The sequence below is a fragment of the Somniosus microcephalus genome, chromosome 4, assembly GCF_052327205.1.
Source record: "Somniosus microcephalus isolate GS21.2 chromosome 4, FLI_Smic_1.0, whole genome shotgun sequence".
In the NCBI taxonomy this organism is placed as follows: Eukaryota; Metazoa; Chordata; class Chondrichthyes; order Squaliformes; family Somniosidae; genus Somniosus; species Somniosus microcephalus.
The window spans coordinates 83,255,944-83,327,784 of NC_140990.1; the positions used below are offsets into that span (position 1 = coordinate 83,255,944).

General features: G+C 50.0%; 2 protein-coding genes and 1 pseudogene across 2 annotated transcripts; 2 read left to right on the plus strand and 1 right to left on the minus strand.

The window, feature by feature from the left end:
* The first annotated feature begins 8,270 nt into the window (after positions 1-8,270).
* Positions 8,271-13,418, plus strand: LOC147119384 (uncharacterized). Its single transcript, XM_085984087.1, has 2 exons — positions 8,271-8,291; positions 12,456-13,418. Exons 1-2 carry the CDS (start codon positions 8,271-8,273, stop codon positions 13,314-13,316), a joined length of 882 nt encoding a protein of 293 aa, XP_085840213.1. The 3' UTR covers positions 13,317-13,418.
* Positions 13,419-19,037: 5,619 nt separating this feature from the next.
* Positions 19,038-20,265, minus strand: LOC147119385 (uncharacterized; annotated as a pseudogene).
* LOC147119386 (uncharacterized) lies at positions 20,015-46,110 on the plus strand. Its single transcript, XM_085985006.1, has 4 exons — positions 20,015-20,095; positions 28,385-28,438; positions 29,738-30,723; positions 44,999-46,110. Exon 4 carries the CDS (start codon positions 45,275-45,277, stop codon positions 45,935-45,937), a length of 663 nt encoding a protein of 220 aa, XP_085841132.1. The 5' UTR covers positions 20,015-20,095; positions 28,385-28,438; positions 29,738-30,723; positions 44,999-45,274; the 3' UTR covers positions 45,938-46,110.
* Positions 46,111-71,841: the final 25,731 nt, after the last annotated feature.

A 71,841-nucleotide genomic window follows, 5' to 3' on the forward strand; every position in this document is an offset into this window, starting at 1 on the left:
CTCCTTGGAGAGGAACCAGGTAAAGAGGGCGAGTGTCCACCTTGGAGGGGAACCAGTAAAGAGGGCGAGTGTCCTCCTTGGAGGGGAACCAGGTAAAGAGGGTGAGTGTCCTCCTTGGAGGGGAACCAGGTAAAGAGGGCGAGTGTCCTCCTTGGAGAGGAACCAGATAAAGAGGGCGTGTGTCCTCCTTGGAGAGGAACCAGGCAAAGAGGGCGAGTCTCCTCCTTGGAGGGGAACCAGGTAAAGAGGGTGAGTGTCCTCCTTGGAGGGGAACCAGGTAAAGATGGCGAGTGTCCTCCTTGGAGGGGAACCAGGTAAAGAGGGCGAGTGTCCTCCTTGGAGGGGAACTAGGTAAAGAGGGCGTGTATCCTCCTTGGAGGGGAACCAGGTAAAGGGGGCAAATGTCCTCCTTGGAGAGGAACCAGGTAAAGAAGGCGAGTGTCCTCCTTGCAAGGGAACCAGGTAAAGAGGGCGAGTGTCCTCCTTGGAGGGGAACCAGGTAAAGAGGGCGAGTGTCCTCCTTGGAGGGGAACTCGGTAAAGAGGGCGAGTGTCCTCCTTGGAGGGGAACCAGGTAAAGGGGGCGAATGTCCTCCTTGGAGAGGAACCAGGTAAAGAAGGCGAGTGTCCTCCTTGCAAGGGAACCAGGTAAAGAGGGCGAGTGTCCTCCTTGGAGGCGAACCAGGTAAAGAGGGCGAGTGTCCTCCTTGGAGGGGAACCAGGTAAAGAGCGCGAGTGTCCTCCTTGGAGAGGAACCAGGTGAAGAGGGCGAGTGTCCTCCTTGGAGAGGAACCAGGTAAAGAGGATGAGTGTCCTCCTTGGAGGGGAACCAGGCAAAGAGAGCGAATGTCCTCCTTGGACGGGAAGCAGGTAAAGAGGGCGAGTGTCCTCCTTGGAGGGGAACCAGTAAAGAGGGCGAGTGTCCTCCTTGGAGGGGAACCAGGTAAAGTGAGTGAGTGTCCTCCTTGGAGAGGAACCAGGTAAAGAGGGCGAGTGTCCTCCTTGGAGGGGAACCAGTAAGGAGGGCGAGTGTCCTCCTTGGAGGGGAACCAGGTAAAGAGGGTGAGTGTCCTCCTTGGAGGGGAACCAGGTAAAGAGGGCGAGTGTCCTCATTGGAGGGGAACCAGGCAAAGAGGGTGTGTGTCCTCCTTGGAGGGGAACCAGTTAAAGAGGGCGAGTGTCCTCCTTGGAGGGGAACCAGGTAAAGAGGGCGAGTGTCCTCCTTGGATGGGAACCAGGTAAAGAGGGCGAGTGTCCTCCTTGGAGGGGAACCAGGCAAAGAGGGCGAGTTTCCTCCTTGGAGAGAAACTAGGCAAAGAGGGCGAGTGTCCTCATTGGAGGGGAACCAGGTAAAGAGGGCGAGTGTCCTCCTTGGAGGGGAACCAAGTAAAGAGGGCGAGTGTCCTCCTTGGATGGGAACCAGGTAAAGAGGGCGAGTATCCTCCTTGGAGGGGAACCAGGTAAAGACGGCGTGTGTCCTCCTTGGAGCGGAACCAGGTAAAGAGGGCGAGTGTCCTCCTTGGAGGGGAACCAGGTAAAGAGGGCGAGTGTCCTCCTTGGAGGGGAACCAGGTAAAGAGGGCGAGTGTCCTCCTTGGAGGGGAACCATGCAAAGAAAGCAAGTGTCCTCCTTGGAGGGGAACCAGGTAAAGAGGGTGAGTGTCCTCCTTGGAGGGGAACCAGGTAAAGAGGGGGAGTGTCTTCCTTGGAGAGGAACCAGGCAAAGCGGGCGAGTGTCCTCCTTGGAGGGGAACCAGGCAAAGAGGGCGAGTGTCCTCCGTGGAGGGGAACCAGGCAAAGAGGGCGAGTCTCCTCCTTGGAGGGGAACCAGTTAAAGAGGGTGAGTGTCCTCCTTGGAGGGGAACCAGGTAAAGAGGGCGAGTGTCCTCCTTGGAGGGGAACCAGGTAAAGAGGGCGAGTGTCCTCCTTGGAGGGGAACTAGGTAAAGAGGGCGTGTGTCCTCCTTGGAGGGGAACCAGGTAAAGGGGGCGAATGTCCTCCTTGGAGAGGAACCAGGTAAAGAAGGCGAGTGTCCTCCTTGCAAGGGAACCAGGTAAAGAGGGCGAGTGTCCTCCTTGGAGGTGAACCAGGTAAAGAGGGCGAGTGTCCTCCTTGGAGGGGAACCAGGTAAAGAGCGCGAGTGTCCTCCTTGGAGAGGAACCAGGTGAAGAGGGCGAGTGTCCTCCTTGGAGAGGAACCAGGTAAAGAGGGTGAGTGTCCTCCTTGGAGGGGAACCAGGCAAAGAGAGCGAATGTCCTCCTTGGACGGGAAGCAGGTAAAGAGGGCGAGTGTCCTCCTTGGAGGGGAACCAGTAAAGAGGGCGAGTGTCCTCCTTGGAGGGGAACCAGGTAAAGTGAGTGAGTGCCCTCCTTGGAGAGGAACCAGGTAAAGAGGGCGAGTGTCCCCCTTGGAGGGGAACCAGTAAAGAGGGCGAGTGTCCTCCTTGGAGGGGAACCAGGTAAAGAGGGTGAGTGTCCTCCCTGGAGGGGAACCAGGTAAAGAGGGCGAGTGTCCTCCTTGGAGAGGAACCAGATAAAGAGGGCGTGTGTCCTCCTTGGAGAGGAACCAGGCAAAGAGGGCGAGTCTCCTCCTTGGAGGGGAACCAGTTAAAGAGGGTGAGTGTCCTCCTTGGAGGGGAACCAGGTAAAGAGGGCGAGTGTCCTCCTTGGAGGGGAACCAGGTAAAGAGGGCGAGTGTCCTCCTTGGAGGGGAACTAGGTAAAGAGGGCGTGTATCCTCCTTGGAGGGGAACCAGGTAAAGGGGGCAAATGTCCTCCTTGGAGAGGAACCAGGTAAAGAAGGCGAGTGTCCTCCTTGCAAGGGAACCAGGTAAAGAGGGCGAGTGTCCTCCTTGGAGGCGAACCAGGTAAAGAGGGCGAGTGTCCTCCTTGGAGGGGAACCAGGTAAAGACGCGAGTGTCCTCCTTGGAGAGGAACCAGGTGAAGAGGGCGAGTGTCCTCCTTGGAGAGGAACCAGGTAAAAAGGATGAGTGTCCTCCTTGGAGGGGAACCAGGCAAAGAGAGCGAATGTCCTCCTTGGACGGGAAGCAGGTAAAGAGGGCGAGTGTCCTCCTTGGTGGGGAACCAGTAAAGAGGACGAGTGTCCTCCTTGGAGGGGAACCAGGTAAAGTGAGTGAGTGTCCTCCTTGGAGAGGAACCAGGTAAAGAGGGCGAGTGTCCTCCTTGGAGGGGAACCAGCAAGGAGGGCGAGTGTCCTCCTTGGAGGGGAAACAGGTAAAGAGGGTGAGTGTCCTCCTTGGAGGGGAACCAGGTAAAGAGGGCAAGTGTCCTCATTGGAGGGGAACCAGGCAAAGAGGGTGTGTGTCCTCCTTGGAGGGGAACCAGGTAAAGAGGGCGAGTTTCCTCCTTGGAGGGGAACCAGGTAAAGAGGGCGAGTGTCCTCCTTGGATGGGAACCAGGTAAAGAGGGCGAGTGTCCTCCTTGGAGGGGAACCAGGCAAAGAGGGCGAGTGTCCTCCTTGTAGAGGAACCAGGTAAAGAGGACATGTGTCCTCCTTGGAGGGGAACCAGGTAAAGAGGTCGAGTGTCCTCCTTGGAGGGGAACCAGGTAAAGAGGGCGTGTGTCCTCCTTGGAGGGGAACCAGGTAAAGAGGGCGAGTGTCCTCCTTGAAGTGGAACCAGGTAAAGAGGGCGAGTGTCCTCCTTGGAGAGGAACCAGGTAAAGAGGGCGAGTGTCCTCCTTGGAGAGGAACCAGGTAAAGAGGACATGTGTCCTCCTTGGAGGGGAACCAGGTAAAGAGGGCGAGTGTCCTCCTTGGAGGGGAACCAGGTAAAGAGGGTGAGTGTCCTCCTTGGAGGGGAACCAGGTAAAGAGGGCGAGTGTCCTCCTTGGAGGGGAACCAGGTAAAGAGGGCGAGTGTCCTCCTTGGAGGGGAACTAGGTAAAGAGGGCGTGTGTCCTCCTTGGAGGGGAACCAGGTAAAGGGGGCGAATGTCCTCCTTGGAGAGGAACCAGGTAAAGAAGGCGAGTGTCCTCCTTGCAAGGGAACCAGGTAAAGAGGGCGAGTGTCCTCCTTGGAGGCGAACCAGGTAAAGAGGGCGAGTGTCCTCCTTGGAGGGGAACCAGGTAAAGAGCGCGAGTGTCCTCCTTGGAGAGGAACCAGGTGAAGAGGGCGAGTGTCCTCCTTGGAGAGGAACCAGGTATAGAGGATGAGTGTCCTCCTTGGAGGGGAACCAGGCAAAGAGAGCGAATGTCCTCCTTGGACGGGAAGCAGGTAAAGAGGGCGAGTGTCCTCCTTGGAGGGGAACCAGTAAAGAGGGCGAGTGTCCTCCTTGGAGGGGAACCAGGTAAAGTGAGTGAGTGTCCTCCTTGGAGAGGAACCAGGTAAAGAGGGCGAGTGTCCTCCTTGGAGGGGAACCAGTAAGGAGGGCGAGTGTCCTCCTTGGAGGGGAACCAGGTAAAGAGGGTGAGAGTCCTCCTTGGAGGGGAACCAGGTAAAGAGGGCGAGTGTCCTCATTGGAGGGGAACCAGGCAAAGAGGGTGTGTGTCCTCCTTGGAGGGGAACCAGTTAAAGAGGGCGAGTGTCCTCCTTGGAGGGGAACCAGGTAAAGAGGGCGAGTGTCCTCCTTGGATGGGAACCAGGTAAAGAGGGCGAGTGTCCTCCTTGGAGGGGAACCAGGCAAAGAGGGCGAGTTTCCTCCTTGGAGAGAAACTAGGCAAAGAGGGCGAGTGTCCTCATTGGAGGGGAACCAGGTAAAGAGGGCGAGTGTCCTCCTTGGAGGGGAACCAAGTAAAGAGGGCGAGTGTCCTCCTTGGATGGGAACCAGGTAAAGAGCGCGAATGTCCTCATTGGAGGGGAACCAGGTAAAGAGGGCGAGTGTCCTCCTTGGAGGGGAACCAGGTAAAGAGGGCGAATGTCCTCCTTGGAGAGGAACCAGGCAAAGAGGGCAAGTGTCCTCCTTGGAGGGGAACCAGGCAAACAGGGCGAGTGTCCTCATTGGAGGGGAACCAGGTAAAGAGGGCGCGTGTCCTCCTTGGAGGGGAACCAGGTAAAGAGGTCGTGTGTCCTCCTTGGAGGGGAACCAGGTAAAGAGAGCGAGTGTCCTCCTTGGAGGGGAACCACGTAAAGAGGGCGAGTGTCCTCCTTGGAGAGGAACCAGGTAAAGAGGGTGAGTGTCCTCCTTGGAGGGGAACCAGGTAAAGAGGGCGAGTGTCCTCCTTGCAGAGGAACAAGGTAAAGAGGGCGAGTGTCCTCCTTGGAGAGGAACCAGGCAAAGAGGTCGAGTGTCCTCCTTGGAGGGGAACCAGGTAAAAAGGGCGAGTGTCCTCCTTGGAGGGGAACAAGGCAAAGAGGGCGTGTGTCCTCCTTGTAGAGGAACCAGGTTAAGAGAACATGTGTCCTCCTTGGAGGGGAACCAGGTAAAGAGGTCGAGTGTCCTCCTTGGAGGGGAACCAGGTAAAGAGGGCGTGTGTCCTCCTTGAAGTGGAACCAGGTAAAGAGGGCGAGTGTCCTCCTTGGAGAGGAACCAGGTAAAGAGGGCGAGTGTCCTCCTTGGAGAGGAACCAGGTAAAGAGGACATGTGTCCTCCTTGGAGGGGAACCAGGTAAAGAGGGCGAGTGTCCTCCTTGGAGAGGAACCAGGTAAAGAGGGCGAGTGTCCTCCTTGGAGAGGAACCTGGTAAAGAGGACATGTGTCATCCTTGGAGGGGATCCAGGTAAAGAGGGCGAGTGTCCTCCTTGGAGAGGAACCAGGTAAAGAGGACATGTGTCCTCCTTGGAGGGGAACCAGGTAAAGAGGGCGAGTGTGCTCCTTGGAGAGGAAAAAAAACATAGAAACATAGAAGTAGGCTATTCGGCCCTTCGAGCCTGCTCCGCCTTTCAACAAGATCATGATTGATCATCCAAACCCTCGCACCCGGTCCTTACACCGACAGCCATCCCACCCAAGCCCTATCCCCGTAACCCCACGTATTTAATCCCCCCTAACACGAAGGGCCAATTTGTTTTATCATGGCCAATCAACCTAACCTGCACATCTTTGGACTGTGGGAGATAACCGGAGCAAATCCACGCAAACACGGGGAGATTGTGCAAACTCCACACAGACAGTCACCTGAGGCCGGATTTGAACCTGGGTCCCTGGCGCTGTGAGGCAACAGTGCTAACCACTATGCCACCGTGCTGCCACAGGCAACCAGGCAAGGAGGGCGTGTGTCCTCCTCGGAGAGGAACCAGGTAAAGAGGACATGTGTCCTCCTTGAAGGGGAGCCAGGTAAAGAGGGCGAGTGTCCTCCTTGGAGGGGAGCCAGGTAAAGAGGGTGTGTGTCCTCCTTGGAGGGAAACCAGGTAAAGAGGGCGAGTGTCCTCCTTGGAGGGGAACCAGGTAAAGAGGGCGAGTGTCCTCCTTGGAGAGGAACCAGGTAAAGAGGGCGAGTGTCCTCCTTGGAGGGGAACCAGGCAAAGAGGGCGAGTGTCCTCCTTGTAGGGGAACCAGGTAAAGAGGGCGAGTGTCCTTGGAGGGAACCCTATCCTCAAAAGCAGTGAACTATCTTGGAATTTAAATGTGTCCATTCCCGTTGTTTGGATATTGATGAGCAGCAATGAGCAGTTGTTTTTCTATTTTGAATATAAATACAAAAGCTCTACTAGACATGTTAAACTACTAGTTATTTAATCCGGGCTGCAGCTGCTGAAAGGTTGACTGTACTGAGGTTTGTGGCCAGAGCTGGCAGACGTGTTGTTCTGAAGTCTGATGTCTCACACCTGAAGAGTCTGTTTATGTCATGTTGTAATGACCTTTTTCTGTTGTCTGGTGTCAGAAATAGAAATCAAAGGGAGATGATGTCCCACTCTGCTAATCAACTCTTTGACACATTATTATATAATATATATCTCCAACTTTGACTAGTTTGACCTGTCTGATATAAACCAACCCCACAGTCACTGACACCAATCTCCTCCTGTCTGATATAAACCAATCCCACAGTCACTGACACCAGTCTCCTCCTGTCTGATATAAACCAACCCCAGTCACTGACACCAGTCTCCTCCAGTCTGATATAAACCAACCCCACAGTCACTGACACCAATCTCCTCCTGCCTGATATAAACCAGCCCCACAGTCACACCAATCTCCTCCAGTCTGATATAAACCAACCCCACAGTCACTCACACCAATCTCCTCCTGTCTGATATAAACCAACCCCACAGTCACTGACACCAATCTCCTCCTGTCTGATATAAACCAATCCCACTGGCCCAGAAAGATTAAACTCAGCCCGTTACTTGGATTGGACTTGTCTCCATTTCCGTGCTGAGGGGATTACTGAACCAGACGGGAGGGGCAACATTTGGGGACTCTTGATTCTCCACAATTCCCATTCCCCTTCTTTCTGGTTGATAATGGAGGTGCCACTGTGTGTAATGTGCAAGTCAGTAAGAATTGTCAGTGAGGATTAATCAGCACTTTCTAGTTGGAGATGTAAATCAGTGGAAACTTTCAGACACTGAATTGTAAATTTTGTACCAAAGATTAATTTAGGATTGAAGTAAAATTCATAATTTTTTTGTAAACGAATTTCTGATCAAAGTCCCTGAATTAAGGGCAAAAGATCACAGACAGTGGTTCTCAAGGGGACACTGCAGCCCTGAGAAGTCAATCAGCTATATATCCAGAATATTAAACTCCAGCCCAGTTATAGGGATATTAACATCAGCAGATACAAACCCCAACTCTGAGAATGAACATGGTTCAATCCTGGATGTGTTTAACAGCAGAATCCAACCCATGCAGTCACATGTGAAGTCGCTGGTGTGTCAGTAGGTTGGATGACTGATTGAATCTCTTCCCACACACGGAGCAGATGAACGGCCTCTCCCCAGTGTGAACTCGCTGGTGTGTCAGCAGGGTGGATGAACAAGTGAATCCCTTCCCACACACAGAGCAGGTGAACGGCCTCTCCCCAGTGTGAAGTCGCTGGTGTGTCAGCAGGTTGGATGATTTAATGAATCTCTTCCCACACATGGAGCAGGTGAACGGTCTCTCCCCAGTGTGAGTGCGTTGGTGTACAATGAGATTGGATGACTGCCTGAATCTCTTCCCACAGTGAGAGCAACTGAATGGTTTATTGTCAGTGTGAACTCGCTGGTGTTGAATCAGTTCCTCAGAGCTTTTAAAGCAGTTCGCACAGTTGGAGCATTTATAAGGTCTCTCGTCAGTGTGAACTCGCTGGTGTCTCAGAAGGTGGGATGAATTAGTGAATCCCTTCCCACACATGGAGCAGGTGAACGGCCTCTCCCCGGTGTGCCGGTAGCGATGAGTTTTCAGCTCAGACGGGTAAGTGAATCCCTTCCCACAGTCCCCACATTTCCAGGGTTTCTCCATGGTGCGGGTGTCCTTGTGACTCTCCAGGTTGGACGATCAGTTGAAGCCTCGTCCACACACAGAACACGTGTACGGTTTCTCCCCGCTGTGAATGGTGCGATGATTTTTCAGGCTCCGTAATTGGTTAAAACAATTCTCAGTCCATATTCAAAGGCCGATATTATTGACGTCCAAATGTATCGAGAGCCTCGGTCAGATCTTGAGGTGATGTTTGGTTTGAGTTTCCCATCTGCAAATCCTCCCCTTCTAATACCCGGTAAAAGGAGTTTACAAAAGACATGACTGAGAGTACAGGATAGAAATTCAGAACAGGCAATTCTAGGTACTGACTCTGGCTGGGTTCAGTTCTACACTCACTGGTTCCTCTCCCTCTCCTCCCCTGAAGGTGCTGACTCTGGCTGGGTTCAGTTCTACACTCACTGGTTCCCCTCCCTCTCCTCCCCTGAAGGTACTGACTCTGGCTGGGGTCAGTTCTGCACTCACTGGTTCCCCTCTCTCTCCTCCCCTGAAGGTGCTGACTCTGACTGGGTTCAGTTCTACACTCACTGGTTCCCCTCCCTCTCCGCCCCTGAAGGGGCTGACTCTGGCTGGGTTCAGTTCTACACTCCCTGGTTCCCCTCCCTCTCCGCCCCTGAAGGTGCTGACTCTGGCTGGGTTCAGTTCTACACTCACTGGTTCCCCTTCCTCTCCTCCCCTGAAGGTGCTGACTCTGGCTGGGTTCAGTTCTACACTCACTGGTTCCCCTCCCTCTCCGCCCCTGAAGGTGCTGACTCTGGCTGAGTTCAGTTCTACACTCACTGGTTCCCCTCCCTCTCCTCCCCTGAAGGTACTGACTCTGGTCGGGTTCAGTTCTACACCCACTGGTTCCCCTCTCTCTCCGCCCCTGAAGGTCCTGACTCTGGGTTCAGTTCTACACTCACTGGTTCCCCTCTCCTCCCCTAAAGGTGCTGACATTGGCTGGGTTCAGTACTACACTCACAGGTTCCCCTCCCTCTCCTCCCCTGAAGGTGCGAATGGGTTCAGTTTTGCACTCACTGGTTCCCCACCTTATGAACTGCTTTGGGCACTTTGTTAAACACACACACAGCAGAAGCACATTAATCTGATAGGAGATCACTGACACCGGTAATGGGGAAATTGCTAGAGTCCATGAAAAAAGATGTAATAGCAGAGCACTTGGAAAACAGTGACAGGATCGGACAAAGTCAACATGGATTTACAAAAGGTAAATCGTGCTTGACTAATCTACTGGAATTTTTTCAGGATGTAACTGGTAGAATAGATAAGGGAGAACCAGTGGATGTGGTGTATTTGGACTTTCAGAAGGCTTTCGATAAGGTCCCACATCAGAGATTAGCATGCAAAGTTAAAGCACATGGGATTGGGGGTAAGGTATTGACTTGGATAGAGAACTGGTTGGCAGACAGGAAGCAAAGAGTTGGAATAAACGGGTCTTTTTCCAAGTGGCAGGCAGTGACTAGTGGGGTACCGCAGAGATCGGGGCAAGGACCCCAGCTATTCACAATATATATTAATGATCTAGATGAGGGAACTAGATGTAATATCTCCAAGTTTGCAGACAACACAAAGCTGGGTGGGCATATGTGCTGTGAGGAGGATGCAGATAAACTCCAGTATGATTTGGACAGTTTGGGTGATTTGGCAGATGCATGGCAGATGCAGTATAATGTGGATAAAAGCGAGGTTATCCACTTTGGTGGCAAAAACAGGAAGGCAGCTTATTATCTGAACGGCAATATCTTGGGAGAAGAGGAAGTGCAACAAGACCTGTGTGTCCTTGTGCACCAGTCGCTGAAGGTAAGCATGCAGGTGCAGCAGGCGGTTAAGAAGGCAAATGGTATGTTGGCCTTCATAGCGAGAGGATGTCTTGCTGCAGTTGTACAGGGTCTTGGTGAGACCACAACTTGAGTATTGTGTGCAGTTTTGGTCGCCTTATCTGAGGATGGATGTTCTTGCCATGGAGGGAGTGCAGCAAAGATTCACCAGACTGATACCTGGGATGGCAGGAATGACATATGAGGAGAGATTGGGTCGATTGGGCTTATATTCGCTGGAGTTTAGAAGAATGAGAGGGGATCTCATTGAAACTTATAAAATTCTAGCAGGACTAGACAGACTAGATGCAGGAAGGATGTTCCCGATGGCGGGGGAGCCCAGAACCAGGGGTCACCTTCTAAGGATAAGGGGTAAGCCATTTAGGACAGAGATGAGGAGGAATTTCTTCACCCAGAGAGTGGTGAACCTGTGGAATTCTCTACCACAGAAGGCAGTAGAGGTCAATTCATTAAATATATTCAAGAAGGAGTTGGATATATTTCTTAAGGCTAAATGGATCAAGGGATATGGGGAGAAGGCAGGGACAGATTACTGAATTTGGATGATCAGCCGTGATTTCATTGAATGGCGGAGCAGGCTCGAGGGGCCGAATGGCCTACTCCTGCTCCTATCTTCTATATTTCTATGACACATGAGTAGCCAGCGGTGTGGAGCCTACTGAGAGTCCGGCTCCATGCCTCACTGGGGATTTCCCAGCACTTCCTGGTTGTTCCGGAGTTTGTGTCTTAAACTGGCAGGTAGTTGTGGGGAGGCGGATAATGTTGAGTGTTTTAATAACGGGGCCTGGGGCCGCACTCGGGGTGTGAGCAGCACGCGTCCCCCGGGGTTCATGAACCCGCTCCCTGAGCTCAGGGTGTGAGCAGCCCGCGTCCCCCCGGGGTTCATGAACCCGCTCCCTGAGCTCGGGGTGTGAGCAGCCCACGTTCCCCCGGGGTTCATGAACCCGCTCCCTGAGCTCTCTCACCTTATGTGTCAGCGGCTGCTGCCAAGGTCCGCGCATTCTCAGCTCACACTGCCCTGTGATTGACGGGAGCTCCGGACCAATAGGAAGAGTGGGGCGGGACTGCAGGTCAGAGCAGGCGGTGGGTCCTCCAACCAATCAGAGTGTGCGAGGGGCGGGGCTTGACTTTTAAACCTGAACAACAGAAGGTGAGCTGAGCATGCGCGGCCCTTGGCAGCAGCCGCTGACACATCAGGTGAGAGAGCTCAGGGAGCGGGTTCATGAACCCCGGGGGGGACGCGGGCTGCTCACACCCCGAGCTCAGGGAGCGGGTTCATGAACCCCGGGGGGACGCGGGTCACTCACACCCCGAGCTCAGGGAGCGGGTTCATGAACCCCGGGGGGACGCGGGCCGCTCACACCCCGAGCTCAGGGAGCGGGTTCATGAACCCCGAGGGGACGCGGGCTGCTCACACCCCGAGCTCAGGGAGCGGGTTCATGAACCCCGGGGGGACGCGGGCTGCTCACACCCCGAGCTCAGGGAGCGGGTTCATGAACCCCGGGGGGACGCGGGCTGCTCACACCCCGAGCTCAGGGAGCGGGTTCATGAACCCCGGGGGGACGCGGGCTGCTCACACCCCGAGCTCAGGGAGCGGGTTCATGAACCCCGGGGGGACGCGGGCCGCTCACACCCCGAGCTCAGGGAGCGGGTTCATGAACCCCGGGGGGACGCGGGCCGCCCACACCCCGAGCTCAGGGCGCGGGTTCATGAACCCCGGGGGGACGCGGGCTGCTCACACCCCGAGCTCAGGGCGCGGGTTCATGAACCCCGGGGTGACGCGGGCTGCTCACACCCCGAGTGCGACCCCAGGCCCCATTATTAAAACACTCAACATTATCCGCTTTACACACACCCGGGGTGGGCCTCAGGCCCCGAACAAGAGCCTCCGGGCCGGGCGTTTGCCCCGAGCGGGGCGGCAGCTGCGGGGCTTTCTCCTGGTGACAGGCCCAGGGTAACGGCCGCCATCTTGAGAGGCTCAGGGGCAGCAGGGCGCATGCGCGCCCCCCTTGGCCAGGAACCAGGAGGAGAGAATCTTGTCAATTTCTATCCTGGACTCACAGTGATGGCTTTTGTAAACTCCTTTTACAGGCTGTGAGAAGGGCAGCATTTACACACCACAAACTCAAACCAAACATCACATCAAGATCTGACAGAGTCACTCCATTCATCAGGATCCGAATATCATCGGCCTTTGAATGTGGAAGGAGAAATGTTTGTCTGTGGGAAAAGATTTCAAATATCAGTGTGACTGGAAAAGCACCGAGACACACACACCCGAGTGAGAGTATTCCAGTGCACTGACTGTAGAAAGAGCTTTAACCAGATATACAGCCTGAAAAAACATCGCACCATTCACAGCGGGGAGAAACCGTACACATATTGTGTGTGTGGACGAGGCTTCAACCGATTGTCCAACCTGAAGAGACACAAGGACACCCGCACCACGGAGAATCCGTGGAAATGTGGGGACTGTGGGAAGGGATTCCATTACCCGTCTCAGCTGGAAACTCATCAATGCAGTCACATTGGGGAGAGGCCGTTCACCTGCTCCGTGTGTGAGAAGGGATTCACTTGCTTGTGCATTCTCCAGACACAGCAGCGAGTTCACACTGAAGAGAGACCATTCAGCTGCACTCACTGTGGGAAGAGGTTCAAGCAGTCATCCAACCTCATTCTGCATCAGCGAGTTCATACTGGGGAGAGGCCGTTCACCTGCTCCGTGTGTGGGAAGGGATTCATTCGTTCATCCCACCTGTTAACACACCGGCAAATTCACACTGTGGAGAGGCTATTCACCTGCTCAGTGTGTGGGAAGGGATTTAATCAGTCATCCAAACTGCTGACACACCAGAGAGTTCATACTGGGGAAAGGCTGTTCACCTGCTCTGTGTGTGAGAAGGGATTTAATCGATCATCTAACCTGCTGACACACCAGCGAATTCACACTGAGGAGAGGCCGTTCACCTGCTCCGTGTGTGGGAAGGGATTTAATCAATCATCCAACCTGCTGACACACCAGCGAATTCACACTGGGGAGAGACAGTTCACCTGCTCCGTGTGTGAGAAGGGATTTAATCGTTCATCCAACTTGCTGACACACCAGCGAGTTCACATGTGACTGCAGGGGTTGGATTCTGCTCTTAATCACATCCAGGACTGAACCATGTTCATTCTGACAGTTGGGGTTTGTTTCTGCTGATATTAATAACCCCTATAACTGGGCTGGAGTTTAATATTCTGGATATATAGCTGCTTGACTTGTCGGGGCTGCAGTGTTTATTTAAGAACCGCTGTCTGACCTTTCCCCTTAATTTCTGATGAGTGTCCCTGAATTATTTTACAATAAAATTATGAACTTTTACTTCAATCCTAAATTGATCTTTGGTAAAAAATCTACAATTCAATGACTGAAAAGTTCCACTGATTAACATCTCCAATTAGAAAGTGCTAATTAATCCTCACTGACAATTCTTACTGACTTGCACATTACACACAGTGGCACCTCCATTATCCACCAGAAAGAAGGGGAATGGGAATTGGTGGAGAATCGAGAGTCCCCAAATGTTGCCCCTCCCGTCTGGTACAGCAATCCCCTCGGCACGGGAATGGAGACAAGTCCAGTTATAGTAACGGGATGAGTTAAAGGTATTTACTCAGACGGGCAGAAGGTGGGAAGTGGTGTTCCGTGGGGATCGGTGCTGGGACCACTGTTGTTCACCATTTACATGAATGATTGGGACTCGGGAATCAGAAGTACAATTTCAAAATTTGCAGATGACACTAATTGGGGGGTGTAGTTAATACTGAGGAAGACTGCGATAGCATCCTTGTAGAATTATTCAGTTGTGTTCAGTAAATAGCAGCATCTTTTAATTTGCTTTGACTGATCACATCACTATATAGCTACGTGGAAAACAGAAATCATTAACAGCTCCCAATTTCAGAACTGTCAGATTCAAACTCAACTTCTTCCAAGTACAATCTAACATTTCAAAAATTGTAATGGATGTAGGCGAGATATTAGGACTGTTGTCTAACACAATCCAAACACAGTGACACACAGACAGATGGCCAGGTGTAGCTTCACAGCGAATCCTTTCAAGTCTCACTAAAAAGTGGCAGACTGGCAATCCATTGTTCACTAATGGAGTTGTGATCTTTGTAAATTAAGAAATGGAAATGTGTCAAAGAGTTGATTAACAGAGTGGGGCATCATCTCCCTTTGATTTCTATTTCTGACACCAGGCAACAGAAAAAGATCATTACAACACGACATAAACAGACTCTTCAGGTGTGAGACATCAGACTTCAGAACAACACGTCTGCCAGCTCTGGCCACAAACCTCAGTACAGTCAACCTTTCAGCAGCTGCAGCCCTGATTAAATAACTAGTAGTTTAACAAGTCTGGTAGAGCTTTTGTATCAAAATAGAAGCAATGTACTTGCGACACACACACAATTAATAATTAAATCACAATGTGATTGTGAGGATCGATTATCGTCTCTTTAACCCGAGGTGTCCACCGGTCGAGGAAGGCATCAAGTGAACCGGTGGACACCGCCTGCTCCCTCTCCAGGGCCACCCGGGCAGGGACAAGACCACGGGAGAGAGGCAGGCAGCCAGAGTGACCCCCCATGGGCCCCGCCCATCCTGGACCTACAAATTGCTGTTTTTGCCAGGCCCAAGAGCAGGTCCGGGAGAAGACCCTCCGACTTACCCACCCCCCTCCGCACTGGGCGGCCAAAGATTAGGAGTGTGGGGCTAAAGTGTAACCAAGAGTTGAGGAGCAGCCCCTTCAGGTAACTATACAGGGGCTGCAACCTCTCACACTGAATATATACACGGCCCATGGACTCCTCTAGGCCACAGAAGCCACATCTGGCTTTGGAGTCCAGAAAGGAGTTTAAAAACTGTTGCACACGACAGCTCTCTGCAACAGTCTCCACCCCAGATCCCCAATGGTGCAGGGAAGGACTCCCGCGTAGAGAGCCCGCCACTGGGGAACCTCGCCTCCGCCGGACAGCAAGATGACACGCCAGCCTGATTGAGATTGGGCAATAAACAAATGAATCAATAAATGATACAGGAACCTGAGTCCCCGGGTCCTCAGCCCTGGTGTGAAGTACGCTGGCCACCAATTTTCCGTTACTAACTCACACCTCAGGCCCCACCCAGTCTGGTTTAATTACTAAATGTTTTCTAACTCGGGTTCAGGCCTGTCATTGTGAGGGAAACAAGGCCTCATTTATTGGTGTGTCCCACCCGAGCGGCTGTTAATGGCTTTAATAAACTGGCAGCAAGGTTTTTTTTAAAGGTGGAAAGTGGTGAAAAACACCACTAGCGATGCCTCAAAACTCACGGACAGAGAAATCCACTTCATCAGCGCCCCTGCCACAGGACTCAATATCCACCCCCTCCACCACTGGTGCACTGTGTCTGCAGTATGTACGGTCTACAAGATGACCACGGTCAGACCATGTGGAGTCAAAGGTCAGGCAGCAGAATGGACAGAAAGATCACAACAAACTTCCCTTAACTCCAACCCTCTGATTTCTGTTTTGTAGCCACCTTTCCATCCATTCTGCTGCCTGGCCCTTCACTCCACACGGCCTGACCTTGGTCATCTTCTAGATCTTACATACTGTTATGGATAGCAAGCTGGTTACAAAACAGAAAACAGAGAGTAGGGGTTAAGAGTGGCTAAAGGTGGGAAGTGGTGTTCCACAGGGATCGGTGCTGTGTTCACTGTTACTCAGCATTTACATAAACGATTTGGATGCTGGAATTGGAAGTCCAATCTCAAACTTTGTCGATGACACCAAATTGGGAGGTAGAGTTAATACTGAGGAAGACTGTGACAAAATCATGGGTTAAACTCTCTCTCTAACAGCACTGTGGGAGCAACTTCACCACACGGACTGCAGCGGTTCAAGAAGGCGGCTCACCACCACCTTCTCAAGGGCAACTAGGGATGGGCAATAAATGCCGGCCTTACCAGCGACGCCCAGAGCCCATGAACGAATATTTAAAAAATCGCATGACTTCCAGAATGGGAGGGCAATTAGCAAATGAATTTTAAGAAAGGTGGTGCATTTTGGTAGGAATAATAAGGAGGCCACATACTACTTGGAAAATAAGAGTCTAAATGGGGTAGAGGAGCAAAGGGATCTCGGGGTCCAGATACACAAATCACTAAAAGTAGCGACGCAGGTTAATGAGGCCATAACAGGAGCAAACAATGGACTGGGGATCATTTCTAGAGGGATAGAATTAAAAAGCAGAAAAGTTATGTTAAACTTGTATCGAACCTTGGTTAGACCACACTTGGCGTACAGTGAACAGTTCTGGTCACCATATTATAAAAAGGATATAGAGACACTGGAGAAGGTGGAGAAAGGCTTTGCAAGGATGATCCTAGAACTGAGAGGATATACTTATCAGGAAAGGCTGAACAGGCTGGGGCTCTTTTCTCTAGAATAAAGAGAAGGCCGATGGGTGACCTGATCGAGGTCTTTAAGATGATGAAAAGGTTATATCGGGTGGACCTGGAGAAAATGTTTCCACTTGTGGGGGAGTCCAAAACTACAGGTCATAAATATAACACAGTCTCTAATAAATCCAATGGGGAATTCAGGAGAAACTTCTTTACCCAAAGAGAGGTAAGAATGTGGAACGTGCTACCACAAGTAGTTGAGGCGAATAGCACAGATACATTCATGGGGAAGGTAGATAAGCACATGAGGGAGAAAGGAATAGAAGGATATGCTAATAGGGTTAGATGAAGAGTGGTGGGAGGAGACTCGTGTGGAGCAGAAACACCGGCATTGACCAGTTGGGCCGAATGGCCTGTTCCTGTGCTGTAGACTCTGTAATTCTATGTAACTCTGTGTAACTATGTCTTCTGACTCCTGACGTAGCTGGAAAAGCTTTTACTATTATTACCACAATTGTGCACCATCTTCATTTCCAAAGATCTCTTAGCCTCTCTAATGGCTGCTTTTGACTCCCTCAATTGTGAGTGATATTTGTCCCTATTCTATAAACTGAACTCACCTTGATCTGAACTGGGTTCAATGTAAGACAGTTCGGGGAGTCAGGCATCATTCACACCTAGACCTACGCTGGCCGATAAAACCCCAGACGGTTCCTCAGTAAGGATTCCTCTGGTTCCTCTGCATATATTTGTCAGGATAACGAAGCCCAGCATTCTTACCGTCCACTCCCGGAGGCCCCACTCCCTCAGCCTACAACCTTCAGCAGGGTCAGTGCTGGAGTTCCACAGCGGGAGTGATCCCAAAGTAACTGTCGGGATCGCACCCCCGTGGATGTTCCGGGTTGTGTATTTTTAGTTATCCTGGTGACTAACACACACACATCAATAAAACAGGGAATTCCTGGAAACACACTGCAGGTCCTTCTTTATCTGGAGATCAAATGTCTGTTGTATAATTGTACCAGCAGTTAACAGGCTCCTGTGAACTCCTCCCTCTGCTATTTTAATGCAGACTTTAACCAATTTATTTTAACCTGCCTTAAAATAGTAGACTCAGGACTGTCCCACAAACACTTTAAATCTTCATAGAATAATTACCAGTCATATTTAGACTGGAAACTTAAACCTGCCGTTTGACTTTCAGTCAGGAACTGATTGCAGTTTGACACCAATCTCTGATTTGACAGCACGTTTCCAGCATTCACCGTTGTTCTTTCTGAATCTAAACACCGTTGTAAAGGATCCTTCTGTCCCGTGCCTAGGAGCTCTGAACCATGGCAGAGAGCGGCTGGGACACGTTTCTCACAGGCCTCAAGATTAACCCACACGGGGACTTTGTTGTCAGTGAAGAGAGACGAGAAAGACCAAAGTGCCGTTTTCCCCTCTCAGTGTGGCCCTGAAGGACTGTGTCCAGGCTGAAGTTCTGTTCACGCCGTACAATCCTCCCCCCAGATTGTCCTTTCCGAGCTACAGCCAGGTGATGCTAAGCACCCAGATGGGAAAGATGAAAATCTACAACATTGGCCCAGTAATTCGACTCGGGTGATTGCCGCGCGTGCAAGGCCCCAAGGTGGACTTACCCGGCGCGCCGACATCTGAAATCTGGCCCGCAATGACATTCCTGTGACTGGCCAGCTTGAGGTCCTGCCGCGCTGTGCGTGTGTGACCCAGCGGCGTACTTAGTGCGACGAGCCAGCTGGGATCACGTGGGCACTGGGCAACCAATGGGAGGTTGCAAAAGTTCATTCATAAGTTTGACAGTGAGAGCTGTCAAACTCATGAAAACTCATGGCCCCAAAACACTACTTAAACCTGAAAGAAAATTTAAAAAAACATTGCACTACTTTAATGAACCATAAATAACTATGAAAAACTATTTTAAACAATAATTTTAAAATTTGAAAAAAAATTTTTAAAGAAAATCGGGGCTAAAACTAAACTTACCTTACTGTAAATTCTTTAAAAATAACAAACCTGTGGAAAAAAAAATTCTAAATTGTATTAATAGACCACTTACCTGAAAAACTAAGTACTTACGTCTGGTTTTTCTGTGTGTAAATATCGGAGGCCTTTACACACGCGCAACTCTGAAAAAAAAAGGGAATTTCACTGCGCACGCGCTGCCTGTGCAGGCGCACGCGCTGTGCCTCTGAACCCCTTCGTTCAGAGGACTGGAAATGCCGGCGCTCCCCGCATGCGCGGTGCTTCCTGAACGCCGGCATTTCCACCGGCCAGATGCGTGAGTACCCAGACCGTACTCACGCATTTGGACCCGAATTACTGGGCCAATGTGTTTAAAGCAAAGCTGATTTATCCAGAATATTAAACTCCAGCCCAGTTACAGGGTTTATTGACATCAGCAGAAACAAACACACACTGTCAGAATGAACATGTTTCAGTCCTGGAAGTGTTTAACAACAGCAGAATCCAACCCCTGCAGTCACATGTGAACTTGCTGGTGTGTCAGTAGGCTGGATGATCGATTAAATCCCTTCCCACACACAGAGCAGGTGAACGGCCTCTCCCCAGTGTGAGTGCATTGGTGCGTCAGCAGATACTTTGCGCTTTTAAAGCTCTTCCCACAGTCAGAACATTTAAACGGTCTCTTACTGGTGTGAACAAGTTGGTGAGCCAGCAGATGTGGTGACTGAGTGAATCCCTTCCCACACAATGAGCAGGTGAATGGCCTCTCCCCAGTGTGAACTCGTTGGTGTCTCAGCAGGTAGGATGACTGAGTGAATCCCTTCCCACACACGGAGCAGGTGAAAGTCCTCTCCCCAGTGTGGACTCGCTGGTGTACAGTGAGTTCAGATGACCACCTGAACCCAGTCCTGCAGTGAGAGCACCTGAACGGTCTCTCATCAGTGTGAACACGTTGATGGCACATCAGTTTCCCGGAACTTTTGTAGCTCTTCCCGCAGTCCAGGCATTTAAAAGGTCTCTCGTCAGTGTGAACTCGCCAGTGCTTCAGCAGATTTGATGACTGAGTGAACCCCTTCCCACATTCGGGGCAGGTGAATGGCCTCTCCCAAGTGTGAACTCGCTGGTGTATCAGCAGGTCGTGTGATCACCCGAACCTCTTCCCGCAGTGAGAGCAGCTGAACGGTGTGTAACCGGTGTGAATGTATTGGTGCTCCATCAGTGCCTCAGGGCGTTTAAAGCTCTTCTTGCAGTTGGAGCATTTAAAGTCTCTCTCATCAGTGTGAACCCGTTGGTGTCTCAGCAGGGCAGAGAAATGAGTGAATCCCTTCCCACACACAGAGCAGGTGAACAGCTTCTCCTTGGTGTGAATGCGCTGGTGTGTCAGCAGGGCAGATGACTGAGTGAATCCCTTCCCACACACGGAGCAGGTGAACGGCCTCTCCCCGGTGTGACTGCGCCGATGAGTTTCCAGCTTAGACGGGTAATTGAATCCTTTCCTTACCTACATTTCCACTGTTTCTCCCCAGTATGACTGCGCTTGTGTCTCGACAGGCTAGATGATTGGCTGAAGCCTCGTCCACACACAGAACACATGTACGGTTTCTCCCCACTGTGAATGGTGCTTTTTACTTCCATGTTCAAACACCAATGATATTCAGGACCTGATGAATCGAGTGACTTTGTCAGATCTTGATGCGATGTTTGGCTTGAGCTTCCTGTCTACAAATCCTCCACTCCTCATACCCTGTAAGATGAATTTAAAACAGGAAAAAGAGAGCGTGAGAGAGAACCCACAAAAAAAATAAAGGCAGGCTGTGAAATTGAGCTCAATGAATCTGGTCATTTGTGGGGCCGGCAGCAGAAAAAGTGACCGTGAAAGCTGCTGGACTGTCATAAAAACCCAACTGGTTCACTAAGTCCTTCAGGGAAGGGAATCCGCCACCTGGTCTGGGCCTACACATGACTCTAGCCTCTATGGGAGGAGAGAGATGGGAGCGAAAGGGGGGGGGAAGGAGAGGGACTTTATACATCTACAACTCGACAAGAACTTTGACAGAACCTCCTAAACCCGTGACCTCTACCACCTTGAAGGACAAGACGCATGGGAACACCATCACCTCCAAGTTCCCGACCAAGTCACACACCATCCTGACTTGGACATCTATCGCTGTTCCTTCATCGTCGCTGGGTGAAAATCCTGGATCTCCTTACCTGACAGCATTGTGGGAGTACCTTCACCACACGGACTGCAGCGGTTCAAGAAGAAGGCCCACCATCACCTTCTCAACCAGAAACTGGGGACTGGCAACATATGCTGGCCTTGCCAGTGATGCCCACAACCCACGAATGAATTCAAAAAATCTGCATGTGTAAACTGGATGGGGGTACGGTAGCTTAGTGGTAATGTCACTGGGCTAACTAATCCAGAGACCGGCACAAATGATCCAGAAACATGAATTCAAATTGTAGTGTATGTGCTTTAAGTCAGAACTACTTTTTACAGCTCCTGTATACTGTAGTACCGGCAGTAACCACACCGGTATATAAGCTGTGCACATGCCTCTGTACCCCAGTCTAGAGATTACCCTCCTCCAGTAAAGACCTGTTATTTGTTTATGTACAGCATCCGTGTAATTATTTATCCACTGAACCGCGGATCTAACAGTGGTGACGAGTGTTGATGCGAATCTACCTGCAGCATAAAAAAAAAAATAGTCGAGTCCAGGAACACGGGTGTCGACCGCGAGCAACCGCCCAGCAGTCAGGCAGAGATCCAACTTTGCTGGGGAGGCTGTGGAGAGCCGGGCTTGGTTCCCCAGCCACAACGAACAGTGAGAGACCGACGACAGGTCGAGAGCAGACCCTTCCCGAGCAGCGGCGGCTGGAGCCGACCGACGGCAGAGAGAGAGAGCCAAGCAGCGTCGATGGGGTAAGAAAGAGGGTGAAGAGAGCAGGGCGCAGCCGGGGGTTGATCAACGAGCGGCGTCGAGGAAAAATACTGCAAACCGGAGAGAGAGAGGGTAAGAAACAGCCGGGTTCTAGACTGAGCGGCATCGACAAATATCAAGAGAAGAATGCGCAGAGCACAGCCAGGGATCACGGGCTGATCAGGGTCCGCGGGGTGAAGCAAGGGGGGACGCCATTGAGCCGCGGAGAAGCAGGGAGAGCGCGGGAGACGCCATTGAGCCGCGGAGAAGCAGGGAGAGCGCGGGAGGCGCCATTGAGCTGCGGAGAAGGAAGAGCGTGGGAGATGCCATTTTGCGAAGCCGCAGCAGAGAAGACGGGCGAGCGCGGGAAGGAAGGAAAGCACGGGAGACGCCATTTTGTGCCAGTGGAGAAGAAGGGGAAGCACGGGAGGCGCCATTGGGGACAGTTAACGCACAACCAAGGATGCCGAAGAGTGGCAGCATCTCTACGTTCGACAATGAAGTCGAAGATTGGGCGACATATGTGGAATGTATTGAGGTGTACTGCAGGGCGAATGAAGTGCCAGACGCTAATAAAGCACTGGTTCTGTTAAATTCCATGGGTGCAAAAACTTATGGGTTATCTAATAACCCCAGAGAAGCCGGTAAACAAGAATTTTGAAAGCATAGTAGAAATCCTACAGGACCACTTAAACCCCATACCGCTGCTGATAGCAGAACGATTTAAGTTCCATAAAAGGAACCAACACAAAGACGAAAGCAATGCTGAGTACCTAACGGAACTGCGCAAGCTATCGAAATACTGCCAGTTTGGAGCGGGACTAGCAGACATGTTAAGGGACAAGTTTGTGTGTGGGCTACAAAGTGAAGGAACCCAGAAACGGCTTCTATCAGAAAAGGACCTTACGCTGGACAAAGCTTTCAGTATGGCAGTATCACACGAAGCAGCCGCAAGGGGCGCTGCAGAGATACAACGGAGACCGCAAGAATATGGCACCAACGAAATGACATATGGAACAGGGAAGTGCTATCGCTGCGGCAGAACAACACATGACCAGAAAGATTGTTGGTTCAAGGACCAAGTGTGCAGACAGTGTGGGAAAGCAGGACACATAGCAAGAGTCTGCAGGTCTGGGAAGAAAACCAACAGTAAGAAATCTCCACAGGAGAAGTACAAAAAGGTACACCAGGTGATGGACAGTGGTTCAGACGAACAGAAAAGTGACACAGACTCCGGAAGCAAGGAGCTGGGTTGTCTGAAACTACATAATGTAACCGAAATGGAGGATCAACAGACTATCTGGGTTACACTCAAGATAGACGGAGTCCAAGTGGAAATGGAATTGGACACAGGGTCAGCTCTAACAGTCATAAATCAAAGAGACTACAAGCGGCTATTTTCACACATACCCTTGAAAGCTACAGAGATTGTCTTGAAGATGTATACGGGGCAAAAAGTCTACCCCAAAGGAAAAATAAGGGTGAAAGTGACATATAAAGGTCAGGAAATACCTAAAATGGATATATATGTATTGCCAAATGGAGGACCACCACTGCTAGGACGTGAATGGATCCGGAAGATACATTTAGATTGGCATTCCATACAGGCACTGAAGGTGGAGGCCAAAAAGGATGACGACGTCACACCTGGACGACTGTCAAAAATGCTAACTGACGCAAAAGAAGTGTTCCAGGAGGGACTAGGAACACTAAAAGGAATAACAGCAACAATTAAAATAGAGGATAATGCAAGCCCAAAGTTTCTGAAGGCCAGACCAGTGCCTTATGCGATCAGACCAGCGGTTGAAGCAGAGCTGGAAGGGTTGGAACATTCAGGAGTACTGTCCAAAGTGGACTGGAGCGAGTGGGCTACACCCATTGTTCCTGTAATGAAGAGGTCGTTGAGTAATACGCCTGGGGAACCAAAGAAGGTCCGCATCTGTGGGGATTTTAAGGTGACAGTGAACCCAGTCCTTCACACGGTGCAATATCCGCTTCCACGAATTGAGGATATTTTTGCCTCGCTATCTGGTGGTAAACGCTTCACCAAAATTGATCTAGCCCAGGCGTACTTGCAAATGGAGGTAGAAGAAGCTTCGAAACATTACCTTACGATCAACACCCATAAAGGTCTCTATCAATACAACCGGCTGGTGTTTGGAGTAGCCTCGGCTCCGGCTATCTGGCAAAGGGCGATGGATCAGGTCCTGCAAGGGATTCCAGGGACCCAGTGTTATTTGGACGATATCTTGGTCACGGGTGAAAATGACGGTGATCACCTCGCTAACTTGGAGAAGGTGCTCGCCAGATTAAAGGAATATGGGCTATGAGCTAATCGCCACAAGTGCGAGTTTTTCCAGAAACAGAGCTCGTATTGCGGCCACGTCATCGATGAAGAGGGGTTACATAAGTCCCCTGACAAGATAGAGGCAGTAGTTAAGGCTCTAGCACCGGAAAATGTGTCACAACTGAGGTCATTCCTCGGGCTGGTAAACTATTACCACAAGTTCTTACCAAATTTGTCTACGGTATTACACCCGCTGAACACCCTACTGCAAACAGGGGTACCATGGAAGTGGGATGACGAACGTAGACGAGCTTTCCAGAAGTGTAAAGAATTGATCACATCAAAAGAGGTGTTGGCCCATTTCAACCCAGCACTACCAATTCATTTGGCATGTGATGCATCACCCTACGGCATTGGAGCGGTGCTGTCGCACAAATTCCCAGATGGGTTGGAGAGGCCAGTAGCCTTTGCGTCTCGGTCACTAACCTCAGCTGAGCGCAACTACACCCAGATTGACAGGGAGGCCCTCAACCTAGTATGGGGAGTAAAAAAATTCAACCACTATCTGCATGGACAGCAGTTCACCTTGCTGACTGACCACCAACCACTTGTCTCCATCTTTAATCCTAAGAAGGGCGTGCCAGTAATGACTGCACAGCGGTTACAAAGATGGTCCCTGTTTCTAGGGGCGAATCAATATGAAATAGAATATAAAGGCACGAGACAGCATGGGAGCGCTGATGGGCTATCGCGCCTGCCACTGCCTACTGTGGAGGAAGCACCAGCAGTGGACCCTATCGAGATATTTTATTCGTCGATAATTGAATGATTGCCAGTAACAAATGCGGATATAGAGAAGGAGACCCGCAATGATCCGACGCTGTCACAGGTATATGAATTGACGGTGAGGGGATGGCCAACACATGGCGACTCACTGTTGCCAGCATTCTCATCCAGAAGAGAACAGCTGTCAGTATGCCAGGGGACAGTGATGTGTGGATCCAGAGTGGTGATTCCACCCAAGTTAAGGGAGAGAGTGCTAAATGAGCTACATGAAGGTCATCTGGGGGGAGTGAAAATGAAAAGCCTAGCTAGGGCTTATGTGTGGTGGCCGGGAATCGATCAACAAATCGAAGACCTAACTAAGAGCTGCTTAGGATGCCAGAAGGTCCAAAATGCACCACCACATGCCCCTCTACACCCATGGGAGTGGCCCTCCTCTCCATGGCAACGGGTGCACATTGATTTCGCTGGTCCATTCATGGACTCAATGTTCTTAACAGCAGTGGATGCTCATTCAAAGTGGCCTGAGGTGATAAAGATGTCTTCAACCACTACAGAGAAAACGATTGCAGTCCTACGGACCATATTCGCCAGAAACGGTTTGCCAGAGCAGATCTGCTCTGATAATGGACCACAGTTTGTGTCCGACGAGTTCCAAAAATTAATGAAAAGGAATGGGGTAAGGCGTTACACATCCGCCCCGTATCATCCAGCCACCAATGGATTGGCTGAGAGGTTCGTACAAACCTTTAAGAAGGCGATAAAGGCCATGTGCAACGAGGAAATTCCACTACAGCATAAGATGGACAATTTCTTATTAGCCTACCGAAACACGACACATGCAGTTACCAACCAGACCCCGGCCATGATGTTCTTTAACTGAAGTTTGAGATCTCGTCTGGACTTGCTCAGACCAAATGTGCGAAGAAATGTTGAGGACAAACAATTCCAGCACATCAACGAGAAGCCGACAAGGAGCTTCAATGTAGGGCAACCAGTCTTGGCCCGGGACTATCGAACAGAGAAGTGGCAACCCGGAACGATATGTACAAGGCAGGGGCCATTAATGTACACAGTAGATGTCGGGGAGAACATTGTGAGACGCCACGTCGATCAGATCTTAGCATCACAGGAATGCATCAACTCCATGTCTCGAGCACCTGGGGATGAACCCGACATACCGATAGCATCTACTTCAGACCCAGTAGCAGTGGAACCCGAGGAACTACCCGATGAAAGGGGGTCAGAATCGCCTCTGCACCAAGAACAAGAACCTCCAGAAAGGCGCTATCCCGAAAGGGTCAGGAAGCCGCCCCAAAGACTGAATCTATAAATGGACTTTTGTTATTGAATGTACATGTAAAAATGTAATTGTTATTTGAATATTAAGGGGGTATTCTTAATCTAAAAAGGGAGGAATTGTAGTGTATGTACTTTAAGTCAGAACTACTTTTTACAGCTCCTGTATACTGTAGTACCGGCAGTGACCACACCGGTAGATAAGCTGTGCGCATGCCTCTGTACCCCAGTCCAGAGATTACCCTCCTCCAGTAAAGACCTGTTATTTGTTTATGTACAGCATCCGTGTAATTATTTACCCACTGAACCGCGGATCTAACACAAATCCCACCACGGAAGCTGTGGAATTTAAATTCAGTTAATGAAATAAATCTGGAATGAAAAGCTAGTATCTGTAATGGTGACCATGAAACTATCGAGTTGTTGTAAAAACCCATCTGGTTCATTAATGTCCTTTAGGGGAGGAAATCTCCTGGCCTGGCCTATATGTGACTCCAGACCCACAGCAATGCGGTTGACTCTGAACTGCCCTCTGTGGTTCAAGAAGGCGACTCACCACCACCTCCTCAAGGGCAATTAGGGATCGGCAATAAATGCTGGCCTTGCCAGCGATGCCCACATCCCATGAATTAATTTTAAGAAACTGGATTAAAAGCCTCTACAGGAATACTTGTTCCTAAAACAATACTCTTTCACATTGTAGGGACAGTGTCTGTTTAACAACATAATCTCCCCCAGAATCCACCTCCCTTGACAGTCTCACATTGGAAATTGTTGGGTCCTCCTGGGCTCAGAAGTACTGGGGGTTAAACCCAGCAGCTTCTCCTTCATCTCCACTCCAGCTCAAACTGAAGCAACAAAAAGACCTACACAGGCGGCCAGGGAGCGACTTCCACATCCAGCGCCCGCCCTGATACAAGCCGGCTCTGGATTGGCGGCTCTGCTGTGTCGATCCAGTTGTGGTTTCTCCTGGCTGGTCACTCCCACGCATGCTCAGCTCACACTGCCCGGGTGATTGCCGGGAGCTCTGGAGCAATAGGAAGAGCGGGGCGGGGCTGGAGGACCGAGCGGGCGGTCACGGGGAATGCCAGTGCGGAGGGCCCAGTGCAGAAGGCCCAGGGTGGAAGACCCAGAGGAGAGTGTCCTAGGCGGGAGGCCCAGCACGAAGGACCCCAGGCGGGGGGCCCAGGGCGGAGCGGCTGGTCGCCAGAAATGGAGTCGGGAGGTGCTGTGGGTGAGCATGCTGCACGGTTTCTAAAGTTGAAGAACGGTCTCCGGCCCGACTGAGTTCCAGCGGCCCCGTCTGTGCTCCATCTGGTGGCAGCTGTGAGGCTTTGTTCCAGTGATGGGATTGGGTTTGTGCGCCGCCATTTTGGTGGAGGAAAGACAGACTGTTCCTATCTATAGTATGGTGCTTGAACAGCCATAAGATGGGAAAAGAGAATGGATTCAAAGTGAAAAAGGAAAATAAAAGGAAGATAAAAGGCAAAACAAAGTAATATTGGCAAGGAATAACGAATGTCTTGATGGCTGGGTCCTGTGAGTGATAACAGCAAGAAGAAGGGAATTTGAGTACTCGTTTTCCTCTTTTGCGGGATTTGAGAAAGTGGTCGGCTTCTTTTCTGTGGAAAGGTTGAAGACTGTGGATAAGGATTATGACATTATATGGTTAGATAACATCAAGTGAAGACGAGGAGTTATTAGAGTGCCAATAGGACTGGCGTTGAACTGGTATTACTTGTTTGTTGAAGAAGTTTTGGGTTCTGGTTAAAAGTAGTTTACTTGAAGTCTTAAGTGATTTTTTGATATGGTTGTGGGATTTTGTATATTGTGGTGTTATTTAGTGTTAAAGCCTTCCTTAATTGAACGAACGAATGCTCTAGTGAACGCACGCATGCGGATACAAATATATGCACGCACGCACGCATACACAATGGAACTTACGTTTGACCAAATGAAGGGCCCGCTCTCCAGGATGGGGGTCACTCGGTGAGCGTGAGGCCTGCCGGACGGATGAACGAACGCACGCATGCACACAGGTAGACAAATGATATGCACGCTTACAAATTGGAACTTATGTTCGACCGAATGAAGGGCCCTCGCTCCCCAGGTGAAAGTCGGCTTGGTGAGCGTGAAGCCTGCCGGACAGATGAACGATAGGCATGCACGCAGATAGAAATGGCACACATGCACGCAGTCATGCACATGGAACTTATGCTTGAGCGAATGAATGGACGAATGGAGGAATGAATGACTGAATGATTGAACAATGCCAGTTGGACTGGCGTGTACGGATTCTTGGTTTATTAAATAGTTGCAGTTTGTACTGTAAACATTATTGATTTAGCTGTAAAATTTATTGTTGTATTTGTATTGTTGACCATAATTGGTCAATGAATGTAATGGATTTACTATATAACTGTTGAGTTGTATAAGTACTGTTGTACTTGAATGTTAATTTTTTTTTAAAAAGGACAACAGGTTATACCAAGCAAAAATGAAGAGTTACTAGATTGCAGTAGGACTGGTATGTATTGTTTTTTTACTATGGGTACCTGTATTGTTGACATTGGTTTTGTCTGGAAAAATTTATTATTGTATTTGTACTGTTAATCCTAAAGCTGTTTCTTCTAAGGCTTAGCCTTATTGTGGTTAATGAATGTAATGGATTTATCATGTAATTGATGAATTGTAACAAGTACTACCAGATTTAAATAAAAGATTAATGTACCCCGGGGGGACGCGGGCTGCACACACCCCGAGTGCGGCCCCAGGCCCCATTATTAAAACACTCAACATTATCCGCTTCACACACACCCGGGGTGGGCCTCAGGCCCCGAACAAGAGCCTCCGGGCCGGGCGTTTGCCCCGAGCGGGGCGGCAGCTGCGGGGCTTTCTCCCGGTGACAGGCCCGGGGTAACGGCCACCATCTTGAGAGACTCAGGGCAGAAGGGCGCATGCGCGGCCCCCTTGGCCAGGAACCAGGAGGAGAGAATCTTGTCAATTTCTATCTTGGACTCACAGTGATGGCTTTTGTAAACTCCTTTTACAGGCTGTGAGAAGGGCAGCATTTACACACCGCAAACTCAAACCAAACAACAACAACTTACCTTTATATAGCACCCTTAAAATATCACAGTAGCGCAGTCAGACAATAATTGACACACATACTTTGTTTGTGGTCCAGTGCACTTACACAAAGTTCCTCCACAACTGCAACAATTTTATTGCGGTTGCTGTGAAGGCTGCGCTCACTCTGCTCGTACACCTGGTCTCCAAAGGAGGCAAAACAGGACTAATGCTGCCGAGCTCAGCTCTTTTTGATCAGAAAATATCAACTGTTTCACCTCGCAAGGAAATGCACAAATGAGACAGCAGTGCTCATTGGCTGCCCAGGAAAGTCCTATTTAGATTAAACTCCTTCACCCAGAGAGTGGTGAGAATGTGGAACTTGCAGCTACATTGAATAGTTGAGGCGAAGAGCATTTATATAGCACCTTTCACGACCACCGGACGTCTCGAAGCGCTTTACAGCCAATGAAGTACTATTTGAAGTGGATTCAGAGTTGTAATGTGGGAAACACGCAGCCAATTTGCTCACAGCAAGGTCCCACAAACAGGAAACATAGAAACATAGAAGATAGGAGCAGGAGTAGGCCATTCGGCCCCTCGAGCCTGCTCCGCCATTCAATGCGATCATGGCTGATCATCCAAATTCAGTACCCGGTCTCTGCTTTCTCCCCATACCCTTGATCCCTTTAGCTTCAAGAAATATATCCAACTCCTTCTTGAATATATTTAATGAATTGGCCTCAAATGCCTTCAGCAGCAGCAGTGGCGACGGCAGTGCGGACCTGTGAGGAGCGGCGAGGTGGCGGCAGCGATAAAAGGCAAACCCGAGGAGCAGGTAGGCCCCACAGCGGCGGCGACAGTGTGGACCTGTGAGGAGCGGCGAGGCGGCAATGGCGATAAAAGGCGAGCCCGAGGAGCAGGTAGGCCCCACAGCGGCGGCGGCAGTGCGGACCTGTGAGGAGCGGCGAGGCGGCAGCGGCAATAAAAGGCGAGCCCGAGGAGCAGGTAGGCCCCACAGCGGCGGCGGCAGTGTGGACCTGTGAGGAGCGGCGAGGCGGCGGCGGCGATAAAAGGCGAGCCCGAGGAGCAGGTAGGCCCCACAGCGGCGGCGGCAGTGTGGACCTGTGAGGAGCGGTGAGGCGGCGGCGGTGATAAAAGGCGAGCCCGAGGTGCAGGTAGGCCCCACAGCGGCGGTGGCGGCGGACCTGTGAGGAGCAGCGAGGCAGCGGCGGCGATAAAAGGCGAGCCCGAGGAGCGGGTAGGCCCCACAGCGGCGGCGGCAGTGTGGACCTGTGAGGAGCGGCGAGGCGGCGGCAGCGATAAAAGACGAGCCCGAGGAGCAGGTAGGCCCCACAGCAGCGGCGGCGGCGGTGATAAAAGGCGAGCCCGAGGAGCAGGTAGGCCCCACAGCGGCAGCGGACCTGTGAGGAGCGGCGAGGCGGCGGCGGCGATAAAAGGAGAGCCCGAGGAGCAGGTAGGCCCCACAGCGGCGGCGGCAGTGCGGACCTGTGAGGAGCGGCAAGGCGGCGGAGATAAAAGGAGAGCCCGAGGAGCAAGTAGGCCCCACAGCAGCGGCGGCGGCGGACCAGTGAGGAGTGGCGACACGGCGGTGGCGATAAAAGGAGAGCCCGAGGAGCAGGTTGGCCCTCAGCAGCAGCAGCGGCAGTGCGGACCTGGGAGGAGCGGCGAGGGCGAGAGAGAAGTAAAAAGTAATCAAAGTGTGACGTCACCAGAAAGCAGGTAAATGATTGGTTGGTGAGTATTTCTCTCTTTCTCCTTTTTTCCAAACTTACATTTTGTGGTTTATAGTTTCTAGGATCTCTGCTGTGTAGCAGGGACTACTGTTAAACAAGGGCCCTTGAGTATATCATTTAATTGGAGTGTAATTGGTGGGATTGATTTGATTTAATTTGAATTAATTAAAGGTAAATCATGGCAGGACAGCTCGGCACCGTGGTATGCTCCTCCTGCACAATGTGGGAAATCAGGGACACTTCCTGTGTCCCTGATGACCATGTGTGCAGGAAGTGTATCCAGCTGCAGCTACTGACAGACCGCATTCTGGCGCTGGAGCTGCAAGTGGATACATACTGGAGCATTCGCGATGCTGAGGACATCGTGGATAGCACATTTAGGGAGTTGGTCACACCACAGGTAAAGGTTGCACAGGCAGAAAGGGAATGGCTGACCACCAGGCAGAGTAGTAGGCGCAGGCAGGTAGGCGCAGGCAGGTAGTGCAGGTGTCCCCTGTGACCATCCCCCTCTTAAACTGATATACTGCTTTGGATATTGGTGAGGGAGATGGCTTATCAGTGGAAGGCAGCAGCAGCCAACTTCCTGGCACCGTGGGTGGTTCTGCTGCACAGGACAGGAGGAAAAAGAGTGGGAGAGCTATAGTGATAAGAGATTCTATTGTAAGGGGAATAGATAGGCGTTTCTGCGGCCGCAAACGAGACTCCATAATGGTATGTTGCCTCCCTGGTGCAAGGGTCAAGGATGTCTTGGAGTGGCTACAGAGCATTTTGGAAGGGGAGGGTGAACAGCCAGTTGTCATGGTGCATATAGGTACCAACGATATAGGTAAAAACCAGGATGAGTTCCTCAAAGCTGAATATAGGGAGTTAGGAGGTAAATTAAAAAATAGGACCTCAAAGGTAGTAATCTCAGGATTGCTACCAGTGCCACGTGCTAGTCAGAGTAGAAATAGAAGGATAATTCAGATGAATACATGGCTAGAGGAATGGTGCAAGGGGGAGGGATTCAAATTCCTGGGACATTGGAACCGGTTCTGGGGGAGCTGGGACCAGTACAAAATGGAAGGTTTGCACCTGGGCAGGACCGGGACCGATGTCCCAGGGGGAGTGTTTGCTAGTGCTGTGGGGGAGGGTTTAAACTAAAATGGCAGGGGGTTGGGAACCTGTGCAGGGAGACAGAGGAAAAGGAAACAAGGATAGAAGCAAAAGACAGGAAGGAGAAAAGCAAAAGTGGCAGTCAGAATAATCAAAGGTTTAAATCAAACATGGCCACAGGAAATAATAATTCTAAAACGTCTAAGAGTGTTAAAGAAACAAGCCTGAAGGCTTTGTGTCTTAATGCGAGGAGAATTCGTAATAAGGTGGATGAATTAGCTGCGCAAATGGATGTAAACGGATATGATATGATTGGGATTATGGAAACATGGCTCCAGGGTGACCAGGGCTGGGAACTCAACATCCAGGGGTATTCAATATTCAGGAAAGACAGGCAAAAAGGAAAAGGAGGTGAGGTAGCATTGCAGGTTAAAGAGGAGATTAACACAATTGTAAGGAAGGATATTAGCTCTGATGATGTAGAATCTGTATGGGTAGAGCTGAGAAATACCAAGGGACAGAAAACGTTAGTGGGCATTGTATACAGACCCCCAAACAGTAATGCAGAGGTTGGGGATGGCATTAAATGGGAAATTAGAGATGCGTGCAAAAAGGGCATAGCAGCTATCATGGGTGACTTTAATCTACATATAGATTGGGCTAACCAAATTAGTAACAATACTGTGGAGGAGGAATTTCTGGAGTGTATACGGGATGATTTCCTGGACCAATATGTCGAGGAACCAACTAGAGATCAGGCCATCTTAGACTGGGTATAATGTAATGAGAAAAGATTAATTAGCAATCTTGTTGTGTGAGGTCCCTTGGGGCGGAGCGATCATAATATGATAGAATTCTTCATTAAGATGGAGAGTGAAGTATTTGACTCAGAGACTAGGGTACTGAATTTAAATAAAGGAAACTACAAAGGTATGAGGAGCGAGTTGGGTAGGGTTGATTGGGGAATGTTACTCAAAGGGTTGATGGTGGATAGGCAATGGCAAACATTTAAAGATCGCATGGATGAACTAAAGAATTTGTTCATCCCTGTTTAGCATAAAAATAAAACAAAAAAGGTGAATCAACGGTGGCTAACAAGGGAAATTAGGGATGGCATAAGATCCCAGGAGAGGACATATAAACTGGCCAGAAAAAGCAGTAAACCTGAGGATTGGGAGCAGTTTAGGATTCAATAAAGGAGGACAAAGGGATTAATTAAGAGGGGGAAAATAGAGTATGAGAGTTAGCTTGCAGGGAACATAAAAACTGACTGTAGAACCTTCTATAGGTATGTGAAGAGAAAAAGATTGGTGAAGTCAAGCGTAGGTCCCTTGCAGTCAGAATCAGGGGAATTTATAATGGGGAACAAAGAAATGGCTGACCAATTAAATACATACTTTGGTTCTGTCTTCACAAAGGATGTATTGGTAATAATTTTCCAAAGCTCCCTGGAGTCAGCAAAGGTCCCGGCAGACTGGAAAACTGCTAATGTAAAACCCTTATTTAAAAAGGGCAGTAGACAGAAGGCTGGAAACTATAGACCGGTTAGCCTAACATCTGTGGTAGGTAAAATTTTGGAGTCCATTATTAAGGAGACAGTAACAGGACATTTGGATAATCATAATTTAATAGGACAAAGTCAGCATGGTTTTATGAAGGGGAAGTCATGTTTGACAAATTTGCTGGAGTTCTTTGAGGAAGTAACATATAGGGTGGATAAAGGGGAACCAGTGGACGTAGTGTATTTAGACTTCCAAAAGGCATTTGACAAGGTGCCACACAAAAGATTATTGCTTAAGATAAAAAATCACGGGATTGGGGGTAATATTCTGGCATGGATAGAGGATTGGCTATCTAACAGAAGGCAGAGAGTTGGTTCATTCTCAGACTGGCAATCAGTAACTAGTGGTGTTCCGCAGGGGTCAGTGCTGGGTCCCCAACTCTTTACAATCTATATTAACGATTGGGAGGAGGGGACCGAGTGTAACATATCAAAGTTTGCAGATGATACTAAGATGGGAGGGAAAGTAGTGAGTGAGGAGGACATAAAAAACCTGCAAGGGGACATAGACAGGCTAAGTAAGTGGGCAGAGATTTGGCAGATGGAATACAATACTGGAAAGTGTGAGGTTATGCACTTTGGCAGGAAAAATCATAGAGCAAGTTATTATCTTAATGGCAAGAAACTGGAAAGTACTGAAGTACAAAGGGATCTGGGGGTCCTGGTGCACGAAACTCAAAAGGTTAGTATACAGGTGCAGCAAGTGATTAAGAAGGCCAATGGAATGTTGGCTTTCATTGCTAGGGGGATAGAATATAAAAATAGGGAGGTATTGCTTCAGTTGTACAAGGTATTGGTGAGACCGCACCTGGAATACTGCATACAGTTCTGGTGTCCATACTTAAGAAAAGACATACTTGCTCTCGAGTCAGTACAAAGAAGTTTCACTCGGTTAATCCCGGGGATGAGGAGATGGACATATGAGGAGAGGTTGAGTAGATTGGGACTCTACTCATTGGAGTTCAGAAGAATGAGAGGCGATCTTATTGAAACATATAAGATTGTGAAGGGGTTGGATCGGGTGGATGCGGGGAGGATGTTCCCGATGATGGGTGAAACTAGAACTAGGGGGCATAGTCTTAGAATAAGGGGCTGCTCTTTCAAAACTGAGATGTGGAGGAACTACTTCACTGGGAGGGTGGTAGGTCCATGGAATATGCTGCCCCAAAAAGCTGTAGAAGCTACATCATTACATAAATTTAAAACAGAAATAGACAGTGTAGTTTATGTACTTTGCAGAAGGAACTATATTCTGCAGCCCCTGTATACTGCAGTACCAGTAGTGACCACCCCGGTATATAAGCCTGTGTAGTAACTTTGCATAGTAGTTCCAGTTTTGTCTCCACTCAGTAAAGACCTGTTGTAACCAGCCCCTGCAGTCCGTGTCTCAATTACACACGGACATAATACTGGCGACGAGCAGATCCAAACTTACCTACAGTCTGCACCACCTGATGGGGATCCATCCCTGAAGCGAAGTTGTCAGAGGTCGAGGCCAGAAGGAATGAAAGAAAAAACAAACAAACAGTAGAAACGAGCGTCGGCCGTGGGCAACCGCCTCTGATTCATCGGATTTGAAGATTGCAGGAGAGGCTGTCGAGAGCGGGGCTTGGTTATCCTGTCTATGGTGTTCCAGCTAATCGGGCTGGTGGCAGGTAGTACACTGATCCTTCCTGGGCTGTGGCGGGCTAGAGCTCCATCGGGTGGCTTTTCAACGGGGCCGAGCAGCGTTGTTGGGAAGAGGAGAGAGAGAGAGAGAGGGTGGAGCACACAGGGCGCGGCCGGTGCTACGAAGCCGGGCAGCGTACAGACCCGAGAAGAGGGAGGAAAGTGTCCCATAAGGTTTGCTCTGACGACGGGAAAATAAAAGAAATTAGAAGCGCAGAAAGCCGCGAGGAGCTGCAGTTTGCCACGGGGTCCACGGAGAGCGGCGTTAGCAGCAGCGCGGGGGGGAAGTGCGTGAAGAACATAGGGCATCGCCATCAAGGCATAAAAACGCCAGCAACAGCGCTAGTAGCAGCGGAGAAGACAGAAAGTGCGGGAGGCGCCATCTTAATCCAGCGGGGAAGAAGGCAAAGCGCGGGAGGTGCCATTTTGTTAAATCGGGGAAGAAGGCAAAGCGCGGGAGGCGCCATCTTAGATTTCCAAGATGCCGAAGACTGGCAATATCACTGCCTTCAATAATGCAATAGAAGACTGGACCACGTATGTGGAAAGAGTCGAAGTATATTGCAAGGCAAACGAAGTAGCCGATGAGAAAAAGGCATCGGTACTACTAAACTTAATGGGCGCAAGAACGTACGGCCTATTGCGGAACCTGATCACTCCAGCCAAACCGATGGCGAAGAGTTTTAACGAAATTTTTGATATCCTACAGGAACACCTAAATCCTACACCGCTGCTGATAGCAGAAAGATTTAAATTCCACAGGAGAAATCAGCATAAAGATCAGAGCAATGCTGATTACCTTATGGAACTACGCAAGCTGTTGAGGCACTGCCAGTTCGGAGCAGGACTGACACACACTCTACAGGACAAATTTGTCTGTGGACTCCTGAGTGAAGGAACCCAGAAGAGGTTACTCTCAAAGAAAGAGCTGACGCTGGATAAGGCTTTCAGCTTGGCAGTATCGTACGAAGCAGCAGCAAGGGGAGCTGCGGAAATACAGCAGAAGCCACAGGAATACGGCACCCATGAAATGACACGGGGATTTGAAAAATGTTATCGCTGCGGCAGAACAACCCATGACCAGAAGGACTGCTGGTCCAAGGACAAAATATGCAGGCAATGCGGAAAGATGGGACACATTGCACGAGTTTGCAGGTCTGGAAAGAAGACTAACGACAACAAAAAGGCTACTAAGGAACAGTACAGGAAAGTACAAAAGATGACGGACAGTAGTTCCGAAGACCAGAAGAGCGATAGTGAATCCGGGAACAAGAGACTAAGCTGTCTCAAACTTCACAACGTAATCGCGAAAGAGGATCACCGAACCATTTGGGTCACCCTCACGATAGCAGGGTCCCAAGTCAAAATGGAATTGGATACAGGATCAGCCCTGACCATCATGAATCGACGAGACTACGAGCGGCTATTCTCACACATACCCTTGAAAGAGACATCCATTGTCTTGAAGACGTATACGGGGCAAAAAGTATACCCCAGAGGGAAAATAAGGGTACCTGTCGAATACAACGGCAAAGAAATACAGAAATTGTATCTGTACATACTGCAAGATGGTGGACCACCGTTATTGGGACGTGAATGGATCAGAAAGATAAGTTTAGACTGGCACTCCATTCAGGCACTGACTGTGGCTGGTAAAAATGATGACGACGTCACACCTGGACGATTGTCAAAAATCTTAGCTAACGCTAAAGAGGTATTTCATCAAGAACTGGGAACTCTTAAAGGCGTAACCGCCTCGATAAAAATAGAAGAGAATGCAATCCCCAAGTTTTTCAAAGCAAGACCGGTACCGTATGCAATTCGCCCAGCTGTCGAGGCAGAGCTGGAGAATCTGGAGAATGCAGGCGTGTTATCTAAGGTAGACTGGAGCGAGTGGGCGACACCCATCATTCATGTCATGAAAAAAATGTTAAACAATAAGTCTGAGGAGCCAAGGAAGGTTCGCATCTGTGGGGACTTCAAGGTGACGGTGAACCCAGTCCTTCACACAGTACAGTATCCTCTTCCGAGGATAGAAGATATTTTCGCCTCACTATCTGGAGGGAAGCGTTTTACAAAAATTGACCGAGCACAAGCATATTTGCAGATGGAGGTTGAAGAATCCTCTAGGAAGTATCTCACGATAAACACTCACAAAGGTCTTTACCAGTATAATCGACTGGTATTCGGAGTAGCATCAGCTCCGGCGATATGGCAAAGAGCGATGGAACAAGTCCTGCAAGGGATTCCGGGGACCCAGTGTTACAATAGAGAGCATCCTGACAAACTGTATCACAGTATGGTATGGCAGCTGTAGCTACTATGACCGGAAAGCCCTGCAGCGGGTAGTCAAAACTGCCCAACGCATTACCGGCACCCGGCTACCGACCATAGAGCACATATACCAGAAACGCTGTTTACGGAGGTCACGGTCCATCATCAAAGATCCTACCCACCCCAGCCACAGTCTGTTCGCCCTCCTGCCATCTGGGAGACACTACAGATGCATTCGCACCCGTACGACCAGATTTAGGAACGGCTTCTTTCCCAGGACTGTCATCCTACTGATCTCCACAAATAAACTCGAAAGCCTGCACATCTGCCAATGCACTTTATTATGGTTATGTTTATGTTAATGTATTACAAGCCAAATGTATGTTGAATGTTTAAGTGTCTTAATCTAAATGTACACTCTCGGGAGCCGCAAGCCTACATTTCGTTGTACTGCACTTGTGCACTAACAATGACAATAAAAGTTGATTTGATTTTGATTTTGATTTGACTTGGATGACATCCTAGTGACAGGTGAAAATGACAGTGAACACCTTGCCAACCTAGAGCAGGTGCTCACTAGACTAAGAGAACACAGGCTATGAGCCAATCGCCCCAAGTGCGAGTTTTTTAAGAAACAGATATCGTATTGTGGCCACGTGATTGATGAAGAGGGGTTACATAAGTCCCCTGACAAAATTGAAGCGGTAGTTAAGGCTCCAGCGCCTGAAAATGTGTCGCAACTGAGGTCATTCCTAGGATTGGTGAATTACTACCATAAGTTTTTGCCGAATTTGTCCACAATTCTGCACCCACTGAACGCCCTACTACAAACTGGAGCGATGAATGTAAGCGGGCCTTTCAGAAGAGTAAAGACCTAATCGCTTCAAGAGAAGTATTGGCTCACTACAACCCATCACTACCGATAAGACTGGCGTGTGATGCGTCTCCCTACGGCATTGGAGCGGTACTGTCACATAAACTCCTTGATGGTTCAGAGAGGCCGATAGCTTTTGCGTCACGCTCGTTAACTTCAGCCGAACGTAACTACGCCCAGATTGACAGAGAGGCCCTCAGCCTGGTGTGGGGGGTGAAAAAGTTCAATCACTACCTGCACGGTCAGAAATTTACTCTACTAACTGATCATCAACCTCTTGTCTCCATTTTCAATCCTCAGAAGGGCGTACCGATAATGACGGCACAACGGCTACAGAGGTGGTCCCTTTTCCTAGGGGCACACCAATATGACATCGAGTACAAAGGAACTAAACAGCATGGGAATGCTGATGGATTGTCGCGCCTACCGTTGCCGATGGTGGAAGAAGCACCTGCAGTGGATCCTGTGGAGATATTCCACTTGACCATAGTCGAATGTCTACCTGTGACGAATGCAAACATAGAAAAGGAAACACGAAATGACCCGACACTCTCCAGGGTCTATGATTTAACGGTGAAGGGATGGCCAGCGCATGGTGAACCACTGTTGCCAGCATTCTCGCTGAGAGAGAACAGCTGTCAGTGTGCAGAGGAACCTTGATGTGTGGATCCAGAGTAGTAATTCCAACCAAATTGAAGGATAGAGTGCTCAATGAGCTTCATGAGGGTCATCTGGGAGGGGTAAAAATGAAGAACTTAGCCAGAGCGTTTGTGTGGTGGCCGGGAATCGATAGAGAAATCGAAGAGATGACCAAGAGCTGTACAGGATGCCAGAAGGTCCAAAACGCCCCACCACACGCCCCTCTACATCCATGGGAGTGGCCCTCATCTCCATGGCAAAGGGTGCACATTGATTTTGTTGGTCCGTTTATGGACTCGATGTTTTTAATTGCGGTGGATGCACATTCAAAGTGGCCAGAGGTAATAAAAATGTCCTCAACCACCACAGAAAAAACTATCACAGTCTTACGAACCATATTCGCCAGAAATGGGCTGCCTGAACAGATTTGCTCTGACAATGGACCACAGTTTGTGTCTGAAGAGTTCCGGAGGTTCATAAAGAACAATGGTGTTAAGCATTACACATCCGCCCCATATCATCCAGCCACCAATGGATTGGCTGAGAGGTTCGTTCAAACATTCAAGAAGGCTATCAAGGCAATGTGTAATGAAGACATACCCCTACAACACAAGGTGGATAACTTCTTGTTTGCCTACCGGAATGCGACACATGCGGTTACCAACCAAACTCCAGCCATGATGTTCTTCAATCGAAGACTACGATGCCGCTTGGATTTGGTTAAGCCAAACATCAGAAGAGATGTGGAGAACAGGCAGTTTCAGAATATGAATTAAAGGCCGACCAGGAGTTTTAAGATAGGTCAACCAGTTTTGGCCCGGGACTACCGCACAGAGAAATGGTAGCCAGGAACGATCTGCACATGGCAAGGACCCCTAATGTATACCGTGGATGTTGGAGAGAGCATTGTAAGACGCCATGCTGACCAGATTCTAGAGTCACTGGAAAACGTCAGTTCCACACCACGATCCGATACACCTGGTGATGAAACTGAAGTACCAATTGCATCTACCTCAGAATCGGTGATATTGGAAGCAGACGAACCAAACAACGACGTTGATCCCGAATCAACTTTGCCAGAAGAACCTGATACCCCAAAGAGGCGTTATCCAGACAGAATCAGGAAGCCTCCTCAAAGACTGAACTTATAATTGATTAACTTCAGCTAATGTATCTAGCAACTGTAATTGTAAATATGTTATTTAATTATTAATCGAATGTTGTGTACTGTTTAGCTAAAAGGGGAGGAATTGTAGTGTATGTACTTTGCAGAAGGAACTATATTCTGCAGCCCCTGTATACTGCAGTACCAGTAGTGACTACCCCTGTATATAAGCCTGTGTAGTAACTTTGCATAGTTGTTCCAGTTTTGTCTCCACTCAGTAAACACCTGTTGTAACCAACTCCTGCAGTCCGTGTCTCAATTACACACGGACATAATAGACAGTTTCCTAGAAGTAAAGGGAATTAAGGGTTACGGGGAGCGGGCAGGAATTTGGACATGAGTCTAGGTTCGGATCGGTCATGGCCCTGTGGGTAGCGGAGCGGGCCCAGGGGCCGTGTAGCCTGATCCTGCTCCTATTTCGTGTGTCTAATTCTGTTAGTTTCAGGAGATAGTTCTGTAATAGAGATTGGCGGTTAGGATCAGATCAGCCATGATCTTATTGAATGGCGGAGCAGGCTCGAGGGGCCGATTGGCCTACTCCTGCTCCTATTTCTTATGTTCTTATGTTCTTATGTAGGAGGACACAAATAACCTCCCAGAGATGTCGGGGAACATGAGCGGGAGAAATTGAAAGAAATCCGTATTTGTAGGGAAATGGTGATAGGGAAATTGATGGGATTGAAGGCCGATATATCCCCAGGGCCTGATAATCTACATCCCAGGGTACTTAAGGAAGTGGCCCTAGAAATAGTAGATGCATTGCTGGTCATCTTCCAAAATTCTATAGACTCTGGAACAGTTCCCATGGATTGGAGGGTAGCTAATGTTACCCCACTATTCAAAAAAGGTGGTAGAGAGAAAACGGGGAATTATAGGCCGGTAAGCCTGACATCGGTAGTGGGGCAAATGCTAGAGTCCATTATAAAAGATGTAATAGCAGAGCACTTGGAAAACAGTGACAGGATCGGACAAAGTCAACATGGATTTACAAAAGGTAAATCATGCTTGACTAATCTACTGGAATTTTTTGAGGATGTAACCAGTAAAATAGATAAGGGAGAACCAGTGGATGTGGTGTATTTGGACTTTCAGAAGGCTTTCGATAAAGTCTCGCATAAGAGACTAGCGTGTAAAGTTAAGGCACATGGGATTGGGGGCAAGGTACTGACTTGGATAGAGAACTGGTTGGCAGACAGGAAGCAAAGAGTTGAAATAAACGGGTCTTTTTCCGAGTGGCAGGCAGTGACTAGTGGGGTACCGCGGGGATCGGTCCTAGGACCCCAGCTATTCACAATATATATTAATGATCTGGACGAGGGAACTAGATGTAATATCTCCAAGTTTGCAGGTGACACAAAGCTGGGTGGGCGTGTGTGCTGTGAGGAGGATGCCAAGAAACTCCAGTAGGATTTGGACAGGTTGGGTGATTGGGCATATGCAGTATAATGTGGATAAATGTGAAGTTATCCATTTTGGTGGCAAAAACAGGAAGGCAGATTATTATCTGAACAGCAATAGATTGGGAGAAGGCGAAGTGCAACGAGACCTGGGTGTCCTTGTGCACCAGTCGCTGAAGGTAAGCATGCAGGTGCAGCAGGCAGTTAAGACGGCAAATGGTCTGTTGGCCTTCATAGCGAGAGGATTAGAGTATAGGAGCAAGGATGTACAGGGCCTTGGTGAGACCACACCTTGAGTATTGTGTGCAGTTTTGGTCGCCTTATCTGAGGAAGGATGGTCTTGCCATGGAGGGAGTGCAGCGAAGGTTCACCAGACTGATACCTGGGATGGCAGGAATGATGTATGAGGAGCGATTGGGTCGATTGGGCTTATATTCGTTGGGAGTTTGGAAGAATGAGAGGGGATCTCATTGAAACTTATAAAATTCTAACAGGACTTGACAGACTAGATGCAGGAAGGATGCTCCCGATGGCGGGGGAGTCCAGAACCAGGGGTCACAGTCTAAGGATAAGGGGTAGGCCATTTAGGTCAGATGAGGAGGAATTTCTTCACCCAGAGAGTGGTGAACCTGTGGAATTCCCTACCACAGAAGGCAGTTGAGGCCAGTACATTAAATATATTCAAGAAGGAGTTAGATATATTTCTTAAGGCTAAAGGGATCAAGGGATATGGGGAGAAGGCAGGGACAGGGTACTGAATTTGGATGATCAGCCATGATCTCATTGAATGGCGGAGCAGGCTCGAGGGGCTGAATGGCCTACTCCTGCTCAGATCTTCTATGTTTTCTATGTGGCAGAGAATTCCAGATTCACCACTCTCTGGGTGAAGAAATTCCTCCTCATCTCAGTCCTAAATGGCTTACCCCTTATCCTTAGATTGTGACCCCTGGTTCTGGACTCCCCCGCCATCGGGAACATCCTTCCTGCACCTCGTCTGTCTAGTCCTGTTAGAATTTTATAAGTTTCAATGAGATCCCCTCTCATTCTTCTAAACTCTAGCGAATATATGCCTAATTGACCCAATCTCTCCTCAGACGTCATTCCTGCCATCCCAGGTATCAGTTTGGTGAACCTTCGCTGCACTCTCTCCATGGCAAGAACATCCTTCCTCAGATAAGGTGACCAGAACTGCACACAATACTTAAGGTGTGGTCTCACCAAGGCCCTGTACAACTGCAGCAAGACATCCTTGCTCCTGTACTCAAATCCTCTTGCTATGAAGGCCAACATACCATTTGCCTTCTTAACCACCTGCTGCACCTGCATGCTTACCTTCAGCGACTAGTGCACAAAGACACCCAGATCTCGTTGCACTTCCCCTTTTCCCCACCTATTGCCGCTCAGATAATAATCTGTCTTCCTGTTTTTGCCACCGAAGTGGATAACCTTGCATTTATCCACATTATACTGCATTTGCCATGCATCTGCCCAATCACCCAAGGAATGGCGTAATGCATTTAAGAGGACGCTGGATAAACACATGGGAGAAAGGAATAGAAGGAGATGCTGATAGGGTGAGATGAAGAGAGATGGGAGGAGGCTCATATGGAGCATAAACACCGCATGGACCAGTTGGGCCGATTGACCTGTTTCTGTGCTGTACAATCTGTGTAATTCTATGTATGGTGTGGAGATGCCGGAGTTGGACTGGGGTGGACAAATGTAAGAAGTCACACAACACCAGGTTATAGTCCAACAGCTTTATTTGAAATCACAAGCTTTCGGAGCGCTGCTCCTTCTTCAGGTGAAGTGGAGAAATGCATAAAGACACAGCTTATATAGTCAGAGAATCATGTCAGATGTTTACAGGTAACCTTTCCAACTGCCATTTATCACACCTCGGCAGAGAGATAATCGCAGCAGTCAAAGGTGTGAATGGTGTCCAAACAGGTCAGTCAGGGAAACATTACATCAAAGAACAATGAGGTGGGGTCACAAGGGGTCAAATATTGCAGATGCTGGGGTCTGTATGAAAAACAAAAAAACAGACAAAAAACATTTTTTTTGGTTGGAAATCACAGCAGGTCCGGCCGCATCTGTGTAGAGAGAACAAGCCAATGTCGACTCGAGTCTGGATGACCCTGCATCAGGTGGGGTTACATGTAGCGTGACATGAACCCAAGATCTCGGTTGAGGCCGTCCTCATGGGTGCGGAACTTGGCTATCAGTTTCTGCTCGACGATTTTGCGTTGTCGTGTGTCTCGAAGGCCACCTTGGAGAATGCTTACCCGAAGATCGGAGGCTGAATGTCCTTGACTGCTGAAGTGTTCCCCGACTGGGAGGGAACACTCCTGCCTGGCGATTGTTGCGCGGTGTCCATTCATCCGTTGTCGCAGTGTCTGCATGGTCTCGCTGATGTACCATGCTCCGGGGCATCCTTTCCTGCAACGTATGAGGTAGACAACGTTGGCCGAGTCACATGAGTATGTACCATGTACCTGGTGGGTGGTGTCCTCACGTGTGATGATGGTATCTGTGTTGATGATCTGGCATGTCTTGCAGAGGTTGCTGTGGCAGGGTTGTGTGGTGTCGTGGTCGCTGTTCTCCTGAAAGCTGGGTAATTTGCTGCGAACGATGGTCTGTTTGAGGTTAGGCGGCTGTTTGAAAGCGAGTAGTGGAGGCATGGGGATGGCCTTAGCGAGGTGTTCGTCGTCATCAATGACATGTTGAAGGCAGCCAACGTTGTCGACCTCATACGTTGCAGGAAAGGATGCCCCGGAGCATGGTACATCGGCGAGACCATGCAGACACTGTGACAACGGATGAACGGTCACCGCGCAACAATCACCAGGCAGGAGTGTTCCCTCCCAGTCGGGGAACACTTCAGCAGTCAAGGACATTCAGCCTCCGATCTTCGGGTAAGCATTCTCCAAGGTGGCCTTCGAGACACACGACAACGCAAAATCGTCGAGCAGAAACTGATAGCTAAGTTTCGCACCCATGAGGACGGCCTCAACCGAGATCTTGGGTTCATGTCACGCTACATGTAACCCCACCCGATGCAGGGTCATCCAGACTCGAGTCGACATTGGCTCGTTCTCTCTACACAGATGTGGCCGGACCTGCTGTGATTTCCAACCAAAAAAAATGTTTTTTGTCTGTTTTTTTGTTTTTCATACAGACCCCAGCATCTGCAATATTTGACCCCTTGTGACCCCACCTCATTGTTCTTTGATGTAATGTTTCCCTGACTGACCTGTTTGGACACCATTCACACCTTTGACTGCTGTGATTATCTCTCTGCCGAGGTGTGATAAATGGCAGTTGGAAAGGTTACCTGTAAACATCTGACATGATTCTCTGACTATATAAGCTGTGTCTTTATGCATTTCTCCACTTCACCTGAAGAAGGAGCAGCGCTCCGAAAGCTTGTGATTTCAAATAAAGCTGTTGGACTATAACCTGGTGTTGTGTGACTTCTTACATAATTCTATGTACTAAGAGAGGATAGAATGTTGCATAGAAACTGGAATTAATCTGTTCTGCATTTTTATCCTGAACTTAGTGATGTTGTTTTGCTTTTACAAGGAATATCTTCAGCCTTTGAATGTGGAAGGAGAAATGTTTGCCTGTTCTGTCTGTGGGAAAAGATTTCAAACATCAGCGTGACCGAAAAAGCACCGAGACACACACACCCGAGTGAGAATGTTCCAGTGCACTGACTGTGGAAAGAGCTTTAACCAGTTACACAGCCTGAAAAAACATCGCACCGGTCACAGCGGGGAGAAACTGTACACATGTTCTGTGTGTGGACGAGGCTTTAACTGATCGTCCAACCTGGAGAGACACAAGGACACCCGCAAAATGGAGAAACCGTGGGAATGTGGGGACTGTGGGAAGGGATTCAGCTCCCCGTCCCGGCTGGAAACTCATCAACGCATTCACACTAGGGAGAGGCCGTTCATCTGCTCTGAGTGTGGGAAGGGATTCAGTCAGTCATCCCTCCTTCTGACACACCAGCGAGTTCACACTGGGGATGGACCGTTCAGTTGCTCTCACTGTGGGAAGAGATTTGTGCAGTTATCGAACCTCACTGACCACCAGCAAATTCACATGGGAGAGAGGCCATTCAGTTGCTCTCAATGCAGGAAGAGGTTCGGGCAGTCATCTAACCTCACTGAACACATGCGAGTTCACACTGGAGAGAGGAAATTCACCTGCACTGTGTGTGGGAAGGTTTTTGCTCGATTAGCCAACCTCACTAAACACCAACTTGTTCACACTGAAAAGAGACCTTTCAAATGTTCTGAGTGTGGGAAGAGCTTTAAAAGCACAAGAGATCTGCTGACACACCACCACACTCACACTGGGGAAAAACCATTCACCTGCTCCGTGTGTGGGAAGGGATTTGCTAATTCATCCCACCTGCTGACACACCAGCGAGTTCACACTGGGGAGAGTCCATTCACCTGCTCTGAGTGTGGGAAAGGATTCATTCAGTCATCCCACCTGCTGACACACCAGTGAGTTCACAAGTGACTGCAGTGGTTGGATTCTGCTGTTAGTTACATGCAGGACTGAACCATGTTCATTCTGACAATTGAGGTTTGTTTCTGGTGATGTTAATAACCCTATAACTGGGCTGGAGTTTAATATTTTGATATCTGTCAAATAAATCAGCTTTGTATCAAACATACAGTGTGTCGAGTCCTTGATTTCTCCAAGATAAGAGGAGACTAATTGATGACCTGTTACCAACTGCTCCATTTTTGGGCCTTTTCTCCTTTCTCACTCTAGATTATTTCAGTTCTCATACCTTCGGTTACTCTCATGGACAAGTCCCAGCTCCCCATACATTCCAGAGTGCCTCTCCTAGCCTTGGTATCCAGGGAAGGTATCGGTAACACGCCCGGGATCACTAAACACAAAACCCGGTCTGTAAATCACTTTCAGCTACTGGACTTATCGTGTGCCCCACAGTATCTCTCTCACCCTCGATGTGTGAATAGAGCATCACGCCTGCAAACCTGGTTTAGATTTTAATTCCCTCAGGAAATGTATTTAGCAGAAGATGAACAAGTAAACAAATCACGGCCCAATAAGCCAGCTCTATATTCACAGGAGAAAATCTGTTTTCTAACTCCTTGAGTGGACAGAATAAAGAAAGATCCCAAATGTAAGAGCCTTTCGTATCAGTTGTAAATAAATTTTAAATCCTGACCGATTCTGTGCTTATTGTAGATTTCCCCATCCCTGTGGGAGTCGAATTTGGTCAACAACTGCTTCTTGGAAATTTCTTTCAAACGTAACCCCGCTATTGAAGAAAGGAGGAAGAGAGAAAACAGGGAACTATAGGTCAGTTAGCCTGACATCAATAGTAGCGAAAATACTAGAACGTATTATTAAGGACATGGTAACAGGGCACTTGGGAAATCACAATATGATCAGACAGAGTCAACATGGATTTATGAAAGGAAAATCATGTTTGAAAAATCTATTAGAGTCTTTTGAGGGTGTAACTAGCAGGGTAGATAAGGGGGAACCAGTGGATGTAATATATTTGGATTTTCAGAAGGCATTTGATAAGGTGCCACTCAATAGGTTGTTACACAAGGTTAGGGCTCATGGGTTTGGGGGTAATATCTTTGCATGGATTGAGGATTCGTTAATGGACAGGAAGCAGAGAGTAGGGATAAACGGGTCATTTTCAGGGTGGCAGGGTGTAACTAGTGGGGTACCACAAGGATCAGTGCTTGGCCCTCAGCTACTTTAATGAGTTAGATGAGGGATCCGAGTGTATTAGGGGTGAAAGTAAGCAGTGAGGAGGATGTAAATAGGCTGCAAAGAAATATAGGAGGGGTCACAGTCTCAGGATATGGGTTAGGACATTTAGGACTGAGATGAGGAGAGATTTCTTCACCCAGAGGGTGGTGAACCTGTGGAATTCTCTACCACAGAAGGCAGTGGAGGCCAAGTCACTGAATATATTTAAGAAGGAGATAGATAGATTTCTAGACACAAAAGGCATCGAGGGGTATGGGAAGAGAGCAGGAAAATGGTATTGAGATAATCAGCCATGATCATATTCAATGGCGGAGCAGTCTCGAAGGGCCGAATGGCCTACTCCTGCTCCTATTTTTCTATGTTTCTACGTACAACACGGGTTAGATACAGAGTAAAGCTCCCTCTGCACTGTCCCATCAAACACTCCCAGGGCAGGTACAGCACGGGTTAGATACAGAGTAAATCTCCCTCTACACTGTCGCATCAAACACTCCCAGGGCAGGTAAAGCACGGGTTAGATACAGAGTAAAGCTCCCTCTACACTGTCCCATCAAACACTCCCAGGGCAGGTACAGCATGGGTTAGATACAGAGTAAAGCTCCCTCTACACTGTCCCATCAAACACTCCCAGGGCAGGTACAGCACGGGTTAGATACAGAGTAAAGCTCCCTCTACACTGTCGCATCAAACACTCCCAGGGCAGGTACAGCATTGGTTAGATACTGAGTAAAGCTCCCTCTACACTGTCCCATCAAACACTCCCAGGGCAGGTACAGCATGGGTTAGATACAGAGTAAAGCTCCCTCTACACTGTCCCATCAAACACTCCCAGGGCAGGTACAGCACGGGTTAGATACAGAGTAAAGCTCCCTCTACACTGTCGCATCAAACACTCCCAGGGCAGGTACAGCATTGGTTAGATACTGAGTAAAGCTCCCTCTACACTGTCCCATCAAACACTCCCAGGGCAGGTACAGCATGGGTTAGATACAGAGTAAAGCTCCCTCTACACTGTCCCATCAAACACTCCCAGGGCAGGTACAGCACGGGTTAGATACAGAGTAAAGCTCCCTCTACACTGTCCCATCAAACACTCCCAGGGCAGGTACAGCACGGGTTAGATACAGAGTAAAGCTCCCTCTACACTGTCCCATCAAACACTCCCAGGGCAGGTACAGCACGGGTTAGATACAGAGTAAAGCTCCCTCTACACTGTCCGATCAAATACTCCCAGGGCAGGTACAGCACGGGTTAGAGACAGAGAAAAGCTCCATCTACACTGTCGCATCAAACAATCCAAGGGCAGAGCACGGGTTAGATACAGAGTAAAGCTCCCTCTATGCTGCCCCATCAAACGCTCCTGGGGCAGGTGTAGCCTGGGTTAGATACAGAGTAAAGCTCCCTCTACATTGTCTCATCAAACACTCCCAAGGCAGGTACAGCACGGGTTAGATACAGAGTAAATCACCCTCTACACTGTCTCATCAAACACTCCAAGGGCAGGTACAGCACAGGTTAGATATAGAGTAATGCTCCCTCTACACTGTCCCATCAAACACTCCCAGGTCTGGTACAGCACGGGTTCGAAACAGAGTAAAGCTCCCTCTACACTGTCACATCAAAGACTCCCAGGGCAGGTACAGCAGGGGTTAGATACAGAGTAAAGCTCCCTCTACACTGTCCTATCAAACACTCCCAGGGCAGTACAGCACAGGTTAGATACAGAGTAAAGCTCCCTCTATACTGTCCCATCAAACACACCCAGGGCAAGTACAGCACGGGTTCGATACAGGGTAAAGCTCCCTCTACAATGTCCCATCAAACACTTCCAGAACAGGCAAAGCATGTGTTAGATACAGAGAAAAGCTCACTCTACACTGTCTCATCAAACACTCCCAGGGCAGGTACAGCAGGGGTTAGATACAGAGTAAAGCTCCCTCTACACTGTCCCATCAAACACTCCCAGGGCAGTACAGCACAGGTTAGATACAGAGTAAAGTTCCTTCTACACTGTCCCATCAAATACTCTCAGGGCAGGTACAGCACGGGTTAGATACAGAGTAAAGCTCCCTCTACACTGTCCCATCAAACACTCCCAGGGCAGGTACAGCATGGGTTAGATACAGAGAAAAGCTCCCTCTACACTGTTCCATCAAACATTCACAGGACAGGTAAAGCATGGGTTAGATACAGAGAAAAGCTCCCGGTAGAACGACTTTCACTAACGATAGTCCCTACACAGGGCAAAATCGCCATGGCTGATAAGACTCATACCTCAAAGATTACAGGTTTCTGCGCGGTTATGTTGTCGGTAAAAGGCACTGATTACAGAGATTTTAAACTGTTGATAATGCCAGATCTCTGTGTGAGCGTGATCTTGGGTCTGGACTTCCAGTGCCACCACCAAAGTATCACGCTTACCTACGGTGGGCCCCAGCCGCCCCTCACAGTGTGCGGTCTGGCTACCCTGAAGGTCAAGCCGCCCTCTCTGTTCGCCAACCTCGCACCCAACTGTCGACCCATAGCGACCAAGAGTAGGCGGTACAGCTGGGAGGACAGACGGTTCATTGCATCTGAAGTAGAAAGACTCAAGCGGGAGGGTATCATCGAATGCAGTACCAGCCCGTGGCGCGCCCAGGTAGTAGTGGTTAAGGGTAGCGAAAAGAAGCGGATGGTGATAGATTATAGCCAGACGGTTAATCTATACACCCAGCTAGACGCCTACCCTCTGCCCCGCATAGCGGATATGGTTAACCAAATTGCGCAATACCGGGTGTTTTCCACCATCGACCTAAAATCGGCATACCACCAGCTCCCCATTAGGCCGGAGGACCGTCCATACACCGCCTTCGAGGCGAACGGACGCCTCTACCACTTCCTCAGAGTCCCCTTTGGGGTAACGAATGGGGCCTCTGTCTTCCAGCGGGAGATGGACCGCATGGTCGATGAGAACCAGTTAACAGCCACCTATCCATACCTAGACAACGTCACCATCTGCGGCCATGACCAGCAAGACCACGACTTGAACCTCGCGAGATTTCAGAAAACTGCCCTCAGACTCAATCTCACCTACAACGAGGATAAGTGTGTCTTTAGCACCACGCGCCTCTGTATCCTGGGCTGCGTGGTGGTAAACGGGGAAATCGGTCCGGACCCCGACCGATTGCGCCCCCTACGGGAACTACCCCTACCAAACACTCCCAAGGCCCTGAAAAGGTGCCTGGGGTTTTTCTCCTATTACGCCCAATGGGTCCCCAATTATTCAGACAAGGCCTGTCCCCTCCTGAAATCAACGTCCTTCCCGCTCACGGCCGAGGCCCACGCCGCCTTCAACAGCATTAAACACGACATTGAGAAGGCCGCACTGCGGGCAGTGGATGAAAACATCCCTTTCCAGGTCGAAAGCGATGCGTCCGACTTCGCTTTAGCAGCCACCCTCAACCAGGATGGGCGGCCCGTAGCCTTTTTCTCAAGAACCCTCCAAGGGCCCGAGATCAGGCACTCCTCGGTAGAGAAGGAGGCCCAGGCCATAGTGGAGGCAGTGCGGCACTGGAGGCACTACCTAGCCGGCAAACGCTTCACCCTGCTTACCGACCAGCGGTCGGTAGCCTTCATGTTTAACAACAAACAGAGGGGGAAGATCAAGAACGACAAAATTCTCAGGTGGCGGATCGAACTCTCCATGTTTGAGTACGACATAATATATAGGCCGGGGGCCCTCAACGAATCCCCCGATGCCCTATCACGAGGGATGTGTGCCAGCATCCAGGGGGACAGGCTACAGGGCCTCCACAATGGCCTCTGCCGCCCAGGGGTCACCCGGCTATTTCACTTTATAAAATCCCGTAACCTGCCCTATTCCATCGAGGAGGTCCGGTCTATGGCCAGGGACTGCCGCACCTGTGCGGAATGTAAGCCCCGTTTTTACAGGCCCGACCGAGCCCACCTGATCAAAGCTACACGGCCATTCGAGCACCTGAGCTTAGATTTCAAGGGACCACTCCCCTCCACCGACCGCAATGTGTACTTTCTCAACATTGTGGATGAGTACTCCCGCTTCCCATTCGCCTACCCCTGCCCAGACATGACCAGTGCCACGGTCATCAAGTGCCTCGGCAGCCTGTTTTGCACGTTCGGCATGCCGAACTACATCCACACTGACAGGGGGGCGTCGTTCATGAGCGACGAACTGCACCAATACCTGCTGTCGAAGGGGATAGCCATGAGTCGGACCACTAGTTATAACCCCCGGGGTAATGGGCAAGTGGAGAGGGAGAATGCGACGGTGTGGAAGGCGGTCACCTTAGCACTAAGGTCTAAAGGCCTCCCTACCTCCCGCCGGCAAGAGGTCCTCCCAGACGTACTCCACTCGATAAGGTCGCTACTGTGTACTGCAACTAACGCCACTCCTCACGAGAAGATGTTTGTTTTTCCCCGCAAATCAACCTCGGGAGTGTCCCTACCTTCGTGGCTCTCCACCCCAGGGACAGTCCTATTACGGAAGCATGTGAGGGGCCACAAAACGGATCCCCTCGTGGAGGCAGTACACCTACTCCACGCAAACCCACAGTACGCGTACGTCAAGCACGCCGACGGGCGTGAGGACACCGTGTCCATAAAGGACCTCGCCTCGGCAGGAAGCGACGACGACCCATCCTCACCACCACCAGAAGAACCTCCACCATCCCCAGAGGTATCCTCACCAGCCCCAGAAGTACCTGCAACACCCCCAGCACATGGGTATGCCCAGGAGGGCACCACGGACTCCCGGTCGGAACCCGAGGTACTGTTGTGACGTTCAGGGAGGACTATCACACCCCCTGACAGACTAAATCTGTAGAAGGGGTGAATGTGATGAAATATATGCCTTCATCAGCCCCTGTGTTTTACCTGCATTGTATTTAGTGTACCGCCCCCGCTTTTCCCCTATTGTGTGTATTGGCTCCGCCCCTGTCTTTTGTCATATAATGGTCTCAAGAGCTGTATGAGTCATTCTGCCAGACGAATCTGATCTGGAATGACGTGCCATGTCCTTAGCGATTAAAAGCCTTCAGTTGAATCCTTTAACTTCTTGGCCTAGAAATTCAGTTGGCGCCGCGCCAGGGCTTTAGCGCCGGAAATTTAGCGCCGGCGCTAAGACCCCCTGCGCGCGCCAAAAATTCAGTAGCGCCGCGCCCAAATGGCTGCCGGCGCTACAGGAGGGTGTCAGCGCCTCGAAATGGGCGCTGACTGCCGCATTGCGGCGCAATTCCGGCGCTGCGGCACCCGATGCGGTGCGGCAGGCTGGGGAAGTGCAGGTCTCCTCCTTCAGTTAAGGAGGAGCTGCCTGCACCCGCCCGCTGGCCGTTGAAATCTTGAAAAAAATGAGCCCGGCACCTCGGAGAAGTGCCGAGCTCGCAGGCCAGACGCATTTGTTCCGCGGGGGGGGGGGGCGGGTGGAGGAGTCCGGGGAGGGAGATGCGGGCAGGCGGCCGGCGGGAAAGCGGCTGGCCGCCGCGCGGCCTTAATGCGCCGGCGCTAACTCGCGTAGGACTCTGCTGAAACATCGTTAGTTGCGGCTGCCACGGGCGAGGCGGCCGCAACTCAATTTCGGCGTTGGGGCCCGTCACCACGGCAACCGGGACGCTGCGCACACCGATGACGTCATCGGTGCCGGCGCAGCGCATCCGGTCTAACGCCGATGGCAGGGCCCCACTGAATTTACAAACCGGCCATAACTCCGGCGCTAGGCCCTCTAGCGCCTCAAATGGGGCGCTAACCCAACTGAATTTTCAGCCCCTTGTCTTTGAGTTATTGATGGCACATCAGTCCCATCAAACACTCCCAGGGCAGCTACAGCATTGGTTAGATACAGAGTATAGCTCCCTCTACACTGTCCCATCAAACACTCCCAGGGCAGGTACAGCAGATGTTAGATACAGATTAAAGCTCCCTCTACACTGTCCCATCAAACACTCCCAGGGCAGGTACAGCACATGTTAGATACAGATTAAAGCTCCCTCTACACTGTCCCATCAAACACTCCCAGGGCAGGTACAGCACGGGTTAGATACAGAATAAAGCTCCCTCTACACTGTCCCATCAAACACTCCCAGGGCAGGGACAGCAGATGTTAGATACAGAGTAAAGCTCCCTTTACACTGTCCCATCAAACACTCCCAGGGCAGGTACTGCACGGGGTAGATACACAGTAAAGCTCCCTCTAAACTGTCCCATCAAACACTCCCAGGGCAGGTACAGCATGGGTTAGATACAGAGTAAAGCGCCCTCTACACTGTCCCATCAAAAACTCTCAGGGCAGGTACAGCATGGGTTAGATACAGAGTAAAGCTCCCCCTACACTGTCCCATCAAACACTCCCAGGGCAGGTACAGCAAGGGTTAGATACTGAGTAAAGCTCCCTCTACACTGTCCCATCAAACACTCCCAGGGCAGGTACAGCATGTGTTAGATAGAGAGTAAAGCTCCCTCTACACTGTCCCATCAAACACTCCCAGGGCACGTACAGCAGATGTTAGATACAGATTAAAGCTCCCTCTACACTGTCCCATCAAACACTCCCAGGGCAGGTACAGCAGATGTTAGATACAGATTAAAGCTCCCTCTACACTGTCCCATCAAACACTCCCAGGGCAGGTACAGCAGATGTTAGATACAGATTAAAGCTCCCTCTACACTGTCCCATCAAACACTCCCAGGGCAGGTACAGCACGGGTTAGATACAGAATAAAGCTCCCTCTACACTGTCCCATCAAACACTCCCAGGGCAGGGACAGCAGATGTTAGATACAGAGTAAAGCTCCCTTTACACTGTCCCATCAAACACTCCCAGGGCAGGTACTGCACGGGGTAGATACACAGTAAAGCTCCCTCTAAACTGTCCCATCAAACACTCCCAGGGCAGGTACAGCATGGGTTAGATACAGAGTAAAGCGCCCTCTACACTGTCCCATCAAAAACTCCCAGGGCAGGTACAGCATGGGTTAGATACAGAGTAAAGCTCCCCCTACACTGTCCCATCCAACACTCCCAGGGCAGGTACAGCATGGGTTAGATACTGAGTAAAGCTCCCTCTACACTGTCCCATGAAACACTCCCAGGGCAGGTACAGCATGTGTTAGATAGAGAGTAAAGCTCCCTCTACACTGTCCCATCAAACACTCCCAGGGCAGGTACAGCACGGGTTAGATACAGAGTAAAGCTCCCTCTACACTGTCCCATCAAACACTCCCAGGGCAGGTACAGGACAGGTTAGATACAGAGTAAAGCTCTGTCTAAACTGTCCCATCAAACACTCCCAGGGCAGGTACAGCATGGGTTAGATACAGAGTAAAGCTCCCTATACACTGTCCCATCAAACACTCCCAGAGCAGGTACAGCACGGGTTAGACACAGAGTAAAGCTCCCTCTACACTGTCCCATCAAACACTCCCAGGGCAGGTACAGCACGGGTTAGATACAGAGTAAAGCTCCCTCTACACTGTCCCATCAAACACTCCCAGGGCAGGTACAGGACAGGTTAGATACAGAGTAAAGCTCTGTCTAAACTGTCCCATCAAACACTCCCAGGGCAGGTACAGCACAGGTTAGATACAGAGTAAAGCTCCCTCTACACTGTCCCATCAAACACTCCCAGGGCAGGTACAGCACGGGTTAGATACAGAATAAAGCTCCTTCTACACTGTCCCATCAAACACTCCCAGGGCAGGTACAGCACTGGTTAGATACAGAGCAAAGCTCCCTCTACACTGTCCCATCAAACGCTCCCAGGGCAGGTACAGCACGGGTTTGATACAGAGTAAAGCTCCCTCTACACTGTCCCATCAAACACTCCCAGGGCAGCTACATCTCGGGTTATATACAGAGTAAAGCCCCCTCTACACTGTCCCATCACACACTCCCAGGGCAGGTACAACACGGATTAGATACAGATTAAAGCTCCCTCTACACTGTCCCATCAACCACTCCCAGGGCATGTACAGCACGGGTTAGATATAGAGTAAAGCACCCTCCACACTGTCCCATCAAACATTCCAAGGGCAGGTACAGCACGGGTTAGATACAGAGTAAAACTCCCTCTACACTGTCCCATCAAACACTCCCAGGGCAGGTACAGCACGGGTTAGATACAAAATAAAGCTCCCTCTACACTGTCCCATCAAACAATCCCAGGGCAGGTACAGCATGGGTTAGATACAGAGTAAAGCTCCCTCTACACTGTCCCATCAAACGCTCCCAGGGCAGGTACAGCACGGGTTAGATACAGAGTAAAGCTCCCTCTACACTGTCCCATCAAACACTCCCAGGGCAGGTACAGCACGGGTTAGATACAGAGTAAATCTCCCTCTACACTGTCCCATCAAACACTCTCCGGGCAGGTACAGCACGGGCTAGATACAGAGTAAAGCTCCCTCTACACTGTCCCATCAAACACTCCAAGGGCAGGTACAGCACGGGTTTGATACAGAGTAAACCTCCCTCTACACTGTCCCATCACACTCCCAGGGCAGCTACATCTCGGGTTATATACAGAGTAAAGCCCCCTCTACACTGTCCCATCACACACTCCCAGGGCATGTACAGCACGGGTTAGATATAGAGTAAAGCACCCTCTACACTGTCCCATCAAACATTCCAAGGGCAGGTACAGCACGGGTTAGATACAGAGTAAAACTCCCTCTACACTGTCCCATCAAACACTCCCAGGGCAGGTACAGCACGGGTTGATACAAAGTAAAGCTCCCTCTTCACTGTCCCATCAAACACTCCCAGGGCAGGTACAGCATGGGTTAGATACAGAGTAAAGCTCCCTCTACACTGTCCCATCAAACGCTCCCAGGGCAGGTACAGCACGGGTTAGATACAGAGTAAAGCTCCCTCTACACTGTCCCATCAAACACTCCCAGGGCAGGTACAGCACGGGTTAGATACAGAGTAAAGCTCCCTCTACACTGTCCCATCAAACACTCTCCGGGCAGGTACAGCACGGGCTAGATACAGAGTAAAGCTCCCTCTACACTGTCCCATCAAACGCTCCCAGGGGAGGTACAGCATGGGTTAGATACAGATTAAAGCTCCCTCTACACTGTCCCATCAAACACTCCCAGGGCAGGTACAGCACGGGTTCGATACAGAGTAAAGCTCCCTCTACACTGTCCCATCAAACACTCCCAAGCAGGTACAGCACGGGTTAGATACAGAGTAAAGCTCCCTCTACACTGTCCCATCAAACTCTCCCAGGGCAGGTACAGCACGGGGTAGATACAGAGTAAAGCTTCCTCTACACTGTCCCATCAAACGCTCCCAGGGCAGGTACAGCACGGGTTAGATACAGAGTAAAGCTCCCTCTACACTGTCCCATCAAGCACTCCCAGGGCAGGTACAGCACGGGTAAGATACAGAGTAAAGCTCCCTCTACACTGTCCCATCAAACACTCCCAGGGCAGGTACAGCACGGGTTAGATACAGAGTAAAGCTCCCTCTACACTGTCCCATCAAACACTCTCTGGGCAGGTACAGCACGGGTTGGATACAGAGTAAAGCTCCCTCTACACTGTCCCATCAAACGCTCCCAGGGCAGGTATAGCACGGGTTAGATACAGAGTAAAGCTCCCTCTACACTGTCCCATCAAACACTCCCAGGGCAGGTACAGCACAGGTTAGATACAGAGTAAATCTCCCTCTACACTGTCCCATCAACGCTCCAATGCAGGTACAGCACGGGTTACATACAGAGTAAAGCTCCCTCTACACTGTCCCATCAAACACTCCCCGGGCAGGTACAGCATGGGTTAGATAGAGAGTAAAGCTCCATCTACACTGTCCCATCAAACGCTCCCAGGGCATGTACAGCACGGGTTAGATACAGAGTAAAGCTCCCTCTACACTGTCCCATCAAACACTCCCAGGGCAGGTACAGCACGGGTTAGATACAGAGTAAAGCTCCCTCTACACTGTCCCATCAAACACTCCCAGGGCAGGTACAGCATGGGTTAGATACAGAGTAAAGCTCCCTCTACACTATCCCATCAAACACTCCCAGGGCAGGTACAGCACGGGTTAGATACAGAGTAAGAACATAAGAACATAAGAACATAAGAAATAGGAGCAGGAGTAGGCCAATCGGCCCCTCAAGCCTGCTCCGCCATTCAATAAGATCATGGCTGATCTGATCCTAACCGCCAATCCACTATCACAGAACCATCTCCTGAATCTAACAGAATTAGGCACACGAAATAGGAGCAGGATCAGGCTACACGGCCCTTGGGCCCGCTCTGCTACCCACAGGGCCATGACCGATCCGAACCTAGACTCATGTCCAAATTCCTGCCCGCTCCCCGTAACCCTTAATTCCCTTTACTTCTAGGAAACTGTCTATTTCTGTTTTAAATTTATGTAATGATGTAGCTTCTACAGCTTTTTGGGGCAGCATATTCCATGGACCTACCACCCTCTGAGTGAAGTAGTTCCTCCTCATCTCAGTTTTGAAAGAGCAGCCCCTTATTGTAAGACTATGCCCCCTAGTTCTAGTTTCACCCATCATCGGGAACATCTTCCCTGCATCCACCCGATCCAACCCCTTCACAATCTTATATGTTTCAATAAGATCGCCTCTCATTCTTCTGAACTCCAATGAGTAGAGTCCCAATCTACTCAACCTCTCCTCATATGTCCATCCCCTCATCCCCGGGATTAACCAAGTGAACCTTCTTTGTACTGACTCGAGAGCAAGTATGTCCTTTCTTAAGTATGGACACCAAGGCCTAGAAATTCAGTTGGTTGCGCCAGCCGGTAACGCCATAAGAGGGGTATATTTCCAGCGCTAGGCACTTAGCGCCCGGGCGCAGACCGATCTGCGCCAACGCCCAAATTCAGTTGACATTTAGCGCCGGCGCAAAGTGTTTGCGCCCGCTCAGCTGCGCGCGCAGCTTATGACGTCATCTCGTCGTGCAACGCTGTTTGTGCGCCCCAAACCGGAAATTCAGTGGCGCCCGCCCAATGTGGGCGTGGCGCTGCTAAGAACTGTGAAGTGGAACGCAACAGAGGCCCTGTGGGCCTCGGGGAGCGCTAATTAAAGGGCACTTACACTGACCTATTAAGCCCAGCCATTTTGCTGCAATGACTTTACTGCTTTGGCTTTCTGGACAGAGACCAAGGGACAGAGCTTACTGATTTGGGACAACATGGGAGAGGTATTTTTGGCTTCTGGCCAGTGCTTTGACATTTGATTCATTTGATTTCGCTGTTTTCAACTTTATTATGGGGGCTGTCTGGGGGTCCAACCCTCAGTTGCAGCATTATGTGCGAAGGGCTCGCAGACGCTGTGAGAGAGGGCCAGCCATGCCTAGACGCAGAGGGGCCATCAGGCGTCGGCAACGTAGGCCTTACCCACTCAGGCAATACCGGCAGCAGGTGTCCTATCTCACCATGACTGCTGCGCATTGTGTTAAGAGGCTGCGCTTCAGAAGGGAGGTGGTTGCAGAGATCTGCCAGCTGCTTCACAGAGATCTGCGTCCACAGCTGATGTGCAGGACGTCTCTCTCGGTGGAAGTGAAGGTCACGGTGGCTCTGAACTTTTATGCAAGCGGCTCCTTCCAAGCCGCTGCTGGGGACATAGCGAACATCTCCCAGTTCGCCGCGCATCGCTGCATCCGGCAGGTCACCGATGCACTTTTCGCGAGGAGACACCAATTCATCTCCTTCCCCATGACCCGACAGAGGCAGGAGCAGCGTGCAGTCGGATTTGCCAGGATCGCGCGCTTCCCCATGGTGAAGGGCGCCATTGACTGCACGCATGTGGCTATGCGGGCACCTATCCACAATGCCGAGGATTACCGCAACCGGAAGGGCTACCATTCCCTAAATGTACAGCTGGTGTGTGACCACAGGCAGCGCATCCTAGCTGTCAATGCCCGCTTCCCAGGAAGCAGCCACGATGCATTTATCCTGCGCCAGACTACTGTGGCTGACATGTTCGAGGCACAGCCTCCACCAAGGGGATGGCTTATCGGGGACAAGGGCTACCCTTTGTGTACATGGCTCATGACCCCACTCCGCGCGCCCAGGACCCCAGCGGAGGAGGCATACAACGAAAGCCATCAAGCCACAAGGAACATCATAGAGCAAACGATAGGCGTCCTCAAGCAACGGTTCCGCTGCCTGGATCGTTCCGGCGGATCTCTACAGTATTCGCCGGATAGAGTCTCCCAGTTCGTCGTCGTGTGCTGCATGCTGCACAACCTGGCTATCCGCAGGACTCAGGCACTGCCACCTGACATTGCACCACCACCTCAGGAGGACGAACAGGAGGACCATGAGGAGGAGGAGGAGGAGGAGGAGTACCAGCCCAGGAGGGAGCCACAAGGTCCAAGGGCCGTCCGCCGGGGGCTTATTGATCGACACTTCTAGGCCCCCCTGTCAGGGAATGGGCTGTGGCAATGAACGCACCTGAAGGCAGCCGCACCGCAAGCCCTCAGCCAGTTAACGCAACAACCACTTGAAACATGAGACGTGGACATGCTGAATAAATAAAAAGCTTTATTTCACAAACTCAGGGCCCTTCCCACATGAAACAGAAAAACAGACAAGACCCCCAAAAAACAGTCAAAAACATCTGTCACTCCCAAAACCTGGGGAGGACTAACAAAACTTGCCCATCCAAATGGCCTTCATCATCGGCCTTACAAAAATAAGCCCCCCCCTCCACAACACAAACACCCCCATAAAAACAGAAAATGCCTTGATCCTCGGCCTTACCAAAATAATGCCCCCCCGGAACACAAGCCCCGCAATATAAAAAAAGCCGCTATCACCACACTCTACTGGGTGTGCCGAGAGGGCGAGTCCTTAGACAGGCTTCTCTGGCCCCTGCCCGACCTGCTGCTCCGCCTCAACCTGGGCCCTGCGGGTGTGGCAAGGCTGGGGGAAGGCTCATGAGGGCCACAATGCGTGTCGGCAGATGCCCTTGGGGGTCGGCCTAGACGAGGCCCGGCCCGGGAGGGGCCGGCTGCTGACTGCTGCAGCTGTGGCTGGCCAGCATCAGTCTCAGCAGCAGCTCGTCGCACCTTGGCTGGGGGAGTGGCAGTGTCGGCTGCACCAATGGGGGCAAGCTGGCTGCTTGCCAGAGACACTGGCACTCGGCCGGGCTGGCAGTGCAGCAAGCGCAGCAATCTGGTGGAGGCCAGACCGCTGTGCTGCAGCAGGGCGGCGGGTGCCCTGGCGATGCTTCCGCGCCACAGCGAGTGTGGCAGAAGTGAGTGCCCGAACTGCCCTGGTATGTGCCCGCATCAGCTCTGCCAGTGTCTGGACGGCACCACTCATGTACTCGCGACTCGCGTCCTGCGCTGCCGCGAGTTGCTGGACACCCCTGTCGTGCGCTGCCGTGAGTTGTTCGACCCCCCTGGCCTGTGATTCCCTGAAAGCGACCACACTATGAGCCAGGGACTCAATGGCCTGAGGCATCTGTTGCACAACCCCCATGAACTCCTGGTGGCGCCGCTCAGACGCCGCCGACATCTCATCGAGGAGGCGCACCTCCTGGGCGAGGACCATCTCCGGACTGGAGGGCGGACTCTCCCTCTGGGGAGAAGGCCGCCGAGCTGGCCGACCCTTCCCGCGTGCCTCGAGCCCACTGGGCCCAGGATCTGCCCTCCCCTGCAACACCTCCCCGCTCTGGGGAGAAGGCCGGCGTGCTGCCGGACCCTTCCCGCGTGCCTCGAGCCCACTCGGCCCAGGATCTGCCCTCCCCTGCAACACTTCCCCCTGGCTCTCCTGCAGGCCAGACGTCTCCCCTCCATTGCCATCCCCTGGCGCGGATGAGGGTTCCCCCGATGTGCCGCCTTCCTCCTGGTCCTCGTCGTCCTCCTCCTCCAAGGGCCTGGCACTCTGAGCTTGAGGGACCACCTCCTCCTCACCAGCTGAAAGCAGGAAGGCACAAGAGTAGCTTTAGAGTGAGGACAGGGCGTCAGCGAGGGAGGCCTGAGTGGTGGCATTATGCGCATTTGTCGGTCAGTGCGAAAGGGTGTAGATCTGAAGCGCAAGGGCAACGACAGAGGTCCAACCGGTCATGTCCTTACCAGTGGGTCCCAGGACAGGGTCCGCATCTCCGATCGCAACAGGGCCAGTCACCCGGGCACGCATGAGTCGAGCCACGCTCTCCTCCAGCTCACTGAGCGCCTGGTACTCGGGACAGCCTCCACCGGTGACAGACTGGCTCCTCAAATTCCGTGCCAGCTTGGCCTGCAAGAGAAAGGACGGCCTCTAAGTACAGTGTGGTGCCCTGTTGCTGTGTGCACTGCCTCCCATGGTCGAATAGCTTGGCCAGTGTGGTGCCCTGTTGCTGTGTGCACTGCCTCCCATGGTCGAATAGCTTGGCCAGTGTGGTGCCCTGTTGCTGTGTGCACTGCCTCCCATGGTCGAATAGCTTGGCCAGTGTGTTAAGTGCAGAAAGTGCTATTGATGATCATGCCAGTGCCATAGCTGCGGGAGGAGGGCTGCCCATTAGTCCTTTGAGGTCCCTTTGCCCATAATGTGAGGTGCACATGCAAGGATGAGGAGGGCACTGGAAAGGGTACTCACCTTCACCATCCGAGTGAGGTCGTTGTACTTCTTGCGGCATTGGTCCGCACTCCTGGGGACATCGCAGGTGGATGACACCCTGCGGGCGATTTTCCTCCAGGCTTTCCTGTACTGGCTCCTGGGAGCCTTCTTGCCACTGTCCGGGCACAAGATCTCTCTTTTGTTTTCGACACCATTAATCAGCACCCTCAGAGCATGCTCTGAGAAGCGCTGCGCTCGTTCACGGGCCCTCTCCATGGCTCCAGGCGCTATTTTGGCCCACCAGCAGTGTTGAGGCCTAGCTGCAGGGCTCCAGTATGCAGGGCGTGGCAGCAGTCAAAGTCGACCCTTCCCCCTTTAAGAGCTGGCCGGCGTCAGGGTGTCTGCTGTCAATCAAAACATGACCGCACCTGCGCTGCGCCCGGCCTCGGCGTTATCAGGCCGCATCGCCGGCTTAGCGCCTGAAGAGAGCATTGCAACGCCAGTTTCAGCGCTCGGCCAAACTCTTGGCCAACTCTACTGAATTTCGGCGATGTGGCCTACACTTTCCGGCGGGCGCTAACTTTAGCGAACGCCCGACTTTAGCGCCCCAAAAGTGTCCAGACTGAATTTCTAGGCCCAAACCTGTACGCAGTATTCCAGGTGCGGTCTCACCAATACCTTGTACAACTGAAGCAATACCTCCCTAATTTTATATTCTATCCCCCTAGCAATGAAAGCCAACATTCCATTGGCCTTCTTAATCACTTGCTGCACCTGCATACTAACCTTTTGAGTTTCGTGCACCAGGACCCCCAGATCCCTTTGTACTTCAGTACTTTCCAGTTTCTTGCCATTAAGATAATAACTTGCTCTATGATTTTTCCTGCCAAAGTGCATAACCTCACACTTTCCAATATTGTATTCCATCTGCCAAATCTCTGCCCACTTACTTAGCCTGTCTATGTCCCCTTGAAGGTTTTTTATGTCCTCCTCACTCATTACTTTCCCCCCCATCTTAGTATCATCTGCAAACTTTGATATGTTACACTCGGTCCCCTCCTCCAAATCGTTAATATAGATTGTAAAGAGTTGGGACCCAGCACTGACCCCTGCGGAACACCACTAGTTACTGATTGCCAGTCTGAGAATGAACCATTTATCCCAACTCTCTGCCTTCTGTTAGATAGCCAATCCTCTATGCATGCCAGAATATTACCCCCAATCCCGTGATTTTTTATATTAAGCAATAATCTTGTGTGGCACCCTGTCAAATGCCTTTTGGAAGTCCAAATACACTACGTCCACTGGTTCCCCTTTATCCACCCTATACGTTACTTCCTCAAAGATCTCCAGCAAATTTGTCAAACATGACTTCCCCTTCATAAAACCATGCTGACTTTGTCCTATTAAATTATGATTATCCAAATGTCCTGTTACTGTCTCCTTAATGATGGACTCCAAAATTTTACCTACTACAGATGTTAGGCTAACCGGTCTATAGTTTCCAGCCTTCTGTCTACTGCCCTTTTTAAATAAGGGTGTTACATTAGCAGTTTTCCAGTCTGCCGGGACCATTGCCGAGTCCAAGGAGCTTTGGAAAATTATTACCAATGCATCCACAATCCCTACCGCCACTGCCCTCAAGACCCTAGGATGTAAGCCATCAGGTCCAGGTGATTTATCCGCCTTGAGTCCCATTATTTTACCGAGTACCACTTCCATAGTGATTTTGATCGTGTTTAGCTCCTCCCCCCCTTTAGCCCCCTCTTTGTCCAGTGTTGGGATATTCTTAGTGTCTTCTACTGTAAAGACTGATGTAAAATATTCAGTGTTTTTGCCATCTCCATATTTCCCACCATTAATTTCCCGGTCTCATCCTCTAAGGGACCAACATTTACTTTAGCCACACTTTTTCTTTTTATATAACTATAAAAACTCTTACTATCTGTTTTTATATTTTTTGCTAATTTACTTTCATAATCTATCTTCCCTTTCTTAATCAATCTTTTTGTTATTTTTTGCTGTCTTTTAAAGTTTTCCCAATCCTCTATCCTCCCACTAGATTTGGCTACCTTATATGCCCTTGTTTTTAGTCGAATACTGTCCTTAATTTCTTTACTTAGCCACGGATGGCTGTCTTTTCTTTTACACCCTTTTCTTCTCAGTGGAATATATATTTTTTGGAAGTTGTAAAATAACTCCTTAAATGTACACCACTGATCATGTATCGTCTTACCCTTTAATCTATTTTCCCAATCCACTCTACTCAATTCCGCACTCATACCTTCATAGTCTCCTTTATTCAAGCTTAGCACGCTTGTTTGAGATCCAACCTTCTCACCCTCTAATTGAATATGGAATTCAACCATGTTATGGTCACTCATTCCAAGGGGATCCTTTACTAGGACATTTTTAATTAATCCTGTCTCGTTACACAGGACCAGATCTAAGGTTGCCTGCCCCCTGGTCGGTTCAGTTACATACTGCTCAAGAAACCCATCCCTAATACACTCAATGAACTCATCCTCAAGGCAGCCCTGCCCAATTTGATTTGTCCAATTAATATGATAGTTAAAATCCCCCATAATTATAGATGTTCCCTTATTAGGGAACTCTACACTGTCCCATCAAACACTCCCAGGGCAGGTACAGCATGGGTTAGATACTGAGTAAAGCTCCGTCTACACTGTCCCATCAAACACTCCCAGGGCAGGTACAGCATTGGTTAGATACAGAGTAAAGCTCCCTCTACACTGTCCCATCAAACACTCCCAGGGCAGGTACAGCATGGGTTAGATACAGAGTAAAGCTCCCTCTACACTGTCCCATCAAACACTCCCAGGGCAGGGCAGCAGATGTTAGATACAGAGTGATGGGCCTTCAATAACCACAAAACTAGAAGTTATAGACTTAAACAAGTTGACTTTTAATCACTAAGATCAGAGCTAACATCTCAACACGCCGACTGTTTCACAGGAATGAGTCATACAGATCCTGGGATCTTTATGTAAGAGAAGTCAGGGGCGGAGCCAAGAGCCAAGACCTGGAACCTCCCAGGTTAGTCAGGAAAGAGGAAGTGAAACTATGCACAGTGGGGGAGGGTAATATACATGAGTGCAAAACGAATACAGGATCAAGACAATCAGATTTCATTACATTCACCCCTTCTATAGATTTAGTCCATCGGGGTGATGTTTCTTAAAAGTTGGTATAAGTGAGTCTGTCAGGAGGTTTTGCAGTTCTCAGTGATCGGTGCAAAGCCGGTTGGGGTGCCTCTAGGGGAGTGGATTCTGGTTCCTCCGCTGTCCGGGCCTCCGCAGTGTGTTCCAGGTTATCTGCAGTGTCCTCCAGGTTAAAGTTGGGTATTGATACCTCTGGGCGTCCTGTCTCTTTGTAGTGTAGGTCTTCGTCGGGTAGTCTCCCATCGTTCTCTCCGCTCCCCGAGGGAGCGAGGTCTTTTATGGAAACAGTGTCCTCTCGCCCGTCAGAGTATTCGATATAGGCGTACTGAGGGTTTGCATGGAGGAGCTGTATCTTTGCACAAGGGGGTCCGTTTTATGGCCTCTCACGTGCTTCCGGAGACGTCAGCCACGCGGGTAGAGATATGCCCGAGGTGGATTTCCGGGGGGAAACGAACATCTTTTCGTGAGGGGTAGCGTTAGTGGCAGTACATAACAGAGACCTTATGGAGTGGAGCATGTCTGGGAGGACTTCCTGCCAGCGGGAGGTCGGAAGGCCTTTTGACTTTAAGGCTAACGTGACAGCCTTCCAAACAGTAGCATTCTCCCTTTCCACTTGCCCATTACCCCAGGGGTTGTAGCTAGTGGTTCTGCTAGTGGCTATCCCCTTCGAGAGCAAGAACTGGCGCAGCTCATCACTCATGAATGAAGTCCCCCTATCGCTGTGTATGTAGTTCGGCATGCCAAACATGCAGAATAGATTACCGAGACACTTGATGACCGTGGCACTGGTCATGTCTGGGCAGGGAATGGCAAAGGGGAAGCGGGAATATTCAGCAATGATATTGAGGAAGTATACGTTACGGTCGGCAGAGGGAAGGGGTCCCTTGAAGTCCAGACTTAGGCGCTCGAATGGCCGTGTGGCTTTGATAAGGTGTGCATGGTCAGGCCTGTAGAAATGAGGCTTGCATTCCTCACAGATGTGGCAGGCTCTGGTCATTGCCCTGACCTCCTCGATGGAGTGGGGCAGATTGTGGGACTTTATAAAATGGTATAGTCGGGTGACCCCTGGGTGACAGAGGTCGTTGTGGAGACCCTGTAATTTGTCCGTATGAATGCTGGCACACATTCCCTGCGATAGGGCGTCTGGGGGTTCATTAAGGGCTCCCGGCCTGTACATAATATCATAGTCGAACGTGGATAGTTCGATCCTCCACCTGAGTATTTTGTCATTCTTGATTTTCCCCCTTTGTTTGTTATTAAACATGAAAGCCACCGACTGCTGGTCGGTGAGCAGGGTGAAACGTTTGCCGGCTAGGTAGTGTCTCCAGTGCCGCACTGCCTCCACTATAGCCTGTGCCTCCTTCTCTACAGAAGAGTGCCTGATTTCAGGTCCCTGAAGGGTTCGGGAGAAGAAGGCCACAGGTCTCCCAGCCTGATTGAGGGTCGCAGCTAAGGCAAAGTCTGACGCATCGCTTTCGACTTGAAAGGGAATGCATTCGTCCACTGCACACACTGCAGCCCTTTCAATGTCCTGTTTAATACTGGTGAAAGCCTCCCGAGCTTCAGCTGATAGTGGGAAGGACGTCGAATTAATGAGGGGTCGGGCCTTATCAGAGTAATTGGGCACCCATTGGGCATAATACGAAAAAAATCCCAGGCACCTTTTAAAATCTTTGGGATTGTGTGGCAGGGGCAGTTCCTTTAGGGGGCGTAATCGGTCAGGGTCCGGTCCAATTACCCCATCTTCCACCACACAGCCGAGGATACAGAGACGGGTTGTGTTGAAGACACATTTGTCTTCGCTGTAGGTTAGATTCAGCTTTAGGGCAGTTTTTAAAAATCTCGCAAGATTTAGATCGTGGTCTTGCTGGTTGTGCCCGCAGATAGTGACATTGTCCAGATAGGGGTAGGTAGCTTGTAGTTTATTCTCGTCAACCATGCGGTCCATCTCACGTTGGAAGACCGTGACCCCATTTGTTACTCCGCAGGGTACTCTGAGAAAATGGTAGAGGCGCCCATTCGCCTCGAAGGCGGTGTATGGGCGGTCCTCCGTTCTAATGGGGAGCTGGTGATACGCGGATTTGAGGTCGATAGTCGAGAAGACTCGGTATTGCGCAATCTGGTTGACCATTTCTGATATGCGGGGTAAAGGGTAGGCGTCCAGCTGGGTATAAATATTAACAGTCTGGCTGTAGTCAATTACCATCTGTTTCTTTTCGCTATTTTTAACTATGACTACTTGGGCACGCCACGGGCTGGTACTACATTCAATAATGCCTTCCCGCAGGAGTCTGTCCACTTCCGCCTTGATAAAGTGTCTGTCTTCCAGACTGTACCGTCTACTTTTGGTCGCTATGGGCCTACAGTTCGGAGCGAGATTAGCGAATAAAGAGGGCGGGCTGATTTTTAAGGTTGATAGGCCACAGACTGTGAGTGGCGGCTGGGACCCGCCATATGCTAGCGTGACACTTTCGTGGTGGCACTGGAAGTCCAGGCCCAAGATTACATTAACACAGAGTTCTGGCATCACGAGGAGTTTAAAATCCTTGTAGTCCATGCCTTTTACAGTCAATGTTACCACACAGTAGCCCAAAATGTCCGAAGTGTGGGGCTTAGCAGCCATAGCAATTCTGCTCCGTGTAGGGGTTACCGTTAATGAGTGCCGCCGTACCAGGCTAGGGTGGATAAAACTCTCGGTACTCCCACAGTCAATTAAACATTTCGTTAAATTCCCGTTTACCTGTATGTCCATCATGGATTTTGTCAACGGGTGTGGCCTGGATTGATCCACCGTGATCGAAGCCACTGTTGGGCCCTGGGCGGCCGTTGAGTCGGGAAAAGATGGCGGATCCCAAGATGGCGGCACGCACGAGGCAGTGACGAAGTTGGAAATCGGATTCCCCCTGCAGACTTTGCTAAAATGCCCCTTTTTCTTACATTTGAAGCATGTAGCATCCTTCGCTGGGCATCGTTGTCTGGGGTGCATGGCCTGGCCGCAGAAGTAGCATTTCGGGCCTCGAGACATTGCCGCTGTAGTAGGACTCCTGGGTGAACTTCTGTGTGGGGACTCTGGCGGCGTAGAGCTGGTCTGAGACCTGGATGGGGAAGATGGCTGATTCCAAGATGGCGGCCCCCTCGGCGCGTACGAGGCGGTGAGGGCCGCATGGCCGGAAGAATAAGAGTCAGAGTTTTTCTGGGCCACGTCCAGCGATCGCGCAGTGGCCACTGCCTTTTTAAAGTCCAGGACCTCCTTCTCCAGCAGTCTCTGCCGGATATAATTCGATTTGAGGCCCGTGATGAAGGAATCGCAGACCAATTCGTCAGAGTATGCGTTGGCCATCACGGCCTTGCAGTTACAGTCCCGGACCAGGTCCTTTAGGCCCTGTAAGAAATCGTCCATTGATTCCTCTGGTCGCTGCCTGCGTGTAGCCAGCAGATGTCTGGCGTACACTTCGTTTACCGGCCTCTGGTATTGGGCCTTCAGGATAGTGATGGCCTCTGTGTAAGAGGTGGCGTCCCAGATGAATGAATAAATCCGATGACTTATGCGAGTAGTCAGTAGACTCAGTTTATCTACCTCGCTAGCGGATGAGGACCCCGCGAAGAGTTCGAAGCATTTGAGCCAGTGTCCAAATTGATTTGATGCTTCAGCAGAATGTCGATCCAAGTCCAGGCGCTCTGGTTTTAGGAGTCGATCCATCCTAGTATTCTTTAGTGATTAAAATTGATGGGCCTTCAATAACCACAAAACTAGAAGTTATAGACTTAAACAAGTTGGCTTTTAATCACTAAGATCAGAGCTAACATCTCAACACGCCGACTGTTTCACAGGAATGAGTCATACAGATCCTGTGATCTTTATTTAAGAGAAGTCAGGGGCGGAGCCAAGAGCCAAGACCTGGAACCTCCCAGGTTAGACGGGAAAGAGGAAGCGAAACTATACACATTGAGGGAGGGTAATATACATGAGCGCAAAACGAATACAGGATCAAGACAAACAGATTTCATTACACAGAGTAAAGCTCCCTCTACACTGTCCCATCAAACACTCCCAGGGCAGGTACAGCATGGGTTAAATACTGAGTAAAGCTCCCTCTACACTGTCCCATCAAACACACCCAGGGCAGGTACAGCATGGGTTAGATGCAGAGTAAAGCTCCCTCTACACTGTCCCATCAAACACTCCCAGGGCAGGTACAGCACGGGTTGGATACAGAGTAAAACTCCCTCTACACTGTCCCATCAAACACTCCCAGGGCAGGAACTGCACGGGTTAGATACAGAGTAAAGCTCCCTCTACACTGTCCCATCAAACACTCCCAGGGCAGGTACAGCATGGGTTAGATACAGAGTAAAGCTCCCTCTACACTGTCCCATCAAACACTCCCAGGGGAAGTACAGCATGGGTTAGATACAGAGTAAATCTTCCTCTACACTGTCCCATCAAACACTCCCAGGGCAGGTACAGCATGGGTTAGATACAGAGTAAAGCTCTGAAATGAAGAGTAGATTTGCCTTTCTAAATCTAGGCTTTATTAACCTTAAAAACCCAGCAGCACATCTTCAACACCCAGTCCCAACCAAGGCTGTAGAGAACTGAATTTAAGATGGCCACCACAAATCACATGACATCAACTACCAATGAGTTTACAGCATATCTCTCAAGGCAGGAAACAGGCAACCAATCACAATACTTCTTACAAAACAAGAATAATCACCACATTCACCCCTCCTTTTAAAACATACTCCAACCTAGGTAGCCTTTACAATTTACAATTAATTATTTATAACTAAAACAATACAAATATAATATTTCAACAATTTTAAAACATTACTATCAAATTATTTTAAAAGTCCATTTTCAATCGGTTGACCGGATATCTTGTTCATGTCGACCTTCTTAACCTTGGTGAAATTCCTTGCCCTCCCACACCAGGAGACACAGAAGTATCTTCTGCAGGAAGGCTATCCATATCCCGATTATCAACGGTTTCCAGATTAGAAATCCCATCAGGAGGTAAACTGGGACGGTCATGAACATCCATCGAGGGCTGACTAATAAAATTATAATTATCTGCAATAGGATTGGAAATATTCGTAGTATCTGTGACGACATCCACATTATCTGAATCATGACTATTGTTAATATCCTCAGAAGAGGGCTGGCCACCACAAGGAGCCAAGTCTTTAATTGAAACAGTACTTTCTTTCCCATCTTGGAATCGAATATGAGCATATTGGGAATTTGCCTCCAACAGCTCCACCTCCTCCACTAAAGGATCATATTTTGACAATCTAACACGGCGTCGAAGCAGCACAGGTCCCTGCATAGTAAGCCATGAAGGTACCGAATATCCCATAGTAGATCTCCGTGGATAGTTAAAGAGCCTTTCATGGGGGGTCACATTAGTAGCCGTTGAAAGCAATGATCTAATGGAATGCAGGGCATCAGGCAATACCATTTCCCACTGTGTATCCTTAAGGTTCCGGGATGTCAAAGCCAACATAACTGCCTTCCAGATCACCCCATATTATCGTTCGCACTGTCCATTACCCTGGGGATTATACGGGGTAGTTCTACTAGTAGAAATTCCCCGACTCTGGAGGTATTCCTTCAACTGGGAAGACATAAAAGAACTTCCCTGATCCGAATGGATATACGCAGGCATCCCAAAGATGACAAAAAGTTGAGTCAGACATTTGATAACTGTAGCAGCTGATACGTCTGTGCAAGGAAAAGCAAAAGGGAACCTTGAAAACTCATCCACAACAGTAAATATATATCGATTCTGAGTCGTTGAAGGAAGAGGCCCCTTAAAATCAACGCTCAAACGTTCAAAAGGAGAAGTAGCCTTTATAAGATGAGCTCGTTGAGGCTTAAAGAAATTCGGTTTACACCGAGCACAGATAGAACATGATGAAGTCATCCGCTTGACGTCTTCAACTGAAAAGGGCAAATTCTTACTGCGTATGAAGTGTATCATCCTCGTAACACCAGTATGGCACAAAGCATTATGAACATTAATAAGCGTATCTCCATGAATCACAGAACAATAAGCCCTTGACAGCGCATCAGCAGCAACATTATCCTTCCCTGGACGGTAAACTATATCAAAATGGTAGCATGCCAACTCAATCCTCCACCTCATTATTTTATCATTCTTGATCTTTCCAAAATGTTTGACATCAAACATAAAGGACACAGATTTTTGTTCAGTTACCAACGTAAAATGTCGCCCCGATAAATAATGTCTCCATTTACGCAGTGCTTCTACTATTGCATACGCCTCTTTCTCTATTGAGGAGTGTCTTTTCTCACTATTGTTCAAAGTACGTGAGAAAAAGGCCACAGGTCTTCCATTTTGGTTCAGAGTAGCCCCAATTGCAAAATCGGAAGCGTCCGTCTCAATCACAAAGGGAACCTGCTCATCAATAGAATGCACAACTGCTCCAAGGATATCCTTTTTGAAATTATCAAAACACGTCCTGGCCTCCCATGATAGAGGATATGTCGTAACCCGAATAAGGGGCCGGATCTTCTGCGAAAAGTTTGCAATCCAATTAGAATAATAAGAAAACAGTCCAACAACTCGTTGCAAAGCCTTAGAATTAGTAGGACAAGGTAAATCAATCAATGGTCGCAGGCGTTCTGGATCTGGTTTAATCTTGTTTCCCGAGATAATATACCCCAGTAGATTTACCTCAGTGGTCGAAAAGATACACTTCTCTTTATTGAAAGTTAAACCAACTTTTTCCGCAGCTTGAAGGAATCTTTCTAAATTAGAATCATGCTCCACCCTTGATTTGCCACACACCGTGATGTCATCTAAATATGAAAAGGTGTCAGAGAGAGAGTTAGCACTTATAAACGCATCCATTGCCCGTTGAAAACAGGCAACACCATTAGTAACACCAAATGGTACTTGG

Bases quoted from the DNA above. Each gene is read 5' to 3' on its own strand.
- LOC147119384 (XM_085984087.1), top strand. From the start codon at position 8,271: ATGAGTTTTCAGCTCAGACGG. The intron at 8,292-12,455 runs GTAAGTGAATCC...TGACTGGAAAAG, and splicing joins TGAGTTTTCAGCTCAGACGG to CACCGAGACACACACACCCG.
- LOC147119386 (XM_085985006.1), top strand. From the start codon at position 45,275: ATGGAGAAACCGTGGGAATGTGGGGACTGTGGGAAGGGATTCAGCTCC.